General features: G+C 30.9%; 5 protein-coding genes across 7 annotated transcripts; 3 read left to right on the forward strand and 2 right to left on the reverse strand.

The window, feature by feature from the left end:
- On the reverse strand, positions 4,145-10,284 carry LOC109348332 (monodehydroascorbate reductase, seedling isozyme-like). The gene is made up of 10 exons (XM_019588720.1): positions 10,111-10,284; positions 9,159-9,230; positions 8,589-8,640; positions 6,085-6,165; positions 5,836-5,954; positions 5,538-5,757; positions 5,302-5,420; positions 5,085-5,210; positions 4,844-4,984; positions 4,145-4,682 (listed from the first exon to the last, which is right to left on the reverse strand). The coding sequence occupies exons 1-10, from the start codon at positions 10,156-10,158 to the stop codon at positions 4,359-4,361; spliced, it is 1,302 nt and encodes a 433-aa protein (XP_019444265.1). The 5' UTR covers positions 10,159-10,284; the 3' UTR covers positions 4,145-4,358.
- On the forward strand, positions 15,704-26,230 carry LOC109348333 (ABC transporter G family member 34-like). The gene is made up of 20 exons (XM_019588721.1): positions 15,704-15,938; positions 16,263-16,383; positions 16,473-16,561; positions 17,574-17,658; positions 19,877-20,167; positions 20,401-20,491; positions 20,793-21,693; positions 21,841-22,001; positions 22,110-22,213; positions 22,301-22,466; positions 22,557-22,640; positions 22,843-22,985; positions 23,311-23,643; positions 23,762-24,052; positions 24,176-24,259; positions 24,399-24,532; positions 24,628-24,855; positions 25,030-25,201; positions 25,298-25,552; positions 25,832-26,230. Exons 1-20 carry the CDS (start codon positions 15,784-15,786, stop codon positions 26,099-26,101), a joined length of 4,158 nt encoding a protein of 1,385 aa, XP_019444266.1. The 5' UTR covers positions 15,704-15,783; the 3' UTR covers positions 26,102-26,230.
- LOC109348334 (1,4-alpha-glucan-branching enzyme 1, chloroplastic/amyloplastic) lies at positions 28,695-43,664 on the forward strand. Of its 3 annotated transcripts, none has more exons than XM_019588722.1 (22): positions 28,695-28,998; positions 30,200-30,354; positions 31,132-31,421; positions 32,594-32,692; positions 33,153-33,195; positions 34,358-34,417; positions 35,433-35,513; positions 35,644-35,760; positions 36,124-36,207; positions 37,105-37,226; positions 37,408-37,527; positions 37,682-37,811; positions 37,924-38,034; positions 39,325-39,453; positions 39,681-39,784; positions 40,586-40,730; positions 41,152-41,299; positions 41,399-41,499; positions 41,714-41,791; positions 42,045-42,200; positions 42,865-42,939; positions 43,100-43,664. In XM_019588722.1, exons 1-22 carry the CDS (start codon positions 28,860-28,862, stop codon positions 43,208-43,210), a joined length of 2,598 nt encoding a protein of 865 aa, XP_019444267.1. In that variant the 5' UTR covers positions 28,695-28,859; the 3' UTR covers positions 43,211-43,664. The 3 variants fall into 3 exon arrangements, with proteins under 3 accessions (XP_019444267.1, XP_019444269.1, XP_019444268.1); XM_019588724.1 differs by having other exon boundaries at positions 31,279-31,421; XM_019588723.1 differs by having other exon boundaries at positions 28,860-28,998; positions 31,141-31,421.
- Positions 44,142-47,052, reverse strand: LOC109347111 (growth-regulating factor 3). The gene is made up of 4 exons (XM_019586837.1): positions 46,721-47,052; positions 46,372-46,569; positions 45,273-45,546; positions 44,142-44,565 (listed from the first exon to the last, which is right to left on the reverse strand). The coding sequence occupies exons 1-4, from the start codon at positions 46,926-46,928 to the stop codon at positions 44,142-44,144; spliced, it is 1,104 nt and encodes a 367-aa protein (XP_019442382.1). The 5' UTR covers positions 46,929-47,052.
- On the forward strand, positions 56,349-58,513 carry LOC109348337. Its single transcript, XM_019588725.1, has 4 exons — positions 56,349-56,770; positions 57,434-57,544; positions 58,009-58,089; positions 58,193-58,513. The coding sequence occupies exons 1-4, from the start codon at positions 56,540-56,542 to the stop codon at positions 58,265-58,267; spliced, it is 498 nt and encodes a 165-aa protein (XP_019444270.1). The 5' UTR covers positions 56,349-56,539; the 3' UTR covers positions 58,268-58,513.

Genomic DNA, 60,948 nt, shown 5'->3' on the forward strand with positions numbered 1-60,948 from the left:
GCATATTCTTAACCATAAATACACATGTAATATGTGTTCTTAAACATGCAGTAAAAAATGTCGTTCATACGAATGCACGAATAACTTGCTAGTTTTATATAAACCTAACTCCTAAATCCTAATCCTAACCGTACAAAGGTATACAATCAACTTAAATAATTTCTGAATATTTGTCACATGTAAGCATAAAACACTTATTCTCCATCTAAACTTTTAGTGCATAAAAAGTACATATATAAGTGAATGTTTAAAAATTATAATATAAGAATACAAAATATATTTAAAGAACGTATGAATTCTCTTATAATCAGCCGCATTCTAAGCACACACATGCATGATTATTGTGTCAGAGTGATGAGAAACATACCCTCACCTCATGACTCTCACCACCTTTTATCTTATCTATTATTTCTCTTTTCATTTTCCTCTATAAATTAACATCACATTATTCTCTTTCTCACTCATTTGGCTTCACAAACTCACCTACAAGTGTCCAATTTGCTTTGTCCTCCTAGGTTACTCACCTCTATCTCTTTCAAAAGGTGATCTTTCTTGAAAGGTTCAACATAGAATGATAAAGGACCCACCCTACCTCTATCATGTTTTTGTTTTATTTTCTTCTTTAATTCCACAAAGAAATATATATATATATATATATATATATTTTTTATTGTTGTAGTTTGAGGTCTTGAGAGTATTGTAAGTACTAGTATTTTGTTTAATTTGTTTTAATAGGGGCCAAAACTTCATTTTGTTTCTGGTTGGCATTTTTATTAAGTGTGTTGGTTTTAAGAATTTAATATTTGGCTTTCACCAACACTTTTTGTGTGTGGATTCTATAACACTTGTTTTCACTTAATACATAATGTGTGAGTGGTTTCTTTGTCTTTCTCTAGCTTCAAGATAATCTCCCATTTAATATTCTATGTAGCGGTTTCAAGAGTTTTAAATTCTAACAACTTTTGATAATGTGTCACTCTTGTACTAACTTTGCACTTTTAGTAATGTTATTATTTTTGCCGACCAAAATTTTTTTTTTGCCAATGTGCTAACTTTGCACTTTTAGTGCAATTAATAACATAATTACTTTTTCCGACTAAAAAAACTTTTGCCAACGTGTTAACTTTGCACTTTTAATGCGATTATTAACGTTATTACTTTTTCCGACTAAAAAAACTTTTGGCAATGTGGCACTCTTGTACTAACTTTGCACTTTTAGTGCAATCGATAACGTTATTACTTTTTTCCAACCAAAAAAAACTTGTGGGAATGTGTGATATTAAAAACTTAATGCCACTAATGTTTTCCTCTTTGGTTGTTGAGACAAACCATATATATATTTGTCTTTCTCTTTGTTAATTTCAGGGATTCAGTTGATAGAAGTATCACTTATTTTCCTAATATTTTATCTCTTGATTAATAAAGTTTTCTGCTCATAAAAAAATCATATATATGCTCAATTTCTTTGGCATAGTGTTCTAAATCACTCAACCCTCTAAACTTTTCCTCGTTGATTGTTGTCATTGGCTTCTTTTCATTTAGGTGTCATTATTATATCTAACAAAGCAACACATTCACAAAGAAGCTTGTATATATAATTGTTTCACTCCTTTAGGATTTAAATTAAGTTGCTTATTTATTTCAACTTCCCTAATAATGATGACATTGCCTCTTCTTTTTTATATTTTGTTCACATGCTCTCTTCTATTACATTTTAAGATCACATTCATGTATGTGTTTTGTGTTAACTTCTTTTTGGTTTTCTCATAGAAATGGAAAAGCTAGACACTGAGCTTCTCTTAAAGAACATTAGCATAATGCAAGAGAATGAGAGACTGAGGAAGAGAGCTCAAGAACTTAACCAAGAGAATCAAGCACTACTCAATGAGATAAAACAGAAGTTGTCTAAGGGTGGTAACAATGATTCAAACAACAAGAGTTCTAATCAAAATGCTTCCTCTTCCAACAATTGATCATGTCGGAGGACATGACATCTTCTGTCCCAAGATGTGTATCATTTCATGTACCATTTCATTTTCATTGGTCAGAAAATGTGAAATTAATATATATTTAATTCATATTTTACTCTTTTAGCCAATGAAAAAACAAGAATACATAGAGTGGTACAAAGTTTGAGACATAAGATGTAGCTTCCGGAGATAAGAAGTATGTTTTGTTTTGGTGTAAAACCATAGTGAGCATGGCAGTGTTTGTAGAGTCAGTTCCATAGCTCAATATTAGCATTCTCTATCATGGTATTATTATTTGCATTTACATGTTTCATCACTTCTTCTATATCTAGTCAATATTTTCATTACATGAATGTATGATAGGATGCATGTATAAAGGAATATAAAGTCATGTTTAGTTGCCAATGCCTCTGAGTTATGATTTGATTTGTGAAAAATATTTTCCATGCTCCATGAATAGATATAAGTTCTAAGATAAATAATGGTAACGTATAGAAATATGGTAAGCTAAATCTAAACCTAATGTTAAGTGAATTTAATAATAATAATAATAATATAAAAAAACCGGATGATAGATATATACAATATTACGTTATCAAATATATAAACATGATATTTCTAAGATTTAAACTCTTGACATTCAAGTTAAAAAGTAAGCAATCTTCAATGTACCTAAAAATAAAAATGAATTCCATAACTTGTTTATTAAGAACATCGTTCTTGCCCCATCTCAAATCCCTATCATAAAAATTCCCATCATTAATTATGAACTTAAAATAAGCATTTTTTATGGAAGATGTTACAGTTTGTTTATCAAATTATTGTTTTTAATATTCTAATGCAAACTTACCTTATCCTTAACAAGTTTCATAAACAATTATTTGATTAGAGTAGGGGTACATATCTAATTCCTTTAAGAAAAGACTGAACTTTGAGTCTTGGGTATAAAAGTACAAAAAAATCTGCTAAAAGAGTTAAGCTCTATTATGATGTTCATTACTTAAAACTTTATTATTATTATTATTAGGGTGTTCTGTTCTCTGCATGCAAATCATTTCTTCATCACTATCTCTTTACTTTTTCTTTCTAAATTGAAATTATGTGTTACTATAGTCATGTTCACGTTCACACATAATGGTTGTGTGTAGTGAGAATTTATTGTGGATATGTTGAATGATATATAATGCATTACCTGTATCTATATGAAAAAATTGAAATTTTGCTTTTGCTAATAGTTTTCAGATATTAGTGAAGGCAAGAATAATTTCTGTTGTCATAAGACAACAGGATTCATTTTAAATGTTAGAGCGCGTGGCTTTTAACCACGTGGTCGTGGGTTCGATTCCTACGGTCGGCGAAATTATGTTGTTTTAATTTTTATTAAACTTAAATACATCAACTTATATGACATTATGGAATCACATAGATGTGCAATGCATGTATATTATATTATGATTTATGATGGTCTTTCCTTGCTTTTGAACTTGGTTATATTAGATTTAGTTATGAAGTAGCATAATGTGTCTTGCAAGTTTCAATCATGTATGAGCTTGGTTATGGTGAAAAATATCTACCTTTTCCTTTTTTTTATTTGTTTTTTTATGTAGGACATGGGTTACAATCTCTTTGATTAATTGTTGATCAAGTTTTGTCATCATATTCCAAGTCTAGAGATCCTTGGTTTAAACCTACTTTTCATGTTTATTAATGTAATATGCATGCCACTTAGACCATTTGCAGTCGACTTGGATTGATTTTTAGGCAAAAAAAACGTTATTCAATCTAGATTCATAACTAACCTACGATTCGGTTTGGTTTGTCTACATTAAGGCATTCGATCCAAATATTATATATGGTTTAGATCGGTTTGAACTGGTTTTTTTATAAAAGATTCGAATTCTATACATACACTTCAGGACTCAAACATGACTAAAATATTAAATCGAGTACACTTTAAACTGATAAGTTTACATGTTAATATTTTCACAACATATCCACTAATCTGGTAGTTCCAAGAATTCTGTTTAATTTACAATTATACTTTTGATTATGCTATGGAATTTCAATTTGGTCACCATAGATGGGTTTTTTTCTTGATATAAGTTTTACTGTTGACATTTATATTTTTGGAATTCAGTGTAAAAGCGACTGAAATTAGTAGAAGATTACTGCAATTAATAAAATCAAACTGTGGAACAATTGATAAAATTTTCAGCAAACACAAATAATAGTATGCGTACTGCTACACTTAAAACAATATATCCCTTGCAATCAGAAATCAAATAAAAAACAAAACAAGACATGAAGTTTCCTTCTGTAATATGAAGCAAATACAGAACTTAATCTGTGCAAACACACCATAAATTATTTGTATCCTTAACAAAACATTCATATTTTGTTAGCAAAGGAAAGACCTTCTTTTGCAAGTTGATCTAAACTCTCTGCTGGAGGCTGCACTCTTGCAATTTTCGCAATTGCATTGTTCTCCTCGGGAGTTCCACCCTCCAAAAATGCCCCAACTACTTTCCCATCTTTAATCCAGTATGCCCCAAACTTCACCTTTGGTGATTCTGGATTGTTGTCTCCAAATAGCACCGACTCGCCAACATTGTCGCCATAGAATTGCCAAGATAGATCAAATGCACGGGAATAGAAGTACGGAAGGTAATCGTACTCCTCAACTGTTTTTCCATCCTCACTTGCCTTGATGGCCTACATGAAACAACATTATTACAGAAATGAGAAACAGCATCAGAAAATCACAATGTTTTTCAAAACATGGATGCCACGGTCGAAGGGCCATTGCCAGGTAATGAAACATTCGAGTTTTTCGCATAATTGGAGCAGCTGAGATATTTAACAAAGATGCTCACCTTTACAGCCTGCTCAGCAGATTTGCGAGAATGATCAACATGTTCAACTCTTCTCAACTCACCGTACAATTTCAAAGGGAAAGTGGCGACATCACCAACAGCATATACATAAGGAATGCTTGTTTTGAAGAAGGAATCAGTCTGAAACAATACAAATGTCATCATGGTTATCAATGACAAAATCCATTATTAACTTCTTGAGATAATAGATTGCCAAGCCACTGGATAGGGTCACACTAACCTTGATTCCACCTTTTTCCTCTGCGACCTGCCCTTTGAACAAGGTTGTTAGAGGTCTCGCTCCAACCCCAACGACGACAATATCAGCTTCCAAGACCCTTCCATCCTTAAGTTTGACTTCTTTTACCTGAATAATCAATGAGAATCACTCTAAGATTAATTATTGACTTTAACAAGCCACCAAATGCATGCAATGTTAACATATCACACATTTATACCTCCCCATCAGAATTAGCGGTGAATCCAGTAGCGACAGTTCCTTTAATGATTTTAACTCCCTTATTTGCATAATATCCCTCATAGAAATGAGCTATATCAGATGTAAAAAGTCGTGGCACTGCAAGATCAATTTAATTTATACTGTTAGTGTTCAAAATTAACAATACATTAAAAAAAAACACATAATAATCTAACTAGGACACGAACAAATAAAGAGCTAAAAATATCCACTTACTACACCAAGGCTCTGGGTAGACCATGTTAACATCTACATTGTTGAGTTTCAACACTGCACTAAGCTCCAGACCGATGTATCCTCCACCAACAATCACAGCCTTCCCATTCTTCTTTGCTTTAATTGCCTCATACAATTTATCAGCATCTTCAATCTCCCTCAAGTAGAAGATGTTTTTAGCATCAGCTCCTTGCACACCAAAATCTGTCAACCTTATAACCTGCAAAACAAGAGTAAGAATGAAAATGTGGACAATAAAGAATCATCTTTGTCAACTGATATCCACAAGGATACTTACCGTTGAGCCAGTTGCAATAATCAAAGTCTCGTAATTGAATGTTTCTCCTCCAGCACTGGTCAGAGATTTTGTGGTAATGTCTGCTTTCACTATTTCTGTGTTAAGAATTAACTCTATCCCTGAAATAATCAGGTCAATTTGCATGAGAAAATAGTTGTGAAGACCCTCTTGACTCAATCACCCAATATTGGATCCTAAAACAGTCCAAAAGCTATGATGTATTATGATTAGTGAGAAACCCAATGTCACCTTTTTCTGTGTACCACTCAGGAAGCAGTCTTTCTCCCCCACTTCCAACACAGACATGGAACCCAGGAAGCCTAGCCGGTGCTGCAATATCCAGTTGTACATTCAGTTAGTGAGACAAACAAAGAAAGCTAATATTTGATGGAGAATTCAGCATTAATGATGTTGAAGTATTGAAGTTCCAAATCAGTTGAGAATATGAGCTAAGAGCCATCTATAATAACTTGGGCTTCCCGCCCCTTATGAGTTAACTTTTTTAGTAGAGTTAGGCCTGATTAATCTAATAGATGAAAGTCCGGGATTAAAAACTATAAACATAGCCTTCATTAAATTCAGTTCTACAAGAAACAGCAACAAAAACATTAGTTTTAACTGGTAAGTAGGGTTGGCTACAACAATCAAATGATATCATTGCATTATAAACCATGTTTTCAGAAAGGTCATACAGATTCATATCCTTAATAGTTAGGCCTATAGTTTTTTTGTCTCTCTCCCTCCACTTGGAGACCTATCCTCGTTCTAGTCTACTGTTTTTACTAGAGCGTGTAATGCTCTTCTCTTCACATGGCATTAAATTCAATTGTACAAGAAACAACTATAACAACACAAGTCTTCAACTACTATGTCGAGTTGACTACAAGAATCAAAAGATACCATTGCGTTTTATAATAAACCATGTTTTCAAAAATTTCATATAGATTTGTCTCCCTCATAGTTAGGCCTACAGTTTTTTGGTCTCTCTCTAACTCTACTCTTCTTACTAGGGGTGTAAAAATTCGGTTCGGTTCGGTTTTTTGTACATTTTAGGCTTTGTTTGGGAGTTAGGAAGGAAAAGAAAGGAAAGGAGAGGGATGAGAGGGTAAAAAGGGGGGAGGAAAGGAAGGAGAAGGGAGGACAAATCCAACTAAACCTCTTCCTTGTTTGGGAGTGTGGAATTTAGATAGGAGGGTTAATATAATACATTTAAAAAATCAATAGTATGTTATGTATTATATGTTATAGAATAATATTAGTAAGGGTAGTTAGGTAATTTGCCTTATTTTCCTCCCAAAACACCCTAATTTGGGGGAACTAGGTATTTTGGCATTTGGAGGGTTTGAGGGGGTTTGAAAAATCCTTCAAAACCCTCCCCTCTCCTCCACTAAACTCCCAAACAAGGGAATCCCTCTCCTAAACCCTCCCCTTCCTTCCCTTCCTTCCCTTCCCCTCCAAAATGGTACTCCCAAACACACCCTTAGTGACCGAACCGATCAAAAACATATGGTTCGGTTCTACTCAATTAACCGCAAATTTAACTATAAGAATCGAACCGAACCGAACCACTCTTGAATGGTTCGGTTTAGTTCGGTTCCACATTTTTTCCGTTTATTTTTTTATAAAAAATCTTGCATCAATTGACAATTCAAAATGTATTACAAAAGATATTGTTTATCCAAAAAATGATAAACATTACTACTATTGTTATAAAAAATTATGAATCATATATAACAATATAATTCATGATTGGTAACATATATATCAATTCGTAAAATATATAATAGTTACATTTATAACCTTACATTTCATAATTAATAACACATGTAACAATACATGTATAACAATATATAATATATGTTAGTTTCAAACTCAATATCACATAAGTTGGAAAATATGTTCCAAATCATAAGACACTAGGAAACAATTTAGTAACTAATAACATATATAATATTAACTTAATAACAATTTAGTAACATATATAACACTACAATTCACACAAAAATTGATAATTTAAGCTAGAAAATTGGTTGAAGAATTTAAACAATAATAAAACATTATTCCCTAATCCGTAGTATATATTTCTTTAATATGCGGTTTGGTTTGGTTCCAACGGTTCCTAAATTTCTAAAACCATAAACCGAACCGAACATAAACGGTTCCTTAAAAAAATAACCGAACTGAACTGCGAAACCTAACCGAACCATATTTTGCAGTTTGGTTCGGTTCCATCGGTTTCGCGGTTTAAACCGGAACTGCTTACACCCCTACTTCTTACTAGAGCTTCTATTGGCCTTCTCCACATATGGTCAAACCCTTACCATTTATTTATAATTTTGTTTTGTATGTCCACTTTTCTCAAAAAACATCCCCATCTCCCCAACATGGACTTTGTGCGTTTGTTGGTTTTTTACCGTCCAACACTCTACCATAAAGCACATTGAGTCTTTTAATTGTGGTAAAATTTTCATTTAAGCTTGAGGGGCATCTATGATAACAAATAATACCAAAAGACAAAAACAATTGTCTGTTTCATCCACCTAGCTAAACAATCAATAGCCAACGTATGACTTTTGTTGAATCTTTATGACATGGATAGATGCTATGATTAAACTCAATTCTATAATAACTTCAAAGAAACTTAAATAAAATAACTACAATAAAAACCTTTTGACGACAAGACTACCTTGAAAAGGAACATTATAAAAGAATGAGAAAAAATAACAGATGTATTTATTAATATACAGACTTACACTCTGGAAAAAGGTAAGCTTTGCTTAGAGCAGGGCGTTCATAAGGTGCCACCTGCACAAACATATGATAAATGAGGGGATGAACATTTAGAAGATACTAAATAGCATATGCACAATGATTCTTCCAGCACCTTTCATGGGCAAATTGCAAATTTGCAACCAAGGACATGAATGTGTCATCTATTGTTATTTTTCCTAAAGCAAGTAGGGAAAACTGGTTTCCACATATTAGAGAAATTTAAGCATATTTAACCTTCAGCCTATATCAGTTATCCCAGAAGCCCAACTTTTTTATCAGAGAAAATAGGGACTATTTTGGTGAAGTGTACAAAACAATAGAGGCTACATGAAAACAATACTTCCATATGAGATCAAAGTATTATATATACAGGGAAAAGGGGCTATTACGATCAATTTGTCGTATGGAAAGGCAAAAGCTCCTCATATGCTTTTCATGAATAATACTAAGGAACACTGATAAAGAAAGATACATCATTGGAGAGTAAAAGAAAAACAATGTATTTATTACTGTTAATCTATGATGCAATATGCACTGCAAATAAAGCATACCGCTTCTTTAGATATGATTGCTAACTCCCCGGGCTTAAGTCCCTGTTTGGAAAACTCCCTTGCTGCATAACCCTGTGATCGTGACACCATGTTAAGTATAGTATACTACATACAAAATCGAATATGACAAAAATGTAAATCAAATTAAAACACGCGAGACTAAAAGCTTTCTTTCAAGTTTCTATTTAATTTTGTATAACTATTATCTAGTTAAAGACTCTCATACTAACTAACTCAGAAGTCACACATGATCATATTTCATTAATTGATATAAAAGATTTCAAACTGGCAATGCAACAACAATAATCTTTCTAAGTAAAACATCATTTTAGTCTTAGGATTAATGCCATCAATTTGATTTGATCCCAATTTTGCATAGCATCAACCAAATCAGAATCTTATAAATCCTTTTTCTAGGAACCAAATTGGGTGATCTGCACCAAATAGACAATTTTCTAATTTGATGGAACAAATCATAAGATCGAGTTAATACCAAGGACAATATTGACATTTTACTATAATATTTTCCTTCATTTACAGTATTACTACATCGTGATATAATTAAGTAAAAAAATTACAGTGTAAAGATTTATGCAGATACAACTCATTGTTCATTTGAATTACATTTATTGAAAAATCAATCGTAATTAAATATCAACGATGGATGATGCAACAATGTATAAAAACTAAATATTTTCTAGCAAATATGCGATCCACTAGTAGATAAACCTAAAAAGAAATAATAAAAAATAAATAAATAAAAGAAAATAGACATGTTTGGAACAGTATTAAATTGACAAAATTCTAAAAACTCCAACCTGATTCAACAAGGTAAGTGAAACAGATCAAAGTAACACCAAATTAAACAGAAAAAATGCAAAAAATTCAAAGATCATAGAGAAACAAGAGAAATAAAGAAATAGGATTAGGACGAAAAAAGTGAAAAACTGACAGCAGAAACTCCTCCTCCGAGGATGATGTATTTGAAGGTCTTCGCCATTAACAATCGCTGTGAGAATCAGAGAGTGAAAACGTAAGAGGAATATGAGAGATTGTGAAGTGAAATTGAAGAATTTAGATCGCGATGGTGTGAGAGTGATAGAGCCTTTTCCATTAATTATGTGTGGATGGAATCAAAACCTACGTGGCGTCATTGCTTACCTCAACATCAGCAACAAAAGTTTGACTTAACATTTATTTACCGACTAAAAGATGTATGTACTAATAGTGTTATACATCGACAATTTATTATTGATTTTTTATTTATAATGTTGGATTATATGGTATATGTGTATAAATTTTTATATTAACTGTACTTAAATATTAATATAAATATTTTTCTATATCATTATTAATATATTAGAGAAAAAATGTATATAATGATAGAGTAAATCTATTATCTACATTCATTTTTATTTATCATTAACTCTTAAAAAATATAAATGAATAGTGAATGATCTTGGTTGTGTATATATTTTTATATTAATAATGCATAGATATTATAATTAAAACTTCTATATAGTTGATATTTTCTCTAGTAATATTATACTATTAACTTCTCTTTTTTAGATGATTTTCTCACACCATATCACCCTTAATTTGATCATATCATGTTTTTTCTTCTTATTATTATTGTTATCATATTTCATAAAAAATGAATCATTTTGATGGAGTCTCATACAATTGGGCTCCTTAGTATGATGGAATAGAAAGTTTGATTTTTTTTTTATTTATAAATTTAAAATAGTTGATGAATGAAAAATCAAAGAGATGATAACTAAAGTTTGATAGTATGACTTTTGATTATTTGAAACATGTAAGAGACTATTTACTATGTTTAGTTTTGGAGAGAAAATAAGAGGGGAGAAACTTAAGGAATGAAAGTGGAAGGAAAGAAAAATAATAGAAAGTAGAATGATTCTTTAGTTGTTTGTTATGAAATAAAAAGAGAGAGGAAATAAAATATGCAATGATATAAAAAAATATTTATATTAAATTAATTAATTAAAACATTATTAACACAAATATTTAAGGCAACTCAATTTATTATGTTTGTGTATCTACACGATAGTATATGGGTAGTTGGGTACACATATGTTATCCCACAAATTGTGTCATTGCATCTATCATTAGATATGATTTGTCAAAAAAATTATTAATTATTAATTTTTTAACTTAAAAAAAATTTCAATCAATCATAAACTCATGATACATACAGTGGCACAAGTTGTGGGACAGCAGATGTGTACAGCATAGTACATCATTCATGGTTCTTTATGGGTAAGATTGTAATTTTACTTTGATGTTTGGTTTCTCACAATTTTCTCTCCAAAGTATGATGGAAATATTTTTTGTGGGACCCACCCAAAATTTCCTTCCCATCCTATTTTTCTTTCCTAACCAAAGAAGAGAAAACATATAAATTCACCAGACAAGGCCTAAGAGTAAGAGTGTTGATGATACATTATACATAGACACTGAATTGATGATTTGATTTTATAAGTATAATTGTGTGCAACATACTATATTTTATGATTAAAGTCTGCACCAAAATTGGAGGATTACCTCACCAAAAATATTAGTTATACATGTAATTCCTACCTATACATATTTAGTTTAGACTATACATATAAATTATACTACAAATACACTATAGATTTAAAAAAAACTAAACAGTATAAGTTATCCTATTTAGTTTTGTGAATGTTGGCTAAACTAATTATTAGTATTTTTTCTTGCTTATTGTTTATTAATACAGTCTTCCATTATGCATTTGGTTTATTTAATTTTTGTTGTTGTACATCAATCATCATCCTCACAATACCAACCCATCATTGAAACACTACTTTTTCTTTTATTATTTTGCACTCTTAATTTTATAAACAAAAAGAATTATAATGGTTTTAATACTTATTTATCTTCATCAAATTGTTAGTGAATTAACATATTATTTGCAGCGTTAACATTGGCAAACCCAATGAAATGATGTCACTTCAGCCAATACATTTTTTTCCTTTTCAGCAAAAAAACATTTTGTTTATACTTACTTTTCAAAGTAACTCAACAACTTTACTCTAAAGTGAGCTCTAAAACTAACTTCTATATATATTTCTGAATTTTTGAAATGTCTTTTTAAAATGCACCGTTAAGTAATATTGTTAGTGAGAAAAAAAAGTAGGAGAATTTGATCTCTCTTATCTATTTAATTTAATGAAAACTTACTCTATGTATATAGTGTTCCTTTCCTAGTGATAATGATATGTTCAACAAGTCACATTCTTTAACTAACTCAAATAGAAATATTAAGGGCGGAAAAATGTATGCACTGAAAAATTAATATAAATGATGTGTATAAATTTTTATTAAAACTTACTCTATGAAAACATCGTGCCTTTATAGATTAGTACAAAATTTCTTCTTTTTTAATATCAAATGTTTATCATAGACTAATAATTTAGCCATTCTTTTTTAACATCAATTCATACTCTAGCATCTTTTCTTGCACAGAAAGTATTGTTCCACAGTTACTATTCACAATATGTGTGGTGTATTCAGTTATATATATGAAAATAAATTAATTCGTACTATTGTACTAATTAATCATATTATTAATTAATTCCAAATATTGTACAATTAATTTTGAATAATGTGTCATAATGTTATGAAAAGGAATACATGAGTTCAGATTCAGTTAATATGTCTGATGTTAATGAAAGTGAAGTATTCAACATATTAACTCTTGAATTTGTAAATTACTTGCAACATTTGGCCTTCCAAATCATGAGATCAAGTTGAAAGTTGTAATTCCAATAATGCTATTGAGGAATTTAGAGGATTATGTAATAATATAAAGTTGGTGGTTACTAAGATGATAAATCATGTACTTTGAAGCAAATATCACGTGGAAAAATTATTGGAAATATCATATATATTCTTTGGATGTTAATGTCTCTATTCCAATCTTCGTGACCTTTCAAGCTTATAAAAAGACAATTCTCTATAATTGTTTCGTATGCTATAACAATCAATAAATTTCAAGCTCAATCATAGAAAGTTTGGAGTTATATTTACCTAGACCAATATTTAGTTATGGTCAATTGTACCTACCTATTTCAACAGTTCAAAGCAAAAATGGGTTAAGAATATTGATACATGACAATAATGGTAAATCACTAAAGACAACAACAAATGTGGTTTATAAAACAGTTTTTCAGAATTTCTAACAAATATTCTACAACTTATTTTATATTATCTTATAAACTTATCTTCATAATAATTATTCTTTTTTTTAATATAACAAATTCAACACCATATCATTCATCAACATTTCTACATCAACAATCAAATACATAGAAATAATGTTTTATGACATAACCTTCAATAACATTTTTATTAACAAATTATGTTATTATTTTTATTTAAATTCATGCAAAACACATTACCATCCATACGAATGCATGGGTATCCTACTAGTTTTGCTTATGAAATTAATCCACCAATACCCCAAACACCTCATCTTCTAAATAGTTACTATTGTTCACTTCAATCTCAAATTTCTTATATCATTTGGATTTATCATTCTTAAATCTATCTTTCATTGGAATTCAAATATATCATATTTGAAATAGAAAATTGGGTACACAGAAAAGAAATAGACAATCACCAAAATTATATTGTAATGAGATAGATTACTATATTTACATTTAAATAAGTTAGTAGTCTTATTTTTAGCTAAATCATCTAATTCTAATAATTAAATTATATTTTTATATTAAAGTTATATATATAATAATATTACTTATATTAAAATAGTATAATTTTAACATTAATTGTTATATATAATATAACTAAATAGGTTGACTTGTTAGGGTTAATAGACATTTTGATAGCCTAAAGTTTGACATGGTATACTAAATATGTTTTTTTTTTAAACCTGAGTCAGACATGTTCGATCATAGAAAAATTTAGCCTGACCTATTTTATTATAGGTCAAGTAATAGGATCCTGACAGACGGTATAAACTTTTTCCATCCTTGTCCGGTAGTTTTCAAAGCAAAACTAAAAAACATATTGAACTTTTTCCACCCTTATTTCTACATTTCTTCCTTTACACTTATTCTAAGAATAAGAAATTCCAACAACAATTCCATTTTAAAAATAATTTTATTCAAATAGTGTATTTTGTGCCTCACACTGCAAACTCTTTCCATTTAAAATTTTCTAACTAAAAATTGTTTTTTTAGTCAAACTATTTTCTTAAAATAGTATTAATTTATTTTACCAAAATGGATTTTTTTTCGTCTCTAATAGTTAACTGAGGATACACTTGGTACATAAAAAAGTCGTTTTGATTTCTACATCTTAATTAATATGTTCAAAATAGTGCATTTTTTAAAGTGAAAAATAGTGAATTGGCTCAAGGTAGTTCTTTTATGTATTATTATTGTTAATTTTTTACTTATTAATATTGACTTTAATGATTAATAAATATATATGTATCTATATTTAGAAAACTGATATTTTTCTAATTACTAGAGATTTAAAAAAAAATCATTTATTAACATTACTTTAATAACATTTGAAAATAATAATAGAGTTTAAAATATGTGCACTGATAGTGTAAATTTTTTATACTGTTAGCACATCATGCACCATTGATTTATATTACTTTTGTTTGACAGTTAATAATAGTTAATAAATCAATGATAAATGATTTGCTGACAGTGTAAAAAATACTTACATAGTATATACATATTAAATCCATAATAATAAAGCACTCTACTACATATCTATATTTTTTTATGAAAATGATATATTTAAATACACTTTATTAACATACCAACAAAACAAGAAATGAGGCTACTTACTTTTTGTTCTTTTGACTCAATTTTGATTTTTAGTTTGCATATAAAAGTGTGTATTCAAAGCTTATAAGTTTTCTTTTTTTCTTTTATTAACTTTTTACTATTAAATATAATAAAATCATTGACATAATTTTATCAATTCTATTGAAACTTGATCTATTTATTAGGGTAAGACTTTTTGTCACATCTTTCTCCCTTTCGGTTCTCATTTTATTTTTTTACCACAAGTTAGCATACCTTCTTTAGAACTTTTTCATGTTTAATTTTTGGTAGTTAAAATTTTCACAAACTAAAGAACTTACGAATAAGACTTTTCTAATATTTTTTGTTCTCTTTCGGTCACTCATTTTACTTTTTTGTCACGAGTTAAAATTTTGTCTACCTTCCAATCACATTCTGCATGTCATTCAACTTTATCATTTCAAATTATTAGTTCTGAGTTATTTTTTATTTTATGTAATTGTACCATACTAATTTGACTTCAATAAAAAAAAACGAAGTGACCCATGTAAATGCACGTATATACAACTAGTATTCATTTCAAGCAAATTATCATCATCTTTTTACTACCTCAAAACTAAAGAACTCCTCATATATATATATTAGTCCCAAAACAATGTCAAAATAACATTAACCATTAGGCATTTGCACCAAGTTGTTCAACAATGGAACAACCAACAATCCATGTCAAAAGTGATCGTCACACACAAGAGGAAGATGAACAAAATCTCAAATTGGCTGCTATAGAGAGATTAAGGCACATGCATGATGAAGATGATAGAAAGGTTGTGCATGATGAAGTTGATATTACCAACTTAGGGTTTCAAGACAAGAAGCTTCTAATGGAAAACATGCTCAAGTTTGTGGAGAAGGACAATGAAAAGTTCCTAGGAAAACTAAGAGACCGAGTTGACAGGTTTTTAAAATTAATATTAGAATGTGAAATGTTAATTTCTCCCTTAGATGTGAATTTTATTTCTATATAAGATTATGGAAATGTTAATTTGATCATAATCTTGCATATTGTTAATCAATTTAATTAGTCTTTAACAAAAATGCATGGTAACAAATTATATTGCATCTTGAAAATGAACTCTTAGAGACTAAATTGGAGGGAAACATAATGTTTATGTAAATTTATCAACCAAATTGATCAATAATATCATTTAATTAGAATTTTTTAATATTAATGCTAGCTATAATTTTTTATTGCTTTAATTTGCATGTTGTTACAATGAAGAGTGGGGATTAAAATTCCAAAAATTGAAGTCCGGTATGAAAATTTATCTGTGGAAGGAGATGTGTACATTGGGAGAAGAGCACTTCCTACATTGCTTAATGCTACTCTGAACATTTTTGAGGTATTTGTTTTGTTTCATTCTCTAAAATTTAATTTGGTGATTTACTAAACATATTTTTGTGATTTTTATTTATGCATGGTGTACATTAGAGTATTATGGAGATGTTTCGTCTTACATCTTCCAAGAAAACAGAAATTCAGATTCTTAAAAATATCAGTGGAATCATCAAGCCATCAAGGTAGGTTTTTGCATTATCATTTTAGGAAGAATATCTAAACACATCATACCAATTAGTTTTAAAGATGGATGAATATATTTATTATAAACTCATAACAAATACTAACATTTGTCGATAAAAAATATTTACTTACTATAAAACTGATGGATAGAAATCTCAATTCAAATATCCTTATAGAACGTATAAATAGGATGCAAATAATAATATTTGACTTTAATATCTATATATATGGGTAATGTAAATTTTTTATACATTATTATTTAAAAGTCAAGTCTTACATTCATTTAAGACTTTAGGAGTGTTAAAGTCAATAGTTATTGATATGTAAATGTAAGTATTAGATAATATATATATTTATACCATATATCTATATTTCTATATTCTATATTATATATAAAATCAAAATATCTCATAACTACTTACATATGTTATAATTTTTTTGTGCTTATTTTCCTCTTCTAATTAACTATTACTATAATATTTTCTCACATAATAAAAAAAATATTAATGGAAGTTAGAGTAAGTTACTTGCACAAAAAATACCAAATCACCAATGCAATTTTTAATGTAAGTTTTAGTAATATATCACAACTCATTATCATATTTTTCTATTACGTAAATTATAATATTATCTATACTCAATAAAAAGTAATATAATTCTCTAAAATTAAATATTTAATACTGAAAAATAAGAATGCGTGTCGATAGACATGAAGTGACTGTCGACACGCTAGTGTTAATAATATAAAAACATTATACTATTATTTATTAGTGAATACATTATTTTTGCATTTCAATGTATATAATATTTTTTATGAATATAATATCTATGCAATAAAATTTTATACATAATTAATACATCATCAATCATTTTAATAAAAATTAAATATAAATAGTGGATATATATAAAATAATTGTCATTACATACATTTTTTCTCTTTATTTAATTAATTTGCCATTTGAAAATTGAAAGTAACATTTACCTTTAATTATTTTTTTATATAAAAATCAGGATGACTTTACTTTTGGGTCCACCAAGCTCAGGGAAAACAACATTACTTATGGCACTTGCAGGGAAACTTGACGAGCATTTAAGGGTTTGTTTCCATTTGTCACTAATTTTTATTCATTTTTTTCTTTCCAACTTTCAATCTATCTAGTAAAATTAATTTATAGTTGTGATTTTGTAATGTATACTTGTAAGCTTATATCTTATAGCTACCAACAAAGAAGTTATAAGGTGATCAGTTAATTAGAATAGAGAATTTAAAAAATGAATTGATAAGGATATTGAGGATTTACTCATTATAAATATTGACATACAACATTTGTATTTAAAAAAATCTCGTGACAAGGTAAAACCTTATGGTTATTGAATAAAACTAGATGTCAAACTAGTTGAAATTTGTGAAATATCTAAAATAATACCTAATATTTATCTATTATTTATTTATTTATTTATTTATTTTAATAATTATTAATTGAATTTATTCATATTTAAATAATTAATTAAATAACCAATAGAAAATTGATAGAAATACTACTAGTTTTAAAATTTAATAAATACAAGTAATTTTCTCAATTTACTGATATTTTTATATTTATTTATATATATGGTTAGGTAAAATTATTAGTAGTTATTTCTAATAATTAATATTAATTATTAATTTATAATTGTCATTATGTATTCCACCATCTTAATTAATTTAATTTGGTAAATTTTAAAATTTTAAAATTTTAAAAATCACAAATGAATTATTGAAAGCTCTTATGAATTTTGGAAACTTCATTGAAGGAGCTTTCTAAAAGATGGGAGTCAAACATTACAAATTCTCGTTTTAAATGTAACAAACTTCTTTTAATTTTTTTTACCAAACGACTTTAATAGCTTATTAATTAGGTCAAAATGTCAAAAACCTATAGATACCTGAGAAGAGGAATTATAGAAAGCTCTTATGATTTTTGGAAAGTTATCCAAATAACTTTCTAAAAGATAGTTGTTAAACGTTACAAATTCTCCCTTTAAAGATTGTATAGTTCATTTAATTTTTCGTTTACCAAATGACTTTAATAGCTTATTGATTAGGTCAAAAGGTAAAAAAAAAAACTACCTAATAGTTCATGATGAATTATTGAAATAAAGCTTTTTGGAAAGTTCATCCAAGTAGTTTTTTAAAATATAATTGTCAAATATTATAAATTCCATTTTTACAAATTTCATTTAATTTTACGTTTACCAAAAAAACTTTGATAACTTATTGATTAGGTCGAAAGGTCAACGAACTATAAGCTACATGAAAAGTTCATATTGTCAAATAATGACAATGAATTACAATGGGGTGAGTACGAGTACTAATTACATATGCATTTACCTATATGTGAGTACTCGTATAAATAGCCGGTATCCATAGACAATTAACAACCTTTTAAATTTAAGTATATATTTATATATTTTATAATAATTAATATATATATATATAAATATTACATTAGAATATTAATAAATTTATCACTATAATGAAATCACTAAAATTCATTATAATATAGATTATATATTATGAAATAATAATATAGATTATATAAGATATCAAAATAAATAAATAATTATAAAAAAAAACATTTATCATAGAAATAGGAGTATGCAGATATATAATCAATCGGTATTATGATATTCACGTTTAAATACTCGTTGCAGTTATTATTGTGAGTACATACAAGTATATATATTTTTGTGTAATAGTAAGAACAAGATGAGAATTAAACCAATGTGACCATAAATGACCTCTTTTGAATGTTTAGGTATTTCTATTGTCTATTCAAACAAACATATAGAATTTTGATATTTAATCTTAGATTATCTAAATTTTGTAGATTAGTAAAATTATTAATGAAATCTCAACACTGTAAACAAATTCTACAACTATAATAACCTATCTCAAAAAATGAGTACAACAATAAGCAACTCCATAGTAATACAACTTTCTTTAATTTTATTAGGCTGAGCTTGTTAATGTTAAGTTTGATATGATTTTTTTAAGTAACTAACCTTTCAACTTAATCAACCAATTTGCTTGAAAATCAACTGATCTTCTAGTTTTCCAAAAAGTTCTTGACTTAATAAAATTTTAAAAATTCGATTCCTATGAGCGATACTTGTTGATATGAGGAGTAGCCACACATTCCGAAAGAATTAGTTTTTTTAGCTTTAGGTGAGAAAATATCATTGGTAGTACAAAAGAAATGAGTGGTTATGATTTATGATCTTATGTGTAATTTTGTTTACACCAAAGCTAACTTAATCTTAACTATGAGCAGTGTTATGGGAGAATCACTTACTGTGGGCATGAGCTAAATGAATTTGTTCCTCAAAAAACATGTGCTTATATAAGTCAACATGACCTTCACCTTGGACAAATGACAGTGAAAGAAACATTAGATTTTTCAGGAAGATGTCTTGGTGTTGGAACTAGATATCAAATGTTGTCTGAACTTTCAACAAGAGAGAGACAAGAAGAAATTAACCCTGACCCTGAGATTGATGCATTCATGAAAGCTACTGCAATATCAGGCCAAAAAACTAATTTGATAACAGATTATATTCTCAAGGTATATATGTCTTGTTGTCTCAACATTATGTTATTATTAGCATTATCGCGCCATCGGAATAATTTTTATACTGTTATTGTATTATTCATTATTATTGACTGTTAAATGTAAGTAATGCAAATGAATGACTATGTATAAATCTTTACGTTAATAATATATAGATATTACAGACTCGTCTCTATGCTTTAATCTTCCAATTTTCTGTATAATTGACTTACATCATATTGTGATAGATACTTGGATTGGATATATGTGAGGACATTTTGGTTGGTGATAACATGAGCAGAGGTATCTCTGGTGGACAAAAGAAGCGCCTCACCACAGGTTAATTTCCTTTCTCAAATGTGCTAACACTAAGTCAAGTAGCCGACTTAATATAGGCGAACAAAGTGTTAATACCTTTTCCGATACGTAATCGACTCCAAAATCCAAATTTCTTATTTAAAAGACTAGTTATCTCTAAATTAGGCTAAAAATAGAGTTTTTTATGTTTTAACCACAAAAAACTTAACGTCAAGTCGTCAACTCCAAAAATCGCATAACTGGAAATCGGGGCGCGATAGACATCATGCGTTATTTGGAAATCGGGGTGTTAATAATGATTGCTTTTTGGGTTAACTTTTAGGTGAAATGTTGGTTGGACCAGCAAAGGCACTCTTTATGGATGAAATATCAACAGGGTTGGACAGTTCCACCACATTTCAGATATGCAAGTTCATGAGACAAATGGTTCATAACTTGGATATAACTATGGTGATTTCTCTTTTACAACCAGCTCCAGAAACATTTGTTCTCTTTGATGACATTATACTACTTTCAGAAGGTCAAATTGTATACCAAGGTCCGCGCGAAAATGTGCTAGAGTTTTTCGAACAGACAGGTTTCAAATGTCCTAAGAGAAAAGGAGTTGCTGATTTTTTACAAGAAGTAACATCCAAGAAAGACCAACAACAATATTGGTTTAGAGAAAATGAACCATACAGATATGTTTCGGTTCCCGAATTTGTAAATGTGTTTAGTTCATTCAAAATAGGAGAGCAACTAGTGAATGAGTTGAGGGTACCTTATGACAAAGGCCTAACCCACCCAACTGCATTAGTGAAAGACAAGTATGGTTTATCAAACCGGGAACTACTTCAGGCATGCTTTTCAAGAGAATGGTTGCTTATGAAGCGCAGCGCGTTTGTTTACATATTCAAGGCAATACAGACAACAATAATGGCAATTTTAGGCTTCACCGTGTTCCTTAGAACCGAAATGGCAGCAGAAAGTTTTCAAGATGGACAAAAATTCTTCGGAGCACTGTTTTTCACTGTAATGAATATGATGTTTAACGGCATGGTCGAACAATCTAAAATTATTATCTCGCTTCCTATCTTTTACAAACAAAGGGACCTTATGTTTTTCCCTGCATGGGCATTTGCACTACCTATATGGATTCTCAGGATCCCTATCTCCTTATTGGATTCAGGGATATGGATCATCCTTACATACTATACAATTGGATTTGCTCCTTCTGCTAGCAGGTAATAAAAGTGTGTTCTGTTACTCAGTTTCGATGCAAGCAACTTAGATAAGTTTCTGAAAAACATTTTTCGTTTCGGCTTATAATATTTTTAAGACCAGAAAGAAAAATTAGTCCGTACCTAACACGTGTTCCTCTATTTCATCAGATTCTTCAAACACTTCTTGGCATTGTTTAGCATTCATCAGATGGCTTTGTCACTTTTTCAGTTCATTGGTGCAGCTAGTAGAACACTAGTTGTTGCTAATATAGTCTCTTTCTTAGCCTTTCAAGTAATATTTATACTCGGAGGTTTTATAATCGCCAAAGGTAATTCATTAACGAAATCTTTGATTAAGTATATTCTTTTCGAGTTGTATTCTAGAATTTGATCGAGGACTTAATTTGTTCACCATATATATTCTTTCATGCTTGCAGATGATATTAAGCCATGGTTGATGTGGGGATATTATGCTTCTCCTATGATGTATGGTCAGAATGCCATCGTAATAAACGAATTTTTAGACGATAGATGGAGTAAAGTAAGATAACATTTTTCTCATTCTGGTTTCTCTATTACTACCCTTGATACTCTGCATTACTAAATATATGTTTTATGCATTTTGCAGCCAAATACAGATCCTAGAATTGATGCAACTACAATTGGAAAAGCACTTCTCAAATCTAGAGGCTTCTTTACAGAAGATTATTGGTATTGGATATGCATTGGAGTCATGCTTGGGTTTGCAGTTATTTTCAATCTTCTCTTTATAGTTGCGCTGACTTATTTGAACCGTAAGCGTACATGTTTTACTTTAAACCTCGTATGTTTCGATGAAATCTTTTACATTCATAAACCTTTTTAATGTCAAAACAAAATTTCAGCTTTGGGTGATTCAAAAGCATTCCTCTTGGATGAAGATGATAAGAAGAATAAAAAATCAGCCTCTAAACAAAATGTTACTAAAGGTTTTGTTATCTTTCTTGAAATATCAAGTGCATCTCATTGTTATTTATTGAAATGTAGTATACATTATATAACTAATCATGAACCTTAATTTTTGAAGTACAAATTCTATTCTTCATCATGCATCAACATTTTTAAGTGAAGTTTAATTGCACATAGCTCTCATGATATTATTCGCTGACTCCATTTCAATTAATTTTGCAGGGAAAGGTATAGACACGCCAATGAAAGATTTGTCAGAAATTGCTTCTTCTTCTGATCGAAAACCAAGAACAGGAATTGTTCTACCATTTCAACCTCTTTCACTTGCATTCAGTAATGTCAGTTACCATGTAGATATGCCTGCTGTAAGTTACTCAATTCTAAATTGCGCTCTTCGGTGTTTAACTTACATGGAGTTGCATATGATAAAAATATATCTCCTTCTTGGTCTTGTAACATTACTTTCAAAATAGTACTTATCTGTTGTTAAATTAATATCTTGTATATACTAAAATCATTTTATATGTTTCCCTCTTTCATTTTTTTCTCTCTACATCTTTGTTTTACACTTAGAATCATGTAAGCATGTTCTTTTAGATTTCATATGACATCATATAAGCATGTTCTTTTACACTTCATATGAATATTACTTTGAGCCTTATGATGCTTTTCGATGTCTTATGATATTAGGAAATGAAGAGTCAAGGAATCCACGAAAATCGACTTCAACTGCTTAAAGATGTTAGTGGTGCTTTCAGACCAGGTGTATTGACAGCACTTATGGGTGTTAGTGGTGCTGGGAAGACAACACTCATGGATGTATTAGCGGGAAGAAAAACAGGTGGATACATCGAAGGAAGTATTAGAATCTCGGGCTATCCAAAGAATCAAGCAACATTTGCTCGAGTTAGTGGTTACTGTGAACAGAATGACATTCATTCTCCACATGTTACTGTCTACGAATCGCTATTATTCTCAGCTTGGCTCCGTCTTCCTTCAGATGTAACGACACAAACGCGAAAGGTTGGTTTTATAATCTTAGTCATGCATGTTTTCTCATTTATTGTCGATTAACTAACCCTTTAATGCAATTCTTTTATATTAGAGTTCTGATTTAGTTATATTCATGTTGGTGATTTAGATGTTTGTTGAAGAAGTTATGGAATTGTTGGAACTTAAACCTATTAGAGATACTTTAGTGGGTCTTCCGGTCACAAATGGTTTGTCAACAGAACAAAGGAAAAGGCTTACTATTGCCGTAGAGCTGGTTGCGAACCCGTCAATCATATTCATGGATGAACCAACATCTGGCCTTGATGCTAGAGCTGCCGCAATTGTTATGCGAGCAGTGAGGAATACCGTGGACACGGGGAGAACAGTTGTGTGCACAATTCACCAGCCAAGCATAGACATTTTCGAAAGTTTTAACGAGGTATGTTTCGACTATAACGATCTTAGTGTTTGTGTTCGATACGCCGATGTGTTACTATATTGGTTGATTAATTCTCTAGATTGCATATCTTTAAATCTAGTTTCTTTCTTATTGTCTTTGCAGTTAATATTGATGAAAGTGGGAGGTAAAATCACCTATGCCGGGCCTCTTGGTCATCATTCACAAAAGCTTATAGAATACTTTGAAGTGAGCATTGAAGCTTTTTTGTTATCTATTATCTTTAGTGTTCATACCTCATCTTCATAACTTAATCACTATGGATTGTTTATAATTATTTTCATTGGACTAAGTCTCATTTAGCTCTAACATGTATATTCCACATTAGGCTATTGCAGGGGTTCCAAAAATCACGGACGGTTATAATCCTGCTACATGGATGCTTGAGATTAGTTCTCCGTCGATGGAGGCTCAACTTGATGTCGATTTTGCAGTGATCTATGCTAACTCCATCCTCTACCAGTTTGTATTCTACCTGATGATTTATATTACCATTTTTCAAGGTTGTGACAAGAATTCTTGTTTCTTAACTTTCTATTTTATATGTACTTTCGAAGGAGGAATCAAGAACTAATCAAGGAGCTTAGTACTCCGGCACAAAATTCCAAGGACTTATTCTTCTCGACGAAATACTCCCGATCATTTTATGTACAATGGAAGGCTTGTTTCTGGAAACTACATTGGTCCTACTGGAGAAATCCTCAGTATAATTTCACCCGGTTTTGCATAGCAGTAGTTATAGGAGTACTTTTTGGTGTGATCTTTTGGAACAAAGGCGCAAACATGTAAGTCCTTCGATAAATTACATATTCATTGAAACAATGAAAGATATCTAAAATCTTCGGAATTGAAGATGACTTCGCTATCAAGTCTTATCAATTATGTTTAGTATTATGAGCCATCACAGTTAAACTTGCATTTCAAGTATAGACTTTTTGATGAACTAATTTGATTGGCAGAGAGAAAAAACAAGATATATTAAACATGTTCGGAGGATTGTATGTTGCTGTGACTTTCCTTGGATACACCAATGCTTCAGGAGTGCAACCAGTTATTGATATCGAAAGAACCGTCTTATATCGTGAAAAGGCGGCAGGGATGTATTCAGCACTACCCTACGCAATTAGTCAGGTAAATTCAAATGAAGAGTGTTTCAGACCACATTAGTGTGATAAATGTTTTGTATATATAAGCAAACTAATTGAACTTCACTGTTTTTATATATAGGTAGCAATTGAGACAATTTACACCTTAATCCAAACAGCTATATACTGTGTTATCCTTTACTCAATGGTTGGATTAGAATGGAAAGCAGAGAAATTCTTTTGGTTCTACTACTATATAACTTTGTGTTTCATGTACTATACATTGTATGGTATGATGGCTATTGCAATAACTCCTGGTTACCAAGTTGCTGTTATTTCTATGTCCTTCTTCATGAACTTTTGGAACTTGTTCTCTGGCTTTACTATTCCAATAACAGTAAGCAACATGGCATTTTTATATACTTCATATTTGACTATCGAAAACTAGGCCTCATCTTTTTCGGGAGCATGTCTTTTGTCCCAAGATATGTTCAACTTCATGCACTCATTCATTCTCATTGGTCGAAAAATATTAAGTTAATATATATTAAATTTATGTTTTACTTTTCTAACCAACGAGAAACAATGGGTACGTGAAGTCGTACGAAGCTTGGGACAGTAGATGCGGGTCCATCTTTTTCATGTCATAACTTATATATTTTTCTCAATGTTACAGCAACTACCTATATGGTGGAGATGGTACTATTGGATTTGTCCTATTTCTTGGACATTCAATGGCATTATTACATCTCAATATGGTGACTTAAATTCAGAAATAGTAATACCAGGAGCTGAAAATATGACAGTGAAGAATTTCCTTAAAGAGATGTTTGGTTTTCACCATGACTTTCTTCCAGTGATTGCTGTAGTTCATGTAGGTTGGGTTCTTCTCTTCTTGTTTGGGTTTGCCTTTGGCATTAAATTCCTTAACTTCCAGAAAAGATAGACTAGGTTGTCTTGTTTTCTTGTCTTTGTTTTTTGCTTATGTTTTTTTTTTCCATTTTGCTTCATAATGGTTTGAGTCTGTAATGTAAAAAAGAATGGTTTATGAACATCTTCTAAGTCAAAGATTATGAGTTTGCAATGTCTCCTAAGAATAAAAAGAACAAAAGAAAAAGCATAGCAGTGTGGAGTAATGTATTAAACAAAATGGTGAAGATCTTAGATCAGATTTATGAGTGTACATTCTTCTAAACTGTCATAGGTGAAAGGACTTGCATTTGAGACACAAAAATTCTATAGCATTCTTTCTCGAGCATAAAGCCATAATTGCATACCAACAAGGGATTAATTAATGGTCTCACTAGTCACTAGACAGGTCTCAAAATTTTGATTCATATGAATGACCCTTATTGAAAGAAACAGTTACACATACGAAAAAATGATTAGTTTATTACCTATATATTGAGAATATATCCTTAGTTATATCAAAAAAATCATAATTGCATGCAAGATTATTATAAGGAAGAAAAAAATAGTAAGATTATCATATTTTTTAAATCATAGGATCATGATGGTATATTAATATTTATTACAATTTGACAACTTAGATTATACTATCATCATATCTATCTTTTTAATATTTGTTTCCAATTTAATTAAATAAGGATCTAATGGGTACCCATTTGATCAATTGGAATAATTCCTTAGATTTCAAAATTTCTTATTCATCACACAATCATTTGGAGAGATGACAAAACGGATTGTCTGGTTTGTTTTACTTGTGCCTGTAAATGTCCGCAAAAAATTAAGCGGACACGGGTATGCCCGCATTGGCTTAACGGACAAAATTTAATGGTCTATATGTTTTAAAAGTGCTAACGAGCTTGTGGGCGGCTCATAGGCATTGTTGAATAATTAAAAAACAAAAAAAACTCATAATAAATAAAATTAAATTAAATAAAGTAGTTGAATCTAAAAAATTGACAACTTTTTTGATATTTTATATGAAGTTTAACAAATAATATTATATTACAATTTTTTAGAGATTAAAAATCACATTACAACATAACTTATTTGAAATTTTCTTACTTTTTCCTTAAATTATATTTATGGCCGCCCACATTGCCCACAGACTTAGCGGACAAAACGAATCAGACAAAATGGACAAATAGATAAAATTTGTATGCCCTACTTGTAAAAAAAAATATAACCTATTAGGGCATTTTGGTTTTGCCATCTATAATCATTTGTCTTTTATTTTTTTCAACTCATCTCTTGGAATATTTTCTATCCAACATATACAATGATCTTTATATTGGTCAATGGCCATGGAGTTGTGACCACTAGTCACAGTTTTGCAAAGGAGACACACGCCACATGGGATACCCTTCCAAATTAAGAGTAACCTTTCCCTAGATATTTTTTTCTGTACACACAACGTAGCATACTGAATTAATCTTAGACAATAATAATTAACTTTTTTTTTTGTTATTAATAATTGACTTTATTATTATTTTCATTTAAGTTGGTAGGGGACCTAGAAAAGGACAAAAAATTAAATTCTGTTATTTTAAACCTTTTCGTACTAATAAGTAAATACAAATACAAATATTCAAACTGGCCTCCTACCATTAGAATGAATTTAGATATCAAGTTTTTAAATGATTGAAATGTGCAAATAAATACAAAATAAAGAATAAGAGCATGAAGAAAAAAATGGTTCAAGACTATCCTGGTCTGAAGAAAATAAAAAATAAATAATAAATGCTCGTTGCCAATCATTTCATATCCGAAGCTGGGCCTTAATTACTTGTTTGAGGAGAAAATGGACGATGCAGAATTTGAGAATGTGAGTACAGTGGGGCCCATTGCATTACTCAATAATCCTCACTATCATGCTACTTACTTACTTCACATGCCTGCAACACGTAGCACCATTACCTCTTCTTACATCAAAACCGCCACTATCTAAAGATTTTTCACACCTGCAACAAATCATCTACTATTAATTAGTTAATCATTAGTAACTTTTAAATAAAAGTAATACAAATTAATAATAAATAATATACTGATGGTATAAAAAACTTTACACTGTCAACTCATATTGAAATGATGAGTTTTCTATATGTCATTGTATCGATTCACATTTCTTCCAAAAAATAATATTATATTTATATTGATAATACATAGATATCACAATTGAATTTAAAATATGAATTTTATACTTTGCAGAATAATAATAAGAGTGAGATCCACTTACTCCATATTTTGACCATCGATTCTATTTCTATCAAAATCTATTAATTAAGATCTACTCATTAATTCAAACTATTAAGTTTTTCTCGAATTAATAACTAGAATGTGGAATGGGTAGATCCCCTCCCTAATAATGAGTGAGAATCCTATCTAAGTACACCTAAAATAAAAGGAAAAATTAATATAATTTCACATTTTTATTCATAGGATAGAATAACATTACACTTGTATGAATGTGACTAAACCGATTTTGACCGGTTTTGTACTGTATCGGTTAGGGTTCTAGTTCGTCGGTTTTTCGGTCGGCGTGGTATGGTTTTTACGTGATTGCATAATAGTAATACTAAATGAACTGTGAGCTCATCATTTGTCACTGTGTCACGCTTCTCTCGCCTCATTGAACTCAACACAATGGATCTGTTCTCACTTTTCATTACTCTTTAAACCGAAATAAATTCAACACTCTCTTCTTCTTCTGAATCTCAATCTTTTTGAATTAGAGAACGATGGTTTACGCCATTTCTGGTATTCGATTCCCCGTTGTTCCTTCTTCGCTTCATAAACCGTCGCAATCGAGCTTCCATGGAGATCGAAGCACAACTTCATCTCTCTCATTCTTCCTCAACAGGAACTACTCCTTCTCTCGTAATACACTTTACTTGTTTTTTTATCTTTTACTATTCCATTCTTATCTCACTAGTAGTCATTGTTGCTATTTTTGAACTTGCTTCGTTACTTAATGCTTTTTTTCAATTGTTCAACTGTTCAATCACTTGTTGAGCTGATTTTGAATTTTCGATTCCGTTTTAGTGGAATATGGTGACGTTGTGAAACATGAGATTCGGATGATAGTGTGTTAGGACTTAAGTCCTAACATAGTGTTCAATGTTCATTTTCGTATATATGATTTTTTTTAGCGTTTAATTGTGGACTATTTTTTTTTCGTATCTGTTTTGTGCCGTTAGATACTTATGTTATGAATTGCGATAGTAGATTATTATTATTTTTGAATTAGGATCGCACTTTTATGTTTGTGTGGCTTTGATTAGATGGAATGAATGTAAGGTTTATTATGATATTTTGTGCTGATCTAACTAATCATATTGAGCTAGAATGAAGGATGTAATGTTGCGTTTTGACCTATCAATTAGAGCCATTATTTGCACAATGTGTGAGTGTGTGACGTCCTGAGAAATTTCAACCAAAATCATGAAGCTATTGTAGGTGAACGCTGCTGGTAAGTTGAATATTTGGAATGCAGCAGTTCATGACAAAGAGAAATGGAGTACGCAATGTAGTTATTGTAAGAGCATCATTCTTTTAGATTAACTATAGAGGCAATCTGTTTCTTTGAGTTGTAGTTGCAATGCAATGGAAAGAAAGTCAACTTTCATGTATGTTTCTTATGTAACACATGTAGTTTTCTGCTTGGAAAGTGGAAACTTGTGTTAGCAATAATTGAGTTTCCATACCCTTTTTTTGGAATAAAAATCACTTGATTCTTGTAAAATTTGTAATTGAGTTCTTACCACTTTTTTGTTTGTTGAGAATATGAAAATGAATTCTAACCACATACAGTTTGGCAGTTAAAGGGACAGTCCGTAATCAGAATGACAATGATTGAACAAATGAAATGTTAAATTGGCATCAGTTGACTTGTGAAACTGGCTATCAATGTATAAGGATTTATTAGTTTGAATTACTAATGCATCAACAATGTAACATTGGGGGGGGGGGTATATTTATGTCTTTTTAGGATGTACATAAAGTTCAATCTAGTTTGTATGTGAAACATGATATAATTAAAAGCACCTTACTGGTATATTTATGTCTTGTCTTCTTTCAGTGAAAACCCTTTCTGTAAAAGTTTCCGGTGATTCTGACTCCACATCTTCCACAATTGCTGAATATGATAAAGTACTTATTCCTGAAGACCAAGAGAACTCTTCGTCCTCGACAGATCAACTTGAAACTCCTGACATAACATCAGAGGATCCAGAGGTACTTTTATCCTTCTCTATGTGGAAAATATTTTCATAATTAAATTTGCATGCTTGTTGTCACTTGCCTTTCTTTGTTCAGGGTTTGTAGTTTTTATGTCATATTCATATGGAGAATTTATGGAACTCTCGTGACATTTTTTTAATGTGGTGCATTCAAGTTTAGTTCAGCCTAGTGTTTCATTAGTTGATTTAAGGATACGAGCAAGAATGAATCTAGGGGTGGAGGGAAAAACAGATATAGAGAAACATAAGTGCTATATAAAAAATATTCGGAAAATAGTTTTTTTATTAATAAAAGATCAAATTTTTTAAGATGAAGAGAAAGAATTACAAAGATGAGGAGGAGAAAGGAACCATCCTAGACGAAAGAGTAAGGCAAGAGTCAAGCATGTTAACAGAGACAATCAGTATAACAAAGCTTCCCAGTCCCACAACATATCTGTTAGTGAAACTCCATAAAGAAAGGCTGCGAGCTTTTCATCACGTAGACACCAACCGACTAATCTTATCCCAAATCAAGTGCTCTTTGGACCTAGCTATTACTGATTTTCTGGCAGTCATACCTAGTTTTCTTAGCCAACGGGTGTAGGCACTGCAGGTTTTCTTTATTTTATTTATTGTATTTTTAAATAGGTAGCCTGCCCAGAAATGCATTTGGTTCATTATTTTGTTCTCGATTTATTTTTGTTCTTTATTAATAATCTCAGAATTGCCTTTTTTGCAAATTTTAAATTTCTCTTATTGCTCTTTCATCTTTGCTGAATTCATAATTTAGTCTGTTCAGAATTTAGATGATTTAATCTTGGAAGATGAGAACAAGTACAATGACGATGAAGCGGCTAGCAGTTACGTAGAGGATGAGGATGTGCAAGGTTCTATTGTGTCATCACTTGTAGAGGTTGACACACATACCCAAGCTGAGACGACATCAGTATCAGTAGACAGAAAATTAAAAATAGAAAGTGATGAAGTGAAACCAAACATCATTCCCCCACCTGGCACTGGGAAGAAAATATACGAGATTGATCCATTTTTGCAACCTCACCGTGAACATCTTGATTTCCGGTAAGCTGATTTCTTAATTTCAGCTTCTTAAGGTAAAACAAGTACCTGCATTTACAAATGTATTTGGGATTCTAAAGTTAGTGAAGTAATATATGCTCATCTATCTGTGGGGATTCTTTATAACGGGGTTATAATTACAATTTTATTGATAATTTCATATTTCATGTTTTTATATGGGGGAAAGAAATTTGACCATTAGCTGCTCGAATGTGTTGCTGATGGCTAGCTAGGTCGTGGGACGGTGGGAGTGGGAAATGCTATCAATTAAGTTCCCCACTCTTTTAGAATTTTTTGATGAGATCTCTTTTATTTACATTCAATTTAAGAGTGTGTGATGTTTAATGAGATTCTTTCAATTAATTACATCTTGCTCATAGATTCATTCATATTTGAAAGTGATTTCACACCATAATGCAACATACCGCTTTCTACAATATAGGTTTGCTTATTGTTTCCTTTGTCTTGTGTAGTAGTTCTACACTACAGCAACATGATGGTGACATTCCATTTAATGAGCTATGTAATAGGATAGAGCCCGATGACAGTATTAATCCATTGTGGGGTAATTGATAAGGCTTGATTGTTATCGTTGTTGTTGTAGAGCTGTTAAATTGGCACCAACTATGACATGGCGACTCATTCTTTTGGAAATGATAAACTTTCATAAAATAGTTTGCAGCTGAAATATAGATAAAAACCGGAAGTACAATTTTCCTTTTTATTAGAATTTGAGTCGGGGTGTTACACCAACCAGAATAACAATAGAAATGGTTTAAAGTAATTAATTGGCCATGGAAACCTGAAACCTGTAATAATATGAATAAAAAGGCAACATTTCTTGGGCTTTGGCTCCGTTTGTTCCACAAAAGGGCAACATTTCCTGCTATTGGAATTCCTTTCCATGTCAGTGGTAAAAATATTTTAATGACTGTCATACTCATTATTTGTTAAATAGTATTAACATGATGTATACATCACTAATCTTGCATCCCAAAGCAAATTACTAATTCATTTTTCTGCTTGTATATGTAGTTGATTGCCGTAGTGTTCAGTACTTATTGTTGTGTTTCCCGAACTTTACTTGCTTTTTGCACTTGTGGTACTTCACAAACTGTTTCTGTGACTGGAATGAAAACCTGATTTTCATTCAATGCATATTTCTCATGTTACAGTTATGCACAGTACAAAAGAGTGCGTGCGGAAATTGACAAGTATGAAGGTGGTCTGGATGCATTTTCTCGTGGTTATGAAAAATTTGGTTTCACGCGCAGGTATTTTACACTAATTTTAAGATCATATGCCCTAATTTCCAGCTGATTGATTTGGTCTTTACTCTTTAATCATGTTAGTTATCATGCTTCTTAATTCTCGTACAATGTTCTACATTCATGTGTATATATCAGAACCTGATTTGGTTCCATTTAGTTGATGACAGTTACCATTTTCAGATCTGGTTTCTTTTTCTCCTAGTCTTCATTTCTCTTTTCTCCCATTTCCATTCACTTTCTTACATTTTCTCGGTTGTCATGGATTTTAATACAACTCCCCCTCCCCCCATAAAATATAATAAGGATGGCCTAGTGCACAAAGTCCTACCTAGCGGTATCTAAGAGTTGATGTTTCCAGGATTTGAACCCTAACAACCTTAAAATTGCACTAAAACTCACCCTCTCCTAAAAAAAAAAACCTTTCGGTCCTGGATATTTATTAACTACAAACTTTTGTTTGCAGTGCTACAGGCATTACTTATAGAGAGTGGGCACCAGGAGCTAAGGTATATTTAATCTTAACTATCGGTACTAAATTGATTTAGTTTTTGTTCTACTTCAATCCTTACTTATAAAAACAAGGGATACATTTAAACTGTCCGAAATATTAAGGAATAAAGCTCATGAGCCACACTATGAAGCTATGGAGATGATAATTGATTAGATATTAAGAAAAAAGAGTCACATTACAGAGAATCAATTTGGTTTTGTGTAGAATATGTTGGCTATGGAAGCAATATACTTGCTATGATGATTGATAGAAGGATATTGGAGGAATAAAAAAGACTTACATAGGCATGGTTTCTATCAATTTGGAAAAGGAGTAGGATTCGATGCCTGGAGAGGCGTTGCAAAAGGCTTTGGAGAAGGAGTTTTTATTGAGCAATCAAAGATATGTATGATGGGGTTACAACTAATATGAGAACACAAGGTGAAACTATGGAAGATTTTCCCATCACTATAGAACTGCAACAAGATCAACTTTGAGCCCTAATCATTATACTTTGGTATTAGATAGGCTTACTGAGAATATCCAGAAAAGAAGTGGGAAGTTAGAGATGTGAAGACAAATTTTAGAAGCACATGACTTTTGTTTAAGTAGTATTTTTAATATGAAGCTTATGGTAGTATTTTTAATTTTAGCCAGAGGTCTACTAATGCTAGCTTAGAGGTGAGAATTGGAGACCATGATATACGACAAGCCACATGCCTTAAATGTCTTGGATCCATCATTCAGGGAAATAAAGGGAGATTAGAACTATATGATTCTAGTGGGATAGATGAAGTGGAGTAGGTCATCAGATGTTATTTCTTATTTCTGATAGCAAAGTTCTACTCAAGTTAATGGAAATTTTTTACCCCACAACTATAACATCTGATGTTGTATGAAACTGAATGTTGGTTAGTAAAAAGCCAATATATGAATAGACAAGATAGAATAGTAATTACATTAGTGATTAGTATAATTTGTTTAGCAATAGTGTTTGTCCCCTTTTCACTCTGCTTCCCCTTTCCCACTCTATCATCCTATATTTTCAAATAAAGTTTGGAGAATTTGTAGTTTTGGATGTTTATGTCTTTAAATTTCAAGACTATTACCTGATCAATCTTTGTATGGCTGATTTTTACTTCCTTTGCAATTATGGATATTATTGGTTTCTATTTCAGACAGCAGCATTAATCGGAGATTTCAACGGTTGGAATCCAAATGTAGATGAAATGGTTCAGGTATGTCATCTGTAATTGGTCTTTAAATTTTATACACATGAAATTTAGGATGCTTCTTTGATTTAAAAAGTAATATTGGAATGAGTGAGCTAGTTGTAGCCAGTGGCGGAGACAGGGGTGGTCACCCCCAACAACTTTTTTCACAACTTTAATATATATTTTTATGGCACCTCGGATTTTAAATTTTTAGGTAGTAATAGTGTATTTCTTTTGATTCTTGTAACTGACCCCCACCTAATGGGGACTGAGGCTTGGTTGTTGTAGTAATAGTGTATTTATTGAAAGTTAAAAGAGTCTTAGTAATATTTATTTCTCTCATGTCTATCTTCATGTTTACATCTATATGTTTAAAGTAGTTTATAGTATTGTATAATGATTATTACCAAGTGTGTTTCATATAATATGTATGTGTTACTGAAAAAAAAATCTTTACTTATAAGTCGTATGGTCTTTACTCTTGGCACCCCTTAGGATAAAATCCTGGTCCCGTCCCTGGTTGTAGCATGGATACTTTGTAGTGTTATCTTCCTAATTTTTCCTCTATGTTTGACCTAGAATGTAGCTTATATGCCTCCCCTCTCTCCCTTGTTCTATTCCTACAATCCTACCCATTCTTTGTGTCAACAAAGTTGATCTATATGTTCCAAAGAACAAAAGGGATCTGTGTTTTTTCCAATTCTATGGAGAACCTTAGTCAGGATTATATGGATCTAGTCAAGATAAATGGTTGGAAGTGATAATGAAATTTGACTGGCTAGATTTGGAATTTTTTTCCAAACTTAGTGATATCTTAGAAGTTAGTATGCCACTTGAAAATACTTTCTCCCAAAAATGATAATGCCATATGGATTGAATCTTCTGTTTTAAATGGAAATTGTACCCTGTACTTTTCGACGTGATTGTGACATATATCTTACAGACTCCTGGTCCTGGATATTGTATATCCTTATTTGAATTTAAATACCACTAGTAATGCTACGGGCTGTCCTTAGATGTTCTAGTTTTGTCTTACCAGAATGAGTTTGGTGTATGGGAGATCTTCCTGCCAAACAATGTGGATGGTTCACCAGCAATTCCTCATGGTTCTCGAGTCAAGGTAATGTTTTCTCTGGGCAGAGTATTGTCTTCCTTTGAGTATTTGTATAACATAAAAAGTAAGAAAAGGTATATGGAAAATTGTCCCCTATTATTGCCAAGCCTACATATATATATATATATATTTGCAGATTCGTATGACTACTCCCTCTGGAATCAAGGACTCAATTCCTGCTTGGATCAAGTTCTCTGTACAGGCTCCTGGTGAAATTCCATATAACGGAATATACTATGATCCACCAGAAGAGGTATGATTTTTCATTTTTTTCCATCCAGGTTGCACTCATAAAAAGAGCACAGGACAAACCCAAATAGATGTTTCCTCTTACCTTTGTATAGAGTTGTATTTATGGCCTCCATTTGGAGATTCACTCATGGTGATTTCAAGGGAATATATATTGCTGATATGAAAAGAGATTAACAGCTTTTTAGTTATTATTATTTCAAATGAAAATAGTCATTTGTTGATAAGAGTAATTTCCGACTATCTGGACAGTTCTTAGATACAAATAACATGTGATAGTTACTCAATCATTGACTTTGACATACTGTGTTTGATTTTTCTGTCATGCCCTGCTGTGGTATATGGTTTTCTTTTTCTATTATTACAGGAACAACATGTCTTCAAATATTCGCAGCCAAAGAGACCAAAGTCACTTAGAATATATGAGTCACATGTTGGAATGAGTAGTCCTGTAAGCACTTTTCACTTTCTCTATTGTGATATCAATATGTGATTTTCAATAGTTCCTTCCCCTTCCTTGTTTCTTTATCATTAATGGTTATTATTTATCATTAATGTGATCTTCACATATTGGTTATTATTTACCATTAATGGCAAAATGGCATGGACTAAACGTTTTGCTGTGTTTTTTTTGTTGTGAAATACGCATTATTTGATTACTTTCTTGAGAACCACTGAAGCAAACTTCTAAAAAAAGCAAGATAATTGTTATCCTTGATGGGGTTGCTTTAGAGGAAGTTTCATTTGTGATTACTCACAAATGAAATACAACTGACTTGCATTTCTAAGCTGGCACCACCCATTACCAAGTTTGATAGCCTTGTGTAAGTACTGACCTAATGACACCCAGAGAATCCATGTTCTAATTTGATTACTCAAATCTTAGAATTTAGCTAGAAAATGTCAAACTGCAAATGGATACTTGTTCTAAAACTCTTTCTTTACTCTTTGCCATAAAGTGAAATTATTTTTCTGTTCACAAATGTAAATCTAGTAAAGCTGATCCCTTGTCCAATAAATGCTAAGCGAATGGCATTAGCTACAATGAGCAACGAGGCTCTAGATTCTTTAAAAGAAAAATTAATTCTCTACTTGTGGGATAAGGTTACATGCATCTACCCTCTCAGACTCCCTGTGTGGAAGCCTCGTGCATTAGGCTGCCATTTTTTATTAATTTATTTTCAGTGCGGACATTGATCTCCTTTCATTTGATCAGTGTGAATCTTATTTTAGTAATAGAATAATTTGCATGATAGTAGAGAATAAGTCTACTGAGTTCAAGAAAGTGCACATTTAAAGTGTTGTTTCTTTTTATATTATTGACCATGTTGTTTTCAACCTTGTTTAGGAGCCAAAAATCAACACATATGCCAATTTTAGAGATGATGTACTACCTCGTATTAAAAGGCTTGGCTATAATGCTGTCCAGATTATGGCCATCCAAGAACATTCATATTATGCTAGCTTTGGGTAAACTCTTCTTGAAGCTATCCAATGTTGTCATTTTTTCCTCCCAAACTTTGCTAATAGTTCCAATGTGATTCAAACAATAAAGGCAGTTTTGTGCTATATTTCTTCTCTCTTGGTGCATTAGTACTTTTCTCCAAAATTGATGGGATAATTATGTAAAATATTATTCTTCATGTTCCAGGTACCATGTTACAAATTTCTTTGCTCCCAGCAGCCGATTTGGAACTCCAGACGAACTTAAGTCTCTAATTGACAGAGCTCATGAACTAGGTCTGCTTGTTCTGATGGATATTGTACATAGGTGATTATTGTACTTCATACTTTATTATTCTCTTTTCTTGGCTCTATGCACATATATATGTTACATGAACGATATTACATGCAAGTTTTTAACAATGGTATTTTGGTCTGCTGCTTAGTCCTGACTACTGATTACCAATGTATCATGAATGTAGCCATGCATCAAGTAATACATTGGATGGGCTGAATTTGTTTGATGGAACTGATGGTCATTACTTCCATCCTGGGTCACGTGGTTATCACTGGATGTGGGATTCTCGCCTTTTTAACTATGGAAGCTGGGAAGTAAGTGGTGTCTTCGTAGGATTAATTGACATAGTTCTGACAATATTTTCCGTCGTGATTCTTCTGTACCATCTGGTTGGTAGTGAGTGACTTATTTTAATTCTTGATGTAGGTACTAAGGTATTTACTTTCAAATGCAAGATGGTGGCTGGATGAATACAAGTTTGATGGGTTTAGATTTGATGGTGTCACATCAATGATGTACACTCATCATGGATTGGAGGTACATTATGATTGTTTTTTGTGATTTCTTTAACTTTCTTGGTATTTTAAGATAACTTGGCTTCATTTTTACTTGGTCATTGAGAATTATTGGATTTCCAAGTGAAGAAAAAAATTGTGAAATTTCAAGTGCTGTTATGTATTTTCTCAGAACAATGCAGAGAATTGGGCAGCTTTATTATTTTGATGAGCCTATTTCTTTTCTTATGCTGCCTGTATTGTAGAGGATATCTTATTCCTTCTTTTTTTCTTGGTTCCTCTCTATAAAATATATCCCCATTGACCCAAGGGTGGGGATCCACTTACTCTAAGAGTAAGTTTTTTAAACTTACTCCTCATCCTAGCCATCAATTTTATGGACATCTAATGGTTTAGATCTACTCACTAATTCAAATCCTTAGATGTCCATAAAATTGATAGCTAGATGGGGAGTAAGTTTAAAAAACTTACTCTTGGAGTAAGTGGATCCCTTTATGAACAAAAACAGTTTTACATGACTCCTGAAATTATATTTTACTCTTGGTAGAGCATTTCGGTCCTTTTTGGTGAATTCAGTAATGAGTGTATATCTTTCTAGATCATGGTAACTTACCCACTGTGAAGTATGTTGACAGTTTGATTAGGAGGTTCTACACTAAGTTAGGCTAATTAATTATTACTTTGTCAAATTTCTCTTGGGTAGTTCTTTTCTTCCTTGGTCGGCAGTGAAACCTATGGTATTCTGTAGAATAACTGGTCTCCAGGAATACCTTTTCTCTAGTTCTTGTTGGTTATCAAATTTTTTTAAAGAACCCTTATTTGATGGATTGTTGTTCACTTGATTAGAGTGTAATGCTAAAGCTTTTGATCAACATGTCATTACCTAGTTAGTACTATACCTTTTATCATGTAGGTTGGTTTTCTGAGGTAGTATTCATGAGTGCATATGCACAAGGATTATCAAACTATTTTGTGCTTGTGTTCCAAATTTGTGTCATTTGTTTTTTGGTTGTATTCTGTGTCTTAATTTTTTACTTTTCAATTAAAACTGATTTTAAAGTAAATGAAAAGAAATCCTTAGAACGGAAATCTTTTCATTTACAGATGCTTCAAACTAGAGCTGAATTTTCTTGTTACTTGTTATGCGGGTAAAGATATTAAGGTCCGTCTGAAAATTTACCTCATTATGGGTCCACATGAACCAATGCATCTGAAAATTTACCTCATTATAGTTCTAGCATACATAGGCTCCTTTATTATTCTCACACTTCTTTTTTATTTAGATTGTAAACATTTTTGTTTCCTGCTGCAGGTAACTTTTACAGGAAATTACAACGAGTATTTTGGTTTTGCAACTGATGTTGATGCTGTGGTTTACCTGATGCTGGTTAATGATCTCATTCATGGGCTCTTCCCTGAGGCTGTTACAATTGGTGAAGATGTATGTTGTTCTCTCAAAAGTTTGAAATTGTTACTTTGGTTACACCTAATCAAGCTGTGATAGAAGTTGAACAATTGTCATCTTTCAAACTTCAAGATTTCTACATTGTCAATTATGTAGATAGCTGAATAACTATTTTAAGGAACTAAAAGACAAATAGTTTTGAACCCTTTACTTGACCCGATTAAAGCTTACAGTTAACATTACAACTTCCTTTCCATTTACAGGTCAGTGGAATGCCGGCATTCTGCATTCCTACACAAGATGGTGGAATTGGCTTTGATTATCGCCTGCACATGGCCATTGCCGACAAGTGGATTGAGCTCCTCAAGTAATCTTTTGTTTTATTTCTAGAGCTCAAACTCATTATTTATTATGTTTCCTTTTAAATAGATCTGGTTGTGGTTATACTTGCATAGAGGAGACTTTCTTGTTATGCAATTTTGCCCCCCACGGGCCTATATATCAAACACTAAAAGAGCAATGACATGGTGCTGCAAAATGATAAAAATAATAAAAGAATGACCTGAAAAAAAGACTATAAATGAGTTCGTACTTCGTAGTATCCCTTGTATAGTGTTTGAGTACCTGACAAGAATTCAGGCTAAACCCTGTGAGAATGGGCTCAAAGAATATAATATCAATCTAGTGTTCAACAGTATCAGAAAATCAACTATGATAAGAATGAGTTTTCTTCTCATCAATTATTAGCATGCATATAGAATATGTTAGCGCTTAGAATGCCTGAGTTCTTGCTGGAGCTTCAAGGGATGCTAAATTTGCAGTATTCTTTTTAACTCGCATAATAATTGCTAAGACCTCCAAAATGTAAGAGGAAGTCTAATTGTAAATAAAGAACAATTCCTTGTTTAATTTACCACATTAAGTTAGTCATTCACTTTTTCTGTGCTTTTTAGAATGTTATCTAATTCTTTGCATCGAGAAAGATTGAACATTTTCTGTGTCTTAAGATTATATTTGTCAATCGAAGCCAACATCAAACTGTGTTTCCATTTGGTTGCAATTACCTTCCTCTCTTTTCACCTCCATAGGCTGTTGTCATTCATTCTTACTGTTTGTTATTAGTGTGTAAAGAAAGCCATTGTGGTTTCAGCCAAGTCCTTTTTTGTAGGAAGCAAGATGAAGACTGGAGAATGGGTGATATAATCCACACACTCACCAACAGAAGGTGGCAGGAAAAATGTGTAGCTTATGCTGAAAGTCATGATCAAGCATTAGTTGGCGACAAGACAATTGCATTTTGGTTGATGGACAAAGTGTGTAGCTCTTCCATACAACGTGTTTCTCAATTATGCTAAAAGATCCTATTCTGGAATATAGATAAGCAGTTTTATTTCCTCTGAAGAAACTGGGAGTTGAGTTTCATCCATTTGAAACTCCTGCTTCAGTGAAGTTCTTTTTAGTTGCAGCAAATACATTAAAAAAATGGTCGACTGTTATAGATCTTGTGAAAACTTCTCATATGCATTTGCAATCAGCTCTTGTGATTATGAAGATTAGTGCGGTCGCTTAGAAGAACTTAACATTGATATCCTCAATTCTCTGGCTGTTTCTTTAATCCTTTTGGTTCTTTCTTACTTTGCATCTGTCATATGATTAAGGATGCGTATTTTATTTGTAAGTTTTGCAGTTTTATGCCATTGGACATTTGACCTTACATTATTTTGGTTTCTTCAGGATATGTATGAGTTCATGGCTTTAGACAGACCATCTACTCCTCTTATAGATCGTGGTATAGCATTACACAAAATGATTAGGCTTATCACCATGGGACTCGGTGGTGAAGGGTATTTGAATTTTATGGGAAATGAATTCGGCCATCCTGGTTAGTTTATGTTGCTTGCTTGTCATTATTTAAGTAGAGACTTGATGTTGATTGGGTGTTAAGAAAATGTTAAGGTTGCTCATATATTGTCCTGTTCAGAGTGGATTGACTTTCCAAGAGGTGATCAACATCTTCCTAATGGCTCAGTAATTCCTGGGAATAATAACAGTTATGATAAATGCAGGCGTAGATTTGACTTGGTAGGTTCCTTGTTATTAACTTGTGAAATTACTAGTTTATATTCCCACTGTGTTTTGGGGTTTCAGTTAGTTGAGCACTACTTTGTTGTGAAATGTATTTATCTTTTTATTGATGAATTATAAAACTTATTGAAGATATCATTTGCATATAGTTTGAAAACTACAAAAATTACTTCAAAAGCTATAGAAATTATCTTCTACCTTGTTTAATCAGGGGGATGCAAAATATCTAAGATATCGGGGGATGCAGGAATTTGATCAAGCCATGCAGCACCTAGAAGAAAGCGTTAATGTAAGCCTTCTTTTTTGCATGACTCCACTGCTATTTGTGTCAAAGAATTTCCCTAATCAAATCCCTTAGGTTATTATACTGTGATTGATGTTTATTGCTTCATCATTGAAGATAACTTCTTGGAAGTTGGTTTTAAATTTCCATTATCATACAAAATAATTGTTGGTAATTCTTAGATGGAGTACTGATAGTATTACATTAGTTGACACTGGGGGGTTGCAGTTAAAAAAAAATGTCCTTACCTGTGATGCAGTTCATGACTTCTGAGCAGCAATATATTTCACGGAAAGATGAAGGTGACAGAGTTATAGTCTTTGAAAGAGGCAACCTTGTATTTGTCTTCAACTTTCATTGGACCAACAGCTATTCAGATTACAGAATTGGCTGCTTATACCCAGGGAAATATAAGGTATGATCTGTGTATTATTACTCTGGTAAGACCAATAAAATTAGAAGTCTTTTATAACAATACGATGTTAGCATCTGACATTTCATCCTAAGGAACATTATTTTCATCATTTGTCTTGTTATTCTCGAAACTCATCCCATTTCATGTAAGGATGACATGATGATTAAGTAATTCCAATCCTAAAACCCTTTAGTTGGCTGAGTTTGAATCTTCTTTGTTAGTGTGAAGGTGAAATGCACATTATTATTGAAATCATTTGGTCTAAATCAAATTCATTTCGATAACTAAGAGACTTGTGATACTACAAAGGTGACGCCATTCAACCCTATAATTGTAGGTAACTCATCCATTTAACCAGCCAACCATGAGTAGAAAATTTCCAAAAATAAAAGTAATCCACTCCTCTGCTATTTTTCTCCATTTTCATCTGCATGTTCTCAGGTGCCATCATATGTATCCACCTGTTAATCAACTGAAAGGACGATGTACTTATCCACCATAAGACTTAAGAGCGCATATTTTTATACAAATCATTGTTGAAAGTCGTTGCTAATGTTTGAAACAATCTTACCATTGACCAACACTAATATTTTTTCCTTTCTCTTTTCCAATGTTTGATAGTATGTTTAATTTTGTATGATGGATATGCTTTTCCTTTTTCCAGATCGTCTTGGATTCCGATGATGCCAAGTTTGGTGGTTTCAATAGGCTCGACCACACTGCTGAGTACTTCACCTCTGTATGCGACTTCTCTAAACTAGTGTGTGTGGGGGCATGTGTACTGACACAAACATGCCACAGTGACTTGTTTGTGTTTTTACATTCTTGTGGACATTTCAGTGTATAGGCTCTCCCAAATGACTAATCAACTCTTTGAATTCTCATGGATGATATTGCAGGATGGATGGTATGATGACCGACCACGATCCTTTCTCGTGTATGCACCTTGTAGAACAGCAGTGGTGTACGCTCTTGCGGATAAAGTTGAACCAGTTCCAGCCAAACCCTGATGGCAGTTTGTGGGATGAATGTGACTGCACAATGGCATAGATGCAGCAAGTCCCTAGCCAACAAACATATCTGGTAGTTCAACCAACACAAAAACAGCTAAGCAAAATTATAGCGCCATGTCAGTCTTATGTGGAGTGCTGGTTAATTTTAGTGAGGCACCATAATAACGTAGAATTATTGTACATGCGTCTTGCTAGGTAAGTTATGTATAGTATTTGAATCGGATTTTACCTTGTAGGGTTAAGTTTAAGTTTGACCTGTGCAAGTTGCATCCCATTTGAGGAATTTGAAACAACAAAACTATGGTCCACAAACCTCAGACTAGCTGTACAAATGTGCGTATCAGTCTTCATAAGAAGTGCATGAATGTAACAAAATTTAGCAGCTTCTGAAGGCTATACCCTTGGAAATTTTGTGGGAGGCTTTTATAGATTTCTCCTTTTAGATTTTAAAGTTCAGTTTTTACACGTTCCAAAACAATGCTTAGGCTTTGCCTCCTCTACTATCGCACCCTTCTGTAAATGTTCGTTTTCTATTTTGGGTGGCAAAAATGATTTTTCTCAAAGCATGTGATTAACATTGGGGAGCATTAGAGAAAACTAAGGTATCATCGTCTCATATGATTCTGTGCCAAAGTTTACCAAATGTCAATCCAGCATTTCGAAACATTTGTGAAATTGGGAAAACAAAGCAATTTAACTAAATATATAATAATAATAATAATATCAAGAAAACGAAATCTGAATGAACAACATATTATCTTTTAATCACATGGAATATTGGCTCTTACCAAACTAATGCAACCATATCCCTCTCATCACCAAGTCAGAACCCATAAAACCAGACCATACAATTGGTACAATCATACAAGCATATCCATTGTCCAAGAATGCTCCAAAAGTGAAAAGTATTCCCAAAAAAAAACTAGTCTCAAGCAGAACCACCATGCAACTGATGCAATACACTGGTGGGTGATGAAGTTGAAGTAGATGATCTCAATGCCTCTGCAAGTGGTCCTCCCATTGAAGCTACTTGGTTAGTTGAAGTCCATCCCCCAGCCCAATTCACTTGCACTTGCTCTGTCTCTGGTTCCACATTCCCATTCCTTGGACATGGTTCTTCTCCATACCCAGTTGACAATTTCAATGACACATCAGAAGAAGTATTTTCAGGCATTGAAATAGTTAGGCATGTTACTGAGTTCACCCTTCCACCACTATCAGAAGATTGTTGCAGTGACCTTGGCCAATCATCAAAGAAATGCCTCAGCATATTGCCACCTGATCTACCATCCTCACCCACATGATCTTGGGTTTCAAATAGGCTCTTGCTTTCATTCTTGGTCCCTGAGGGACTAGAAAAGTGCCCAGCAAAAAAAACAAGTAGGGTAATTATATGAATGGGGACAAAAAATATTGTGACAGCATGCTTTTCTATATTTAGTTTAAAAAGAAAAGATTGGGGATTATTTAGTACAATCTAAAGCTTTCCAATTTCCCAAGTATGACACATAGTGGGCATGCCTACATTGGGGTCCCTACACCAATTAGGCATCACTTGACAGGTCACAAGGTTGAGCATATGAAAGAAACAAATTCAAACTTAACTTTATGATTGTCATTGAAGCAATCCTAAAAACATGATTGCAGGACAAGAAAAAAAACACATTGTTTAAGCAAAGTTGTCCCACCAAATTAGATTGAAGCTCATATGGAAGTAAAAGTTAGTCACCCTTTTCCTAATCAATGCTCACTGGCTGATTCTCTATTATTATATGTACTCATTAATTATAGTTCAAAGTAAAACTTCATTTAGAATAATAATCTATGCAGATAATGCCACACATCCCCAACAAAGGTCTGGTACAATTAGAATACTATAACAAAATATCTTCCGAACAAATCATTAATAAACAAAGTAGCAATGTATGACACATGTTATAGTGTCGATGATTTGTAAGAGAATATATCATTTCTCTTTCTATTATTCTGCTGAATATATAAGATGGTATAAGTATATACAAATATTAAAAAGGGTATTAAGCAGATAAAGAGAGATTACCATTGATTAAGATGAATGAGATCGAAAGGTGATTTAAGAGAAGCAGTGGCAAGAGAAGGTGAAGAAATGGAAGATGATGAAGAAGCAATAGTAATAGGTGTGGGTAGTTCCACAGGCTTTCTTGAACGGTTTTTACCACGATGCATGTGTCTTTCACAGTACTTCTGACCCGCCACCACATCCCTCGAGCACCGCCACTTCTTCCCGTCCGTTCTCCGGCACCGACCAGGTTCTGGATCCATTGCTCCTCTTCCCCAATACCCTGATTGCATCACTTACATACATGCAACAACACAACCAAACATCTTCAATAATGTACCCTTTTACAATTCTCATGCAACTCTTTCCAAAATGTACAAACATGTATTTGGGTTATATTTTTGGAATATTCATCCATGATTATTGTTGGGTTTATTCAAGTGTGAAATCTCACATTAAATATCCGAGAAGGGGTGAAAGAGTTTATAAGTAGAAAAGACACATGGAACTAAAGCTTAAGGTTTTGGTTCGATAAGTGGTGTCTCATTTGTGACTCTCCACTCTTCCCATACCCGGTAACACTCTTCCCATACCCGGTAACCGGAGGCTCCCGGTCGCAGTCTAATACAACTATAAGTCTTTTATCATTAAATAGCATTTCTTTGTCATGGACCTAGCATCCTAAACGTTGTTACTTGTAAGTGGTATAGACATGTGATTTATTGAGATATATGGTATATCACTTTTTACATTTCTTTGTGACAAATGAGATGTGATATGCAGAAAGGTGAATTTGGTACACAAGTATATGAGAAAATAATGTAAGTATGATCAGAAAATTACTTTAATTCAGACTGATTACTTTGAAATGATCTGCAAACAGTTACTACTATTCAAGTGACAAACATTTTAGTTTATTTTGAGCAAGATCCCAGATTTCAAAATATAGTTTAATCATCATTATGCATTTATCAAAAAAAAAACCATATGATATGATCACAAAACACAAAAAAAGAAAGTACACATTTTTTTATTGTAGTATAAAGCATATAGAGAACTGTGTATGACATTACCAGATAATGTTGGAGTGTGAGAGAGAAAGAGAGAGAAAAAAGCTTACATTCTGCACCAGGTTGATAATGTTGAATAGAATGGTGATGAAGAAAATAAGGTGTAGTAGTAGGAGAAAAAATAAGACTTTTCTTTATAGGTTGAAGAAGTTCATGAGGAACAGCAGCACCAGCCAACATGTATCTGAATATCAATGCTTGTAACTCTAGCTCCTGCCACTGTCCCAAGCTGAAATAACTACCCATCCCTATTATTATCAGAAAAAAGGGTAGAAATAAAGAGTATGAGATGAATCTAAAAGAAGAAAGAAAGGTTATGAGTTTCTAATATAAATATAAACAAACTTGAAAAAGGTGAGAAATGGCAGAAGAGTAAAAGGGAAAGAAAGAAAGGGTTACTGGGAAATCTGTTAGTGGTAGCTAATGTTGAATCTGACAAGGTACTGATTTTGGTGTTGGGTTCAGGTAAAAACAAAGGGAGTGCAGAAGATGTTGCAGAAGCTTGATGGGATCCAGGGTGAAGTTTTGGCATCTTTGTACAATGTTGTTGTTCCTCTGACTCATGCACCTGGACCTGGTTTCTCCATTGCTTCATATGAAAGTCCATGGAGAGAGAGAGAGAGAGAATAGGTATTAGTTTGGTGTTAATATAACTTTGTTTGTTAGTTGTGGAGTGTGTTGGATGTTTAAAGATCAAGTTTGTGAAAAAGGGTTTTGGCAGTGACTTGTGTTGAAGAGTTATTACTTTAATTACTTTATATATATCTTTGGTAGATACCTATATGAGAGAGAAAGAGAGAAAGAGAGAAGCATGCAAAGTTTGTTTGGAAGTGTTGAGAGAGCACTTGAGAAAAAGACAGTGAGACAAGACAGTTGAGGTGAAAAAGGAAGAGATATTGAGAATAGAATAATAGTAAAAATATACTTGACCTGTAGTTTTTGTCTTTATGCCTTGGAAATAACACTTGAGGAGGGATAGAGTGGGAGCATAGGGTTTTTTTGGTTTACTAGATTTATCTTGATACTAGAGGTCATTCTGTCTGTCCCGAGAACACCTATAGGTATATGGAGTTAACTCTTTTAATATGTATTTTTTATCAACAAGACTTGAACTTGAGACCTTACTTAAAGGAAATCAAGCATGTAGGACTTGAACCAACACTTATCGGTTAGCAATAGCAAAAATTAACTTCATATTTTTTGGTACTAGTATTCTATCATGTGTAAGGAACTAATTCATTCAGTATTCTCTCCCAGTAAATATTGCTCCTATGAATCAAACATTTAATCTTTTGACTATCTTATAAATCTAGTAAGACATTATTACAGTACTAGATTAACATCTTGTTGGTAAAAAAATTAACTTTATATTATACAACTATACAGCTATTGTCAGATCATGTGTAATGCATTTTTTCAAATTGTTTTCTTAATGTTTGCTTTTATTCCATTAGTTTATTATTATTTTTTACTTTTCTCTTTCAGATAATCTCATAAAAAAGGATTTACATAAAAAATACTCTTTATAATGTCAAAAAAAGACTACATAACTATATTATATGGCTTAACCTAATCACCTTATTCTATCGGAGAGTGAATCTCACCATGCCCATAACTTATCAAAGATAGAGAAATAAAGTAAAAATGTTAACAGTGAAATAAAATATTGAATTAATAATTTATTGTTTGTGTTTGTTGAGGATGAATATATTGCCTAGAGTATTAAAGAATGCAAAGCCAGAGGCACTTCGATCAGACTCACAGGTGGAGTTTTGATCCGACAATATGCACTTCTATTTTTCAACTTTACCCATCAAATTATCTTATAAATCTTTCAATATTATAATAACAGAATATTATAATCAACTTTTTTTGTATTTTAGAAAGTCTCCTCTTATCGTATGGATTAGTGGAAACTTACACAACTAAATTAATACATTATTGATCACTTATAATCCATTGTTATAAATAAAGTACCACTTTATATTTAGAATAGTATATTATTTTCTAATCATAATAATTACAAGATTTTCGATATTCGCTATTGTAGGAGTAGGAGCCATGATCAATGTTTATTGTTTTCGTTTACTACGAGCTACTGACACATATTCCCTTTTTGCTCTAAACTCGTACCCATAAGTATTTGCGGGTAAAATCCATACGGACACGAATATGGATCAAAAATGGGTACCTGTAAATTTTATAAACGAGTTTTTAAAAATACTCATAATACATACGAGCATGTATAGGTATTATGGTACCCATACCTATAAATACTTATTATTTATATGATTAATATATTATATTTAATTAAAATAAAAAGTATATTAGTTATTTGAGGTGTTTTATCTAATTAAAATAAAAAATACCTATAGTACATATTTATTCTTCTTAGGGAATAGAGATGTTTTATCTGCAATGGTTAATATATCATAATAATTTACCAAGTGCTTCATTCATTAGTTATTTGAGGTGATCATGTTTTTAATTCATGTATGTGAGTTTCAGAAACCTTTATGTTCTATAAATAAATTATTTGGTGCATTAAAAATATAAAGAAAATAATATGAAAATGCGAGTCTTAAATTAGGATAAAAATTGTACATGAATGTGGACATCAGTTGAAATGCATTAGTACAATTTGTCTAAAGATAAGAACTAGAAACTTGCTTAATTGATATATGTTTTTCCAAGCAATTAATGCATGAATATTTTAATAAGAAAATAATTGATGTACATAAAATTTTGGAAATACTAATATAAAAGACTAAAAACTATAATTTAAAAGAGTTTTATAATAAAGACTTTACTTAAAGATTAAATCAAAACGCTACACTTAATGATTGAAGTCATTTATATTTGAATCAACATGGTATAAAAATGTTGACGATACATACCATGATAAGAAGGTTATTAATACAATTGAAAACCATATTGAGTTGGTAAATATCTATATTGAGTTGTATTTAGACAAATCTCATTCTTTAAAAAATATTTTTATCAAACAATTTTTTATTAAATCAATACTCCCTTGAACGAAAGAAAATAAGATGAGAAAAATAAGTTAAAAAATGAACAGAAAAAAAGAAAGAAATGACAAATATAGTAATGTGCTGTATTTAATTGTTTTAGAGAAAAGAACATAAAGAATAAGTGAAATAAATGTTTCTTCTCTTTCAACTCTCTATCTCCCATTTTATAATGATATGGTAAACAAATCTATTAAAATCTCATTGCACTTTTCTCCCTCAAAATCAAAAGAGAGAATGAACTCTTTAACTTCTCTCTTCTTCTTATGTTTCTACTTTCTTTTTATTATTATATCAAATTCAGAATAAAAAAAGTATTTCCATTAACTCTTGAAGTCAACCAACCTCAAGATCTCAACTCTATTAAACCCATAAAAGCATCTATAACTTCTTCATTTTTGAAATGAAATTATTTGATCCACAACGGTTATACATGGCCTAATTATAATCACATTAATTACAAGGTGTCACATATTATTATTTAAAAAAAAATGTTTGTAATATTTGTTTTATATTTTTACATTTCCAAGATATTCTCCACTCATTAGTCGTTTGAAATACAGTTTTGATCTAGCTTTCTTCCCTCCATGTCGGAAACAACATCACATGAGCCAATATGCTACAATATAGTTTAATTAATTAATTAATCAATCTTGTCCATTTATTTGGAATCAAATATATTATATATAATGCATGTTGATGGAGATTGGAGAAACAAGTCAATTATATGAAGTGATATCAAATTTTAATTTCTTTTACGTGTGTATGAAATTCATTATAAGTTTCTACTGAAATTAATAGAGCTTTTCCTAAAAACTCCACATCAAAGAAATTAATTAATTGCAAGTATGGTTGAGTGAATAGAAAGAGTCCTACTCATCTCAAATCTCATTTCCATTGTCCAGAAAGTAGTAAAGTGGAATATATAATCAAATGTTAACTCGGTGTAGATATACTTTTTGATAGTGTAATAAATAGCTAAAAAATAATAATGTATGTTAAACACTACAAATAAATAGAATTTGATAAAATAAAAAAGGTGCAGATAAATGGACAAGATTAATTATTATTAGAGAGAGATGGAACTGAATAATAATAATAATAATAATAATAATAATAATAATAATGTTATATTCTTATACTAAATTATTCTACAAATTTTACTATCCACGAAAAAGTGAGATATTCATTTTATAAAGACTTTTACAAAAAATTTAGTTAACACATCATTCATCATTAATTTATATTATATTTCTTTTTTTTAAAAGTCAACAGTAATTAACAAATCAATAAAAAATGATTTATTCTCTATCACTTTTTTATGGATAAGAAGATTTGAAGATGGATATTTTTTGTAATAATAATACTGAATAAAAAAACAAAGTAAAGAAAAAAGGTAATAAGAGTCACATGTGTTGGAAGTGAGAATTCAGAAAAATATGAGTGATTCAGACACATGTGTCAGTAGAGAATAGAGATAGACTACTAACCCAACCACGTGGGTCCCATTCTACACTTCACTCTTTTTTTAACATTTTTTGTTGGGTAAAGCGAGGCACGCCGGCACGCGACCCATTTAAGATCCCCTCACGTGCATTCACGTGACTTCTTTTCTTTCTTTCTTTTTTTAAAAAGGTTTAGTTTACTATTTGTAATTACTACTGTATATTCTTTTTGTTTTGTTGGAGGGATCTATGTTAAGAAGTTTGTATGAAATGTTTTGGGCTTAAACTTGTTTCAAGGTCTACTACATTTTTTGCTCATATGGTCATATTTATTTTGGTCTATTGGTGTAAGACTCTGTTAGATCCTAACATAATTAAAATGTCAAGGTTTGATTCCTAAGAGCGACACTTTTTACGAATGGCAACCAAGAACTTCAAAAAATGGATTAATTATTTATCCAAAAGGGTGAACAGATACCCTTAGTAGTACAAAAAAGTTGAATTATTTTATTCCTTTCTGTTCTCCTTTGAATCTCTTATAACCAATTATTTAATAAAAATAAATACAATAGTGGTGTATTTTTTGAAATTGCATTAGCTTAAATCACACCATAACTAGTAGGAAAACGTTGAGAAAGAGAGAATAGAATATTAAAAAAACAAACAAAATAAGGTTTATTTTGGATTTGGTTTGATGCTGGGCTTAAACGGTGCATTGATCCACTAGTAAATGGGTTGGGCCCATTCTCCAGGGGTTGGTATAATAATTTATTTATAGTTTAACTCTGTAGAAAGCCCAGTTCTTAAAAACAAGTCCATTAAATATTTAGAATGAAGGGAGTGAAACAAATAGGAAGTGATTATATTTTTCTGTTTTGGAGACAACTTATATAATCAAAGACATAGGGTATAACACATAACCAACTTCAAATATGATTAAATATAAATGGTTAATAATATAATAATTATATATAAACCTCATATACTTTCGATTGATATATTTTTCTCTCTTATATTATATAAGAAGTTTGATGATTTTTGTTAATAGAAGAAGAGGTTGAACAAATGAGAATCTCTCAGATTCAGTTGCCAAAACACAAGGGCTATCCAATGCAACACAACATCTTGGGATCTCAGCTGATATCGGATACAGTCCCTTAGGGGTGAGAATTTATTGTCTCAAATCATGTCACAAATTAATAATAATAAAAGAACAACATAAATAAAAAGAACAATAAAAAATATTTTTTTAAAATAAATCTAATATGTTTTCATTGATTTGAAACATAGTACATACTTTGAAACAATATATTTTTGTAAATATCATACACCCTCATATTGAATTCAATTAAAACATAATTAATTTCATTTTTTCAATTATCGAGTTTGTTTCGGTTTAACTTTTGGTTCTTCTATGCTTAGGACTAGAGCTTTCTAAAACATAAGATACCAAGTAACAAAACAGGCTCAAACTTCGTAAAAAAATTCTTATTTCATTATGTTGAAGAGAAATGTGAAACTGAATTAGCAATAATTAATAATATATTATTGTATATATATATCACTTATCGATTAATTATTAACAAATAAAGTAATATTTAGCACCTCATCTAAACTACCAATTCCTTTTAGATTTTTGAAAACTATGAGGTAACCTCAACTCAATCAGAATACATTTTTTATCCCAAATTTTATACTACTGTATGTATCATTTGTTTGTTATTGGTCAAAAATATAAAATTAATATATATATTTAATTTATATTTTACTTTAACACTTAAAGTCGTACTAAAGTGTAGGATAGAAAATATGGCTCAACATGGCATCACCTGGTGATTAAATCCTCTTCCATACAAATTGAATGAATCCAAAAATCAAAATGCTTACGTTGGAATTAGATAAAGTCACTTCCTTTTTAGCTGTTTTACTTTTATAGCCTCCATATTTTGCTTTCTTCAAATTCTTGATGGGTTGGTGCTAAGATTTTCTACTTTAGTAGGCTAATTAATATAGTATCAAATTTGTTTAGCTGAAAAATTAACATGCAACACGCAATTGATGCGTTGTTTGGGTACCCACATTAAGTATTGGACCCTTTCAAGATTCTTTGCTCTAGGTCATCACTCATTCCATTTCATCACCCATTATCACTATTCATCACCATTGTGTGTTCGGAACATATCTGATATCTCATATAATGTGTCACTCTATGTACCATTGATTGTAATTAGTTAAAAAATATATTTAAGTTAAAAATTTAATAATTAAATATTCTTCTAATCAATAAAGTATTACATTTTTTTGGGATAGAAAATGTCCTCTCATGAGTTTTGTTCAAAATCTTTACTTTAAGATTTTCATGTTGGAAAGACTTCATTGCCTCAGTGGAAAATGGTCCCCCACCACCAATGAGAAAGACAGAGATTAATGTTGATTTAAAACGTGTAAAGTTTTATCTAATATAATTACAAATTTAGAAAGCAGGATTCAATCATAGCAACTAAAGAAAAAAAAATGAATAGCTAGTAATAAATAGGGAAAATATTTTAAATAAAAGGAGGAAAAAGTATATTGGGTGGAGCCCATTGTATGATTTTATGATTTGAGGTATGAGGAAAAATAATATACACTTACAATATAAATATTTGATATATTGACAGTTTATTATTATTAGTTTATTTTTAATTATTATAGACACTTCAAAAAAGTAATATATTAATTATATATAAATATTCACACCAGTGTATTAGATTCATCATTGGAATTGAAAGAAAAAGAGAAAGGAATATTTGTTATAAGGTTAGATAAGCTGCCGCCACTCCTCCTCTAACTTTGCCTTAAACTTCACGTCTTCCCTTTGATTCGTTTTGGTGAACAGAAATGATTTCTTCAACATAAAAAAGAGAAGAAATTACATGATTATTTTAATGTATTTGAAAAAAATATATATCTATAGAAAATAAAAATAAGTAAAAGATAGAAATAAATATATAAACCATGCAACTTGATGCATGTTCAAATAAAACAATTTTGAATCTTTTATTACTTCTCTTTTTTTGTACTATAAATAGTAGAAACTAGTCTTATTGAGATATGTAGTTGTCACTATCAACAAATCGAAACTTTCAAATTGCATGGTTAGCCTGCTGGAAAATTGCTTGGCATTGTGTCCAAGTTTATAGCTACCTGTCACACACGTTCTTATACAACACATATTCTTCTTATCAAATTAATCTTTTTTCCTTTTCCTTTTTTATCTTGTACATGTATTCGCCATGTGAAGGGGTTAAAAAACAACAAGAGTTAGTTGAAAATTCCAATCTACCAACTTATAAACTGAATAATGATAAATACTAAAATGGTTAGAATTTACTAAAATGGTTAGTGTTGTAAAATAAAAATACAAGGACAACCACAATAGTTGCATCTACTAAATAAGTTACTTAGTGGGACCTAACATATTTAAGGTGTATTTGTAAGTTGAATTTTGGGAAGGAATAATAGAAAAAAGACTTAAAATATCTCAAAATATATTTAATATGTATGAAGTCTTTCATTTCCATTTCTTCTATGAGTCACAACAATCCTCTCCACTATTGAGTTAGATAGGTTATTGTTTTTGTTTTAAGAGTAAAAATGTCTAATTGTAGATAAAGATTAAAAGTTTCTTTAGTTTTTGTTTTTTATGGTGTCTATGATCTTAAAAGTGGATCTTCACTAAACATTTATCATTAAGTATATCTATCACCAATATCCAAATTCGGAATCTATGGATTGAGATCACTTGTTCTGAATGGTGTCTCATTTAATATTCTAAGTCAATCAAAATTTGACATTTTGTTATTTTTTGTTTTTGGAATTTTTCTTTTATTCATGTGTCAAAATGTAATAAATACTTAAGATGGAGAATAAGACACGATTGGTTACAAGTGATTGTTGTCCTAAATCCATATCCTCTCGTCTAAAGAATCTCAACCCTAAACTCGGTACAGGTTTTAAATCAGTTACAATCATTGCACATTGTAATCACGGTTGTACTATTTTCATTATGGGCGCAACCGTGCCTATTAAATCTATAAAGAGTTGTTTTGCTATATTCTCTTAGGATATTTTCTACAATCACTTAAATATTAAATAAATTAGGTATTAAATAAAAAAAGTGAACGTAAATAATATAAAAAATCTAATAATTAAAAAGATTTTATACAAGGATAAATTATGATGATGTAAAATCATTCAATCCAGTAAATATGATAAATGTATTGTGATCTGCAATTGATGACATGTTGTGGTATTATGGACTACTAGTCCATGTAAAGAGTTATTATTTTCTTTCTTCTAACTATCATTGAGCTAATAACTAAATCCGATATACTATTACTGTTTGACAAATCAGATTATAATTGTAATTCAAAATTGTCAATTGAAATCTATGATTGAATTGTGCAAATGACTAAAGTAAATGACATTATTAGTTACTAAGTATTCATAAATTTATTTTTAACAAATATTTTTATTATTATTTGATAATAGATTCTAGTGATTAAATTATTGTGACAAAATTTTCAAATATATAAGTCATTATTCATTTATTAATTATTTATATATTCATTTTACAAAATATATAAATATTTATTTCAACTTGAAAGTACATTGCATTCGGTTGATATTTACTGTATGCATATATAACACAAATAGTATGGATATGAGTTAGTGTTGCATTTTCTAGTACCATAAAGGTATAATAGTTTGGTTTAGTTTTTGAGTACTTCAAGAACCGAATTGAACAAAATGGGTAGTTTAATTATATGTGGTTTATGTTCATTTTTATCGTTGGAATTGAACCGATCATTTTAATTTAGTTTAATAATTTAATTTTTTAATGGACCATGTTAAATTTTATTATGTATTTATAAGTTTGACATTGTGTTATCCTCCATTATCTTTACATAAATATTAAATTTTTATAGTTATTTTTTTGCTTATACAAGTTTATGAGAGAGAAAGAATCATCTTACTTTATATCAAGTATTACCTAATTTTTAATTGTTCATCTTTTTCAAGATATAGTTCTCATAATTCCAAACCCTATAAAAATGTGAAACGAATTAATTATAAACTATTTCTTAAAATTTAATTGATCCTCATTATTAAATTAAACTTCCTTCTTCAATTTGGTTCGGTTCAATTCCATAATTTTGAAGTGGAATGTATAAGCACGTACATCCTTACCGCCACATTTTAATCCTGAACTAAGATTATGAGATACAAAAAGAAAAAAACTACATGTTTATCAAGCCTTCATTTAATTTGACAAATTGTTCTACAATCCAATATATTTATACGTGTATATTCTATGTTGTTTTTTAAGTACTACTTGTTTTATCCCATGATATAAATAAATATTTGCACTTTTATATTATATTCTTTCTCTCTCTATATATATAATCTCTAGTTCTTTTATCTATTTATTTTTACATTTCCTATTCTTTCTATAACATTTGAAAGTGTTTATTTTTGGTCCATAAAGGTTAAGGGTAAGAAGCTTTAAAGGCCTTACACAACGGGCAATTCAGATAACATAAGAAGCGCACTTGCAAAAGAGAAAACAACATAACACTTCAGCCTCATCATTTCAAGACCAAACAAAGAAAGAAAGATAGAACAAAAAAGAAGAGAGAGAGAGAAGAAAAGCAAACAAGAATCAAAGGTTGTTGAGTTTTGTGATTATTGTTTTGTTGCACATGATGTCTAGTGAACAACAGAACAACCAGTTGGTGGTGCAAAATTCAGGGAGTTTAAGCTTCAGTAGCCATTTATCAAAGGAAGATGAAGAAATGTCAAAGTCTGCACTTGCAACATTCAAAGCTAAAGAAGAAGAGATTGAGAGAAAGAAAATGGAAGTTAGAGAAAGAGTTCAGATTCAGTTGGGTAGAGTTGAAGAAGAAACTAAACGTCTTGCTACTATTCGTGAGGTATATGTTACCATCTTCTTCTAGATTCAATGTTGTTAATGTTTCTTTTCTCACCCAAAATTTTAGTTTCATTTTACTGCTATGAAACCATTTTTCTTTAAATATTTTGTTTTTTTTGGGTCTTTTAATTGGGTGGAAAATAATTTTGTTAAGCCTCGCATAAAAAAAGAATTTTTGGGGGTTTTGTTTGAAATCTCTGTTGGAAGTAGCTTTAGCTTTTTCCATGTATATTTTGTTTTATATAAATAATTTGTATTTTTATAACAACAGAGGTTTGAAGAGCATGTAAATCACTTGAATATACCGGATCTGTGATTTTGTCCTCAAATTATAGTGAAATTTCACCCCAAAAACGTTGTTAATTTCTTTCCTTTGTGTTTTTTTGAGGAAAAATGAAGTCAAATTTTCAACTTTTCTGTAAGATGTTCATGCTAGAGAGTAATAGTAGGCCATGAACCAAATAATTCATATAATTGGTGTCTAAAATTTCTTTAGCCCCAAGATTTTTCCCATCTATTTATATCAAGTTTTACATAAATGAATAAAATGATGGAACTGAGATTTTTTTTTATTAAATTTCGTATAAACTACTGACAAGTTTTTTGTTATTTAAACGCATATTAATATTTAATTGAAAACTTGATGTTTTTGGAGGAATATCAGGAGCTTGAGGCCCTTGTAGATCCAATGAGAAAGGAAGTTGCAGTTGTCAGAAAAAGGATCGATTCCATAAACAAAGAATTAAAGCCACTAGGTCATATCTGCCAGAAGAAGGTGAGGTTAATTCAATTTCATGGAAAATCTTTAAGGCTATGCTTGGTTAATAAAACAACGTGGGATGAAGTGAATAATAAGGTTGTGTTGTGAATTGTGATTCTATCTTATTTCTTCATGCCCCTGTTTGGGAGTGAAGAAAAGATATAGAGGTATTGGATGGAATCAGGTTCCATTTCATTTTTTCATTCTCATTTAAACTTGATCAAGTCGATTTTTTGGTCCTATCTATGGGACGGGACGAGTCGGAGTCAAATCAAGCCGAGCCATATGATCTATATTACTTTGATGCTCAAGTCAGTCTAGTTGTCGAGCCAACTCGTATCGACACAGTTGAGCCACCCCATATTGCTAGCTTTTTGAATTATTGAACATAGTCTTATAGACTTAATTCATGTGGTATGTTTTTTGGATTATGACATTCCATTGTCACATTATTGAAATTGATTTTGAATATGTTACAGGAGAAAGAATACAAAGATGCCCTTGAAGCTTTTAATGATAAGAACAGGGAAAAAGTACAACTAATCACTAGGTTAATGGAGGTAACTAATCTCACATTAAGTATCATGATTATGAATGATTTGAATAATGCATAACTTTTCCTTATTCTAATATATATGATTCTCTGAATGTTTAAATGAACAGCTAGTGAGTGAAAGTGAAAGATTGAGGATGAAGAAGTTGGAGGAACTAAGTAAGAACATAGATTCCATGCAATGATTTAGCCAAATGCTAATAACTTGAATCAATTAGGCTTGTGTGGTATATTAAAGATGACATAGTATATTTATATGTATGAGTGTCTTGTGCTTGTGTAATTTTATTGTGTTAATGTTTGTTTAACTAGCATTTGTTGGGACTTTAGGTAATTTAGGAGGGTTATATACCCTACAAACAGGTTTGTAACTAAATACTTGCATTTTGTTGACATTTTTTTCTCTTCTTCAATTCACTTTTTTCTGCTTTGTTATCATTATTTAATTTATTGATGTAATTTGAATTTTTAGTAGTTCAATTAATAATTAATTATTAGTATTATTTGAGTGTAACATTTTGTACTTCCAACAATGTATTTCAGTAGGTCAAGGAATTTTTTAATGGAATTGTATTATTATCCATGTGATTTCTAATGTTGTCTAGGGTTATAGTTTTACATATTTTCTAAGTGGTAAGGAATTGAGTATTGTGATTCAGAAACAAACACTGAATTTTGCCCTCTTGCTTTGATACAATTCCAAGTGAATACGAATTAATAATAACCTAATATGATTTCCTAATATTAAGGATCTTGTAGAAAGAAAATAAGGTAGTTACATTACGTGAAATTTTGAAATTGTTTTTTTGGAAGAGTTTAAAATCTGTACGTTGACAGTATATGTTTTTTTACACTATCAGTATATCATTCATCATTGATTTGTATTACTTTTGTTTAAGACTTAATAATAATCAATAAATCAACGATAAATGATTTGCTGATAGTATAAAAAATATTTACATTTCACTGTATATATTAACCTGGAAGTGAATTGGTTAATAATATGGTTCACCATTTAATGGGTAAACGGTAATGTTAAGCCTATGCACAAAGTTTTGAAATTATTATATAAATGATGTAAAAATTTAATATAAATTAACTAAAATAATTTCATTTAATTTATATTAAAAACTAAGTTAAAAAGAAATGAAGAAATAAAAGGTGAAAAAAGTAATAAACAAGGATACACTTGAACAAATAATAGATAAAAGGTCAATGATTGTTATAAGAAGTAACCACACATCCAAAAAGATATTAGTTCTTTACAAAAAAAAAAGAGTAAATATCTTTGATAGTACACAAAAAGTATCAAATTATTTAAAAATAATATGAAAATAAATTAAACCATCTAAAGATACGAGAATAAATTTTAGTCCTGCAAATAAGTTTTATGTATATAAATTTACTAATTATGGAGTCTATACTGTGTGGTGTATTTATTATTTTATATATAATTAGTGTAATAATTGAGAAAGCGTGAGGATCTTGACCCCACTATATTTACTAATTAAAGTCACCGTCGTTTGTTTTTGCGAGCTCATAATTTTGATATTGATGAAGGCTCATTGGGCTTCGGAATCGAAACTTTTATACACTATAATAACAGCTGTATGATTATTTATTCTCGAGTTCTTCACACACTACGCATTACTTTTCAATACCACTATTCTCAAAATACGCAATAAGTTTTTGTTGGGTAACTTGGTAAAAACATGTCCAAATTGTTGTGTTTTACAACAAACGAAGAAACCACGCACAATAGTGCAATTGTTATGTACCCGTTTATTTATTTGTCTTGTCAAAAAGCATCCTAAGATGTTGTACAAGGGTTCAAAGTTCAAAAAGGGTGAATTGGACCTAAATTTGGTTTAGTTGGTCATCAGAAATTGATGATGCTCATCATACGTTCACTCATATTGTGACCTAGGTTTTGTCAATATCCTCTTTCCATACATAAGGCCCATCTTTAATGACTTTCCTGCTCTATGATTGGTATATTTTATCAACATTTCCTACTAGTATATGTACTTGGTGTCGGAAAAAATAAGAGTGTTTCTTGAAATAAGTTTTGGAGAAGAACGAAGAGAAATTGAAGGCTTCAGAGCCATGAAGTAGGATAGCTCTTAAACTTTTTATTTATCTTCAAAACTCAACTTACAAACAAACCTTTGGTGTATGAATTTCTCTCACTAATATTCAGATGCATATATAGTTTCAACTACAAAGATTTCTTACAAGGTTTACGTAGAAGATAATAACTGAGAGAATGAAAGCATAATATAGCTCAAATTGTAGGTATTTTTTTTTTCTCAATCTTCTTCAAGTTCTAAGTCATGCATATGCCCTCTTGTTATTTAGACCGTTGGAAGTAGACACAACAACTTCTATTGGTCTTTCAAATCCTTGGGTATTTTGTATTGATTGGCATGTACATATGCAGTGGTCGTAATTCTCATATTATTGTAGATAACAAAAGCATTGAATCATGGAAAATCAGTATCTAACATCAATTACATTGACACTCCATGCGTTTTAGTGAAATTATATAAACCACCCATCACTTTTTTACTTCTACATAAACCCCCAAATTTTTATACTTTCATTACACTAACTACCATTGCATGAGAAATAAGTGTGAGTTTTTGAACAAAAAATGTTATAAATGCAATTAAGTTAAACAAAATATGGTATACTATGAAGACAAGTCCAAATAATATATGAGTCGATACCTCTTTATTATTTTTGGTCCGTTACAATATAATATAAGAGCGATTTAAACAACGTCTCTTTAGAATTGTTGATGCATTTTATAACAAAAATAATAAAAATATATTGATTTGTATATTATTTAAATGTTTCCTCACAA

This window comes from Lupinus angustifolius, chromosome LG05, assembly GCF_001865875.1.
Source record: "Lupinus angustifolius cultivar Tanjil chromosome LG05, LupAngTanjil_v1.0, whole genome shotgun sequence".
Classification (NCBI taxonomy): Eukaryota; Viridiplantae; Streptophyta; class Magnoliopsida; order Fabales; family Fabaceae; genus Lupinus; species Lupinus angustifolius.

What these genes read in the sequence shown, in the direction of transcription:
- LOC109348332 (XM_019588720.1), bottom strand. Translation starts at nt 10,158, where the DNA reads ATGGCGAAGACCTTCAAATACATCATCCTCGGAGGAGGAGTTTCTGCT. An exon ending in TCGGAGGAGGAGTTTCTGCT is followed by an intron (nt 9,231 to 10,110) that starts GTCAGTTTTTCA and finishes TCACGATCACAG; the next exon opens with GGTTATGCAGCAAGGGAGTT. An exon ending in TTATTGCAACTGGCTCAACG is followed by an intron (nt 5,758 to 5,835) that starts GTAAGTATCCTT and finishes CTTGTTTTGCAG; the next exon opens with GTTATAAGGTTGACAGATTT.
- LOC109348333 (XM_019588721.1), top strand. Translation starts at nt 15,784, where the DNA reads ATGCATGATGAAGATGATAGAAAGGTTGTGCATGATGAAGTTGATATT. An exon ending in CTAAGAGACCGAGTTGACAG is followed by an intron (nt 15,939 to 16,262) that starts GTTTTTAAAATT and finishes GTTACAATGAAG; the next exon opens with AGTGGGGATTAAAATTCCAA. An exon ending in TTTTCGAAAGTTTTAACGAG is followed by an intron (nt 24,053 to 24,175) that starts GTATGTTTCGAC and finishes TTGTCTTTGCAG; the next exon opens with TTAATATTGATGAAAGTGGG.
- LOC109348334 (XM_019588722.1), top strand. Translation starts at nt 28,860, where the DNA reads ATGGTTTACGCCATTTCTGGTATTCGATTCCCCGTTGTTCCTTCTTCG. An exon ending in ATGTTGGAATGAGTAGTCCT is followed by an intron (nt 36,208 to 37,104) that starts GTAAGCACTTTT and finishes AACCTTGTTTAG; the next exon opens with GAGCCAAAAATCAACACATA. An exon ending in ACCTAGAAGAAAGCGTTAAT is followed by an intron (nt 41,792 to 42,044) that starts GTAAGCCTTCTT and finishes CCTGTGATGCAG; the next exon opens with TTCATGACTTCTGAGCAGCA.
- LOC109347111 (XM_019586837.1), bottom strand. Translation starts at nt 46,928, where the DNA reads ATGGACTTTCATATGAAGCAATGGAGAAACCAGGTCCAGGTGCATGAG. An exon ending in TACCACTAACAGATTTCCCA is followed by an intron (nt 46,570 to 46,720) that starts GTAACCCTTTCT and finishes TGATAATAATAG; the next exon opens with GGATGGGTAGTTATTTCAGC. An exon ending in TTATCAACCTGGTGCAGAAT is followed by an intron (nt 45,547 to 46,371) that starts GTAAGCTTTTTT and finishes CATGTATGTAAG; the next exon opens with TGATGCAATCAGGGTATTGG.
- LOC109348337 (XM_019588725.1), top strand. Translation starts at nt 56,540, where the DNA reads ATGATGTCTAGTGAACAACAGAACAACCAGTTGGTGGTGCAAAATTCA. An exon ending in GTCTTGCTACTATTCGTGAG is followed by an intron (nt 56,771 to 57,433) that starts GTATATGTTACC and finishes GAGGAATATCAG; the next exon opens with GAGCTTGAGGCCCTTGTAGA. An exon ending in TAATCACTAGGTTAATGGAG is followed by an intron (nt 58,090 to 58,192) that starts GTAACTAATCTC and finishes TTAAATGAACAG; the next exon opens with CTAGTGAGTGAAAGTGAAAG.